We start from the raw sequence: 72,089 nt of genomic DNA, 5'->3' as shown, positions 1-72,089 counted from the left end.
CTTCTCGGTCCACCGTTTCAATCCGATCGGTCCTTCGGTTCCATCAAATTCCAAAGGTTTGCAGGCAGTGAATTCTTTGTAGGTGCATCCTACACGATTTCCTGTACTACTAGATCCAAGGTTATTGTTGGTATGTAGCGCAGCCTGTACTGCGGCTATGTTTGAAGCTAGAAAAGTACGGAATTCCTCTTCATTCATATTCACGGTGTGTCGAGTAGTCGGTGCCATTTCCTTCAAAATAGTCAAATGGAACAAGTTAATCATACAGAATATTAAGAGTAGTTAATAGTATTTCGTAGCATAATATGAACTCATTTATAAAAGCTTTTTCTTCATATTAGCATTTTATAAGTTTAAATTCGGGTAGTACCTACCCGTTAAGTTCATACTTAGTAGCTAATATACAATTCAACTACTACAATTCTATATGAAAAACTGATTATAATAATATTTCGTGTTCAAACTTTTAAACAATATTTTACAAACTTACAATACCGCTTATTTTACATATAGCATAAAATATAGCACACAATAAATTTGATACAAGATGGTTGTGAAGATAATTCTAGCTAGTACACAAGTCGTTCAGCAAAGGCAATAAAGACACGTAATTCATACGTTCAGAAACAAGTCATGCATTCTGGTTTTACTAGGATTACTTCCCATCCTTGGTCTTGTGGAACATAACCGTTATGGCCGTTGATAAGACAGCGTATTGTAACGTCGTCAAAGGGACGAGGGTTACGTAATGTCCAACAGTCCCGTAACAATCTAAAAATCTCATTTCTTACCCCAATTACCGACTCCGTCACTTGTGGGAACGTTTTGTTTAATAGTTGTAGCCCGATGTTCTTGTTCTCACTTTGGTGAGAAGCGAACATTACTAATCCGTAAGCATAACATGCTTCTTTATGTTGCATGTTAGCCGCTTTTTCTAAATTACGAAGTTCAATATTCGGATATATTGAGTCAAAATAATTTCTTAACCCATTGCGTAAAATAGCATTTGGGTTCCCCGCAATATATGCGTCAAAGTAAACACATCGTAACTTATGGATTTCCCAATGTGATATCCCCCATCTTTCGAACGAAAGCCTTTTATAAACCAAGGCATTCTTGGAACGTTCTTCGAATGTCTTACAAACTGATCTCGCCTTAAATAGTTGTGCCGAAGAATTCTGACCGATTCTAGACAAGATTTCATCAATCATGTCTCCGGGTAGGTCTCTTAAAATATTGGGTTGTCTATCCATTTTGTGTTTTTATACTGTAAAATAAACAAGAGTTAGATTCATAAAAAAAATACTTATTAATACAAGCAATTTTTACATATATCATAAAGCATAAGCACACTATATTACATATATTACACCACACGAATACAACTATCTTATTCCGACTCGCTTGTTTCTTCTTCTTCGGTTTTGGTTCGTTTTGCCAAGTTTCTAGGGATATATGATGTTCCCCTAATACGAGCCATTGTTTTCCACATTGGTTTAGAAAAACCTGGTGGTTTAGAGGTTCCCGGGTCATTGTTACAACTTAAGGACTTCGGGGGTTGACAATACATTTAAAGTTCATCGGGGTTGGAATTAGATTTCTCTATTTTTATGCCCTTTCCCTTATTATTTTCTTTTGCCTTTTTAAATTCAGTTGGGGTAATTTCTATAACATCATCGGAATTCTCGTCGGAATCCGATTCATCGGAGAATTGGTAATCCTCCCAATATTTTGCTTCCTTGGCGGAAACACCATTGACCATAATTAACCTTGATCGGTTGGTTGAGGATTTTCTTTTACTTAACCCTTTTATTATTTCCCCCACCGGTTCTATTTCTTCATCCGGTTCCGATTCTTCTTCCGGTTCCGATTCTTCTTCCGGTTCCGACTCTTCTTCCGGTTCCTCTTCGGGAACTTGTGAATCAGTCCACGAATCATTCCAATTTACATTTAACTCTTCATTATTATTAGGTGAGTCAATGGGACTTGTTCTAGAGGTAGACATCTATCACATAATATCAAACGCGTTAAGAGATTAATATATCACATAATATTCACATGTTACAAATATATAGTTTCCAACAAAATTTGTTAAGCAATCATTTTTCAAGTAAACACGGTCGAAGTCCAGACTCACTAATGCATCCTAACAAACTCGATAAGACACACTAATGCAAAATTCTGGTTCTCTAAGACCAACGCTCGGATACCAACTGAAATGTCCCGTTCTTATTCATTAAAAACGTTCCATATTAATTGATTTCGTTGCGAGGTTTTGACCTCTATATGAGACGTTTTTCAAAGACTGCATTCATTTTTAAAACAAACCATAACCTTTATTTCATAAATAAAGGTTTAAAAAGCTTTACGTAGATTATCAAATAATGATAATCTAAAATATCCTGTTTACACACGACCATTACATAATGGTTTACAATACAAATATGTTACATCGAAATTAGTTTCTTGAATGCAGTTTTTACACAATATCATACAAACATGGACTCCAAATCTTGTCCTTATTTTAGTATGCAACAGCGGAAGCTCTTAGTATTCACCTGAGAATAAACATGCTTTAAACGTCAACAAAAATATTGGTGAGTTATAGGTTTAACCTATATATATCAAATCGTAACAATAGACCACAAGATTTCATATTTCAATACACATCCCATACATAGAGATAAAAATCATTCATATGGTGAACACCTGGTAACCGACATTAACAAGATGCATATATAAGAATATCCCCATCATTCCGGGACACCCTTAGGATATGATATAAATTTCGAAGTACTAAAGCATCCGGTACTTTGGATGGGGTTTGTTAGGCCCAATAGATCTATCTTTAGGATTCGCGTCAATTAGGGTGTCTGTTCCCTAATTCTTAGATTACCAGACTTAATAAAAAGGGGCATATTCGATTTCGATAATTCAACCATAGAATGTAGTTTCATGTACTTGTGTCTATTTTGTAAATCATTTATAAAACCTGCATGTATTCTCATCCCAAAAATATTAGATTTTAAAAGTGGGACTATAACTCACATTCACAGATTTTTACTTCGTCGGGAAGTAAGACTTGGCCACTGGTTGATTCACGAACCTATAACAATATATACATATATATATCAAAGTATGTTCAAAATATATTTACAACACTTTTAATATATTTTGATGTTTTAAGTTTATTAAGTCAGCTGTCCTCGTTAGTAACCTACAACTATTTGTCCACAGTTAGATGTACAGAAATAAATCGATAAATATTATCTTGAATCAATCCACGACCCAGTGTATACGTATCTCAGTATTCATCACAACTCAAACTATATATATTTTGGAATCAACCTCAACCCTGTATAGCTAACTCCAACATTCACATATAGAGTGTCTATGGTTGTTCCGAAATATATATAGATGTGTCGACATGATAGGTCGAAACATTGTATACGTGTCCATGGTATCTCAAGATTACATAATATACAATACAAGTTGATTAAGTTATGGTTGGAATAGATTTGTTACCAATTTTCACGTAGCTAAAATGAGAAAAATTATCCAATCTTGTTTTACCCATAACTTCTTCATTTTAAATCCGTTTTGAGTGAATCAAATTGCTATGGTTTCATATTGAACTCTATTTTATGAATCTAAACAGAAAAAGTATAGGTTTATAGTCGGAAAAATAAGTTACAAGTTTTTTTTGTAAAGGTAGTCATTTCAGTCGAAAGAACGACGTCTAGATGACCATTTTAGAAAACATACTTCCACTTTGATTTTAACCATAATTTTTGGATATAGTTTCATGTTCATAATAAAAATCATTTTCTCGGAATAACAACTTTTAAATCAAAGTTTATCATATTTTTTAATTAACTAACCCAAAACAGCCCGCGGTGTTACTACGACGGCGTAAATTCGGTTTTATGGTGTTTTTTCGTGTTTCCAGGTTTTAAATCATTAAGTTAGCATATCATATAGATATATAACATGTGTTTAGTTGATTTTAAAAGTCAATTTAGAAGGATTAACTTTTATTTGCGAACAAGTTTAGAATTAACTAAACTATGTTCTAGTGATTACAAGTTTAAACCTTCGAATAAGATAGCTTTATATGTATGAATCGAATGATGTTATGAACATCATTACTACCTTAAGTTCCTTGGATAAACCTACTGGAAAAGAGAAAAATGGATCTAGCTTCAACGGATCCTTGGATGGCTCGAAGTTCTTGAAGCAGAATCATGACACGAAAACAAGTTCAAGTAAGATCATCACTTGAAATAAGATTGTTATAGTTATAGAAATTGAACCAAAGTTTGAATATGATTATTACCTTGTATTAGAATGATAACCTACTGTAAGAAACAAAGATTTCTTGAGGTTGGATGATCACCTTACAAGATTGGAAGTGAGCTAGCAAACTTGAAAGTATTCTTGATTTTATGTAACTAGAATTTGTAGAATTTATGAAGAACACTTAGAACTTGAAGATAGAACTTGAGAGAGATCAATTATATGAAGAAAATTGAAGAATGAAAGTGTTTGTAGGTGTTTTTGGTCGTTGGTGTATGGATTAGATATAAAAGATATGTAATTTTGTTTTCATGTAAATAAGTCATGAATAATTACTCATATTTTTGTAATTTTATGAGATATTTCATGCTAGTTACCAAATGATAGTTCCCACATGTGTTAGGTGACTCACATGAGCTGCTAAGAGCTGATAATTGGAGTGTATATACCAATAGTACATACATCTAAAAGCTGTGTATTGTACGAGTACGAATACGGGTGCATACGAGTAGAATTGTTGATGAAACTGAACGAGGATGTAATTGTAAGCATTTTTGTTAAGTAGAAGTATTTTGATAAGTGTATTGAAGTCTTTCAAAAGTGTATAAATACATATTAAAACACTACATGTATATACATTTTAACTGAGTCGTTAAGTCATCGTTAGTCGTTACATGTAAGTGTTGTTTTGAAACCTTTAGGTTAACGATCTTGTTAAATGTTGTTAACCCAATGTTTATAATATCAAATGAGATTTTAAATTATTATATTATCATGATATTATCATGTATGAATATCTCTTAATATGATATATATACATTAAATGTTTTTACAACGATAATCGTTACATATATGTCTCGTTTAAAAATCATTAAGTTAGTAGTCTTGTTTTTACATATGTAGTTCACTGTTAATATACTTAATGATATGTTTACTTATCATAGTATCATGTTAACTATATATATATCCATATATATGTCATCATATAGTTTTTACAAGTTTTAACGTTCGTGAATCACCGGTCAACTTGGGTGGTCAATTGTCTATATGAAACATATTTTAATTAATCAAGTCTTAACAAATTTGATTGCTTAACATGTTGGAAACATTTAATCATGTAAATATGAATCTCAATTAATATATATATAAACATGGAAAAGTTCGGGTCACTACAATGTACACGGGTCACGATACGTATTAATTAATTCGAATATTATATATTAAGCTACATATGAAATATTGGACTGTCAACTGTGGACTATCAACTGTGGACTGCCGACATTGGACAATTAAAATTGAATTAAAATATTGATTATAACATATGAAACTAAACAATTCTTCAAGTTTGCCACTTGATTTCACCCTAAAACCTCATTTGTATCTTGACGATTACAATCTGCGTCCAAACCTTTCGTAATTCTTGAAAACACATCAATCGAGAGGATGAACCAACCGCACTTCATCCACATAAAAAGAGATTGATGCATATAGTTATGCACTTGAAAACACTCAGAAACTGAGTAAACATTTAACAAGTGTCTGTGCTAATTCCTTTAGTATTATTATTACCCAAAATAACTTGGTAATTCCTTTCAAAGTAGCAAATTTTTCACAGCTCCAGCAAGTCAACTTCGACTTTTCGTTCGAAACAACTTTATTATAACCTTGATACATACGTTGTCTTTTCGCCTTCGTTACCTGGGAACTGTTTATATCCCACCACATTAACAGTAAACGTACCAGCAACTTCACTACTCTTTGGCGTAAGTCACTTCGATAAATCACTATATTTATTCATAAATACCCTATCATATACTCATCCTCGTTTTGTAACAAGAATTGCCTTACCGGGAATCAGCAAATCAGTATTTTAAATCTCGCAACGTTTCTACATCAACAGTTATATGTATACATATAACATTTATCTCTTAGAACTATGATCTTTCATTCTGAAATTCTGAAAAGCACCCAGTCTGCGAATTAATACTCTGAATGTTGAAAAAGCTGAATGAAGTAGCAGAAACTGTAGACAACCGTAAACGACCTTAATCGTCGGAAGTTTGTTGATAAAGAATAGTATGTTGGAAAAGCTCAGAAACGTTGGAACTGGAAAACGGATTGAGCTAACCACGAAGGAGACCAAGGACAAATACAAGGACCAAACCCTATATTCAAAGGATCCAGGTAATTCTGGATCCGATGAAATCTTTAGAGAATATCTTGCTCTGAAGTCATGTTAAAAATCTTGTGGAAAATCTTTCTTCATCAACCATCGAACCTAGAAATTTCAAAATATCATCATCAATATCTTCGATATTTCTGAGGATATTTTCATAAATATTCTCGTCCGAAATTATATATCTCTTCGTGCTTCCTGTGTATCATTATATCGGAAACATTCAATAGAAAATTTAATACCAAAAATCGGAATATGCGAAACTATGAAGGAAGCCGTGGATAAATAACAAAGAATAAGTTTGACTTCAAAGAATCCAAATGATTTTGTTTCTGACGAAATCTTTAGCGAATACCTTGCTTCCGAATCTAAACCCTTACGGATAAATCTTCTTCATCATCCATCGATATTAGAAATTCCAAGATATCATCGTATCTTTCATTATAAATATCCTACATATTTCTGAAGATATTTTCATAACTATTCTTATCTGAAATCATTAGTCTATTCCTGATATCAGTGTTACATCATATAGAAACTGTTAGTTTCTATATTCTGTAAATTTTCGAGCTTAAAATATGAAGGTTATTAAAGTAATGCTGGGAACTGATGCATGAGTTAGTATAATATAATGACACTTGATCAACGTGATTATATTACAGTAAGTCATACTGAGTTTCTAAATGGAACATGATGATTCACAGATTATAACGTCATCATGTGCCATGTTGTCATGACCCTACTTTTTCCGTTATCTTTTACAGTTAATTATTTAACGACCGTTAACTGTTAGTGTGCCACGTCATTTCTATGACCTATATTATTATTTTTATAATAATATATATATATATATATATATATATATATATATATATATATTAATTATTATGTGTTATGTGAATATTTGTATTCATATTTTAATTTATACGTTTCTACGTCTCGCGGATTTCCATCCGGCGAATCTTTTTGGTTTTCAAACCAACGGACGCGTTTTTGGGATATTTAAATCCTAAATATTTTAAATATGATATTTTAAGATCATATTATTATATAGTGTATTTATATTTATTTTTCGTCGCTCGTTTGTTATCTTTCCGGATTTTTAATCGCGTAGGTGCGTTTTCGCGTTTCGGGACTCGTTCGGGCTTTCGGGCCATCAGGAAATTATAATTTATCAAAATTGGCCCACCGGGCCCACCCCATCCATTTTCGGCCGAACCCCTAAGGGGGGGGAGCCTTTCCTCCTTTCATATTTTTTTTACATTACACTTTATTTTCCCTAAAACCTAATTTCTAATTTTTGTGGTTTCTCCTCCCTTCTCCTTTTTTGGTCGCCAACCATCACCTACATCATCATCATCATCTCATAAAATTATTAATCTTTTCAAAGGGCTTTCAACACAATCGGATTCTACACAACGATCTCTACGCGTTCATACTTCTCGTTTCTCGATTAGGGTATAAATCCTAACCCTAGAATTTTCAAATTTTCATTTATTTACTGTATTTTGATGATTATTTAGTAGTATGATGTTTGTGGATTATTGTAATGGTGTTTGTATGCATAGATGTACTCATAATCACATGTTTTCGGTTTGTTAAATTCTGGACAGCAGCTATTTCGTGTATTCTGGGTTTGTGACTGAGATAAAAGTTAAAATAAAGTATGTAAATGAGTTCCTCTCATCAAGACATTAATTTTTGACTCCGGATTCATGTCGTTTCGATTCCCGGAACCCTAGTTATGATCAAATTACTATTTTGTTAAAATTGAAATGTGGATTGACATGAAACAGGTTTGGTCCAACTTTGTGACCTTCTTTGGTGTCTTTAGGGTGTGTTAGTGTGTTAGGACTGATTGTGGGACGAACTTTCATGTTCGGGTCACCTAAATCCGAGCCACGGTTCACCCGTTTCGACTAAAACACGGTTTTGTGTAAATTGAAGGTCCAAATGGTGTCATGGCTGATTACCACGACTTGTGGACTGTTCTTGGTGTTTTCTTGAGTGCACCTTTGTTTTGGGTGGTTTGAATAGGCGGAGATGCATATAAGGCTCGCCAGAAATCGACACCCGGGGCTCAAGATACGACCCGATGAACTTTTGAATTAAAACTTATGATTAATTCTAAAACTTATGATAAAAATAATGAAACTCATTATTAATTAATTACTTATGATAAAAGAAGTAATTATTATTATTTAAGACTTATGATATAAATATTTATTATATCATTTAAATTATTATTTATGATTTAATTAACCTTTTAATTTAACTTATGATTAATAACACTTTTATTATTAATGGAAAATACTTATGATAAGTATTAAATTTATTTTATAAGAATATTATTATAAGACTTATAATAAAGATTAAATAATTATTTAATTATTATAAGACTTAATTATTATTTAATTATGATTTAATTATTAAATACTTATGATTTAATAATTATATTTAGAAACTTATGATATGATTAATAATTCATTATTAATTAATAATACTTATGATATGATTTAAAATTTATTATTAATTAATAATATTTATATTATGACTAATATTTAATTAATTAATTAACTACTTATGTTATATTAATTATATCATTTCAACTTATATTAACTTTAATAATTCATTTTATCTAATTAAACTTATGTTATGACATAATTATACACTTTTAACTTTAATAAACATTATAACTTATGTTATTATTATAACTTACACTTTTCAAATTAACGTTGACTATGTTTGACCAAGTTTGACTTTTGAGTTGACTTTTGGTTGACTTTGACTTTCAGTTGACTTTTGTTGACTTTCTAAATAAGGAAACTTTCCTAACTTAAAAACTTTCTAAAAATAGAACTTTCTAAATTTGGAAACTTTCCAAAAATAGAAACTTTCCAAAAATAGAAACTTTCCTAAAATAGAAACTTTCCAAAAATGTAAACCTGCTAAAAATAGAAACTTTCTAAAAATAGAAAGTATGTGTCCGTACGCTGTTCCAGTCAAACCGATGCTTGCCGAGTATTGTTCTATGTCTACTTGCAACATGTACAATAGCTATCATACTAAGACTTGACCTAAGTTAGTTATTTATATCGACCTGCTTTATTTATAGGTCGGCGTTGTGATCATTCCTGATCACTTTATTCTATTTGCTGTTCACTTGTTTGTGTGGTTTCTTCAGTTGCTTTTAAGGTGAGTTATAGTCCCGTTTTTACATACTTTTCAAAGTATATTTTTGGGATGTGATTACATGCATTTTCATTTACGTTTAGGCACAAGTAACAGTTAAATTTAATTATTCATTGTGATTTGGACAAAAATATTCCCTAGTCTGGTAACTGTAATCATTGGTTTCTACCGGTGAACGCGAATCCTACGGATAGATCTATCGGGTTTGACAACCCCATTTCGAGCTAGTCGCGCTAGCAATTTATAATCGGAATGTTTAGTACTTCTTAATTTGTTGTAGATACACTGTCCAAGTGTATATTTTTTTTGTGTTTGGCAAGGGTAAATAAAGGGTTAAGTGGTTACCAGGTGGCTCATTGATAATGGAATAATGTTTAATGTTTTCTAACATTTTTAAATCTTGTGGTCTAAAGTTTACTTATTTATTTAAACCTATAATTCACTCAACCTTTGTGTTGACAGTTTACTTGCATGTTTTCACAGGTACTTGAGTTTTGTGATGCTTCCGCTATGTTTAGAAGAGTCTGCATGCATTTGGGCAGATTTTATGAAACATTTTATGAAACTTAAGCTTGCATTCTATTTTTGGATAATTTAAACTTGTGGGTTTGTTGGCAAGGTTTTGTGTCAACTTTTGGTTTATTACTATGGTTGGTTGTTTAAAACTACTTATTTTGGTTTGTTTCCTTTTTGGGAAACTTTTGAGATAAAAGAATGCAACTTTGTTTATTTAATTCATTTAAGTCCGATCAAGCTGTGGGACCAACTGACGGATCCATTAAGTGTTTTGACGGGGTCGCCACACATGTTACATAACTCTTTCATTCTGCTTAACTTCTGAACATATCAAGAAAATATATTCTTGATAGTTCTATTCATAGTGATTCTGGTAATTTGACAAATCAAATCGTGCTAATACGTTCTTTCTTGTTTAGAACATGATGTTCATTCAAAAATCCATACTTATGAATTCTGGACCATTATTCGCTTGATTTAAAGTCGGGAAGAGAAAACAAGAGCATGAAGCTCCGATATATAAGGGAAAATATAAAACCCAACAACAACACCAAAATTACAAACGGTGGATATCAGTGCGTATAGCAATATAAAGACACGGGAGGATTATGAATACAATAATCCCTAGAGCATAGTAGAAATAAACAGATTCTTCCAGTGGGAGTTGGAAAAGAAGAACGATCATTGCGATAGTCAGAATAAGAACAAGGATTAGAATCGGATTAAGCATTATTATAATCTTTTGGATATATGAACTGAGAAAGAAGGTATAGAAGTGGTGGAAACTAATGGAACGGAAAAGGTAAATTTATAATGGAAATATCAGACAGAGTAATCTAGACAGATCACCGTATTTAATTATAGAGATCTTAATTTCCTTATTCGCTGAAGAATCAAATCTTTTAGATTTCGAAGACTTTCTTTAAATCCCTTGAATTCCGGAATTCAATCAAGACAACGTCAAAAGTTAAGATGCATCTTATTTTCTAAATTCCACCGTAACTACGTTAAAAGTTATATCTCTATCTCAATATGTCGTGACAGCTTCATTCGTACGTTTCACCTAATCGAATCGTTTTATCTATATTAGTCAATAATGATAAAACTCTATTTATCAGCTCATATTCGTCAGGAAAACATATTTATTGTTAGCCATGACGACCTCACTCAAATTTTGGGGCGAAATTTCTTTAACGGGTAGGTACTGTGATGACCCGGGAATTTCTGACCAAATTTAAACTTAATCTTTATATGATTTCGACACGATAAACAAAGTCTGTTAAACTGCATCTCAAAAAAAAAAAACTTTGAACTGTGTTCATGTATATATTTTACCTTTGACTAATCCCGACGATTCACGAACAATTAAGTATAAATAAATATGTAAACATATATGTGTAACTAGATTCCATACACATGGAACATTATATATATGTATATAATTAATAAATATTAAATATTCAATAAATTATACAAATGATAAATATGATATAATAAATGAAAAAATATTAAACTTAAGTAACAAGTTTGGATATAATTGTTATATTAATCTTATGATCATTACTAGTAGCATTATTATTAGTAGATATACTGTAATGTATAAATATAAATATAAGTGTATATATAATAATATGAAATAGTACAATACAAATTAATTCAGTAGAAAATAATATATAATATAATAATGTTATTATTAAAAAGAATCTATATATAAACATATATGATATATATACATAATTATTACTATATGTACATTGTAAAATATATATATAAGAGATATAAATATTATATGAAATAGTATAAGGTAGTAAATAAATATATAAAAATTATATATATATAAGACATTATTAATGTATTCATATTTACATAATGTAACTAATATGCAAACAAAATTAAATAAAAGTAGTTATATAAAATGTGTAAAGATTAATTATTCAATATATGTAACTATATAATATATTATGTTACATAATAATAAATAATATTAAGTTATTAAATTAAATTATAAATTAAAATATAGTTACTAAAGTAATATTATTATCACTTTCAATATTAATGTCAACATTGGTATTTTTAACATTTTCATATTAAAGATATAATATATATACATATAAAATTTGATATATATAAATATTATTATTAATAATACTAATATAATTAGTATTATTACTATTATTATCACTAATAATATTAATACTATCATTGTCACTAATATTAATACTATTGTGATTTATATTTTTTTACTCTTATTATTATTATTATTATTAATAGTATTATTTATATATAGATTATTATTAATATAATTAAAATTATTAATATTTAAAAGAAAAGAAATGGTACGTATGAACTAGGATTCAATTTAGTTGCATATCACCATCGAAACTGTAGTTGATTGATTCAATTAGTACGAATCAGGGTTAAAACAAATGGGTGAATCCAAAATCTGTATCAATTGGGATCAAGCTTTATTCTTTTTATTTATTTATATTTTTTTATCACTGATCGATTTAACTTAGGTCTCAATTTTGGTTAAACGTCCAAATCAATTAGAATACAAACAATAAACTCTACTGTATCTAATATTCGATTGTTATCTGTATATGATTCAATCTTCACGATACCAATCAAACTGGAAACAGAATTTTTTTTTAAAAAAAAAAGAGAGACGACCTCTGTTTTGAACTCAGAATTTAAAAGGTTCGTTTTTTTATTTAACTGAAAAATCTAACAATGCAATTGTGTTTTAAATATTTTATTCGAACTCTCTGTAAAGTTTCACGTTTCAATTTCATCCACAGAGTTCGAATTTATGAGTCAAAGTTTGATTGTCAAAAGTCAACCGAAGGTGTTCATGATTAAATTCGGCTTCCTGTTGTTGATTTAGGTTAAATTGATCATTGAGAAAGTTTATATGACTGATTTACAACACCTTTCATTTTATAATTGTAAGCTAAAAAGGTCTAGATTTCAAATTTCGATTTGGAGTTCATATGGATTTCAGCGACTGTCCAGTTGCATTTTTTTTTCAATTTTTATATTTTTTTTTTGTTCCAGCAACCAACTAATCGATTCTGTTTCAACAATGTATCCTAAAGTAAATACGTAATTAAGGGTTTGTTTGGATTTAGATTCTGTCGAATTAAAGGCTGAAGATGTTGAAGGAGATAGGAGATAAAATAGATCAGAGTTATATACATAAGGATTCGGTTTTAAAACAAAAAATGGGCATCAGCCCAACGGTTAGAGTGTTTGCGTATAAACAGAAGGTCACGGGTTCGAGTCCCGTTTGCGGCAGTTTTATTTTTAAGACTTTCTTTGAGGTAGTTTTCATTTTCTATAATTATTATTATTATGTTAATTATTATTATTATTATTATTATTATTATTATTATTATTATTATTATTATTATTATTATTATTATTATTATTATTATTATTATTAGTGTTGTTATTATTAGATATTGTTATTGTTATTGTTATTATTACTTGTAATATAATTACTAGTGTTAATATTATTATTATCATATAGGATTTCTAATGTTGTTGCCAATATAAATGCTATCATTTAAAAATGTAATTTTATTATTTTAACTACTAGTATAAGTATTATTATAATTAGGATTATCATTATTATCGTTACTATAAAAATAACGCAAACTTGTTTATTTATCATTAGTATTAGTATTAGTATCCTTTTATAATTATTAGTATTATTATGATTACGACCACTAATAATTACTATTAAAACCATAATTATTATTAAAATTACTAATATCGTTACAAATATTATTTTTATCATTTTACCAACTGTATTAAAATTATCATTTTTATTATCATTACTAAATGTATTATTAGTATTGTTATTTATATTATAAGTATTACTAAAATTATCATGATATTAAAACGATCCTTCTATTAAAAATTATTTTATTATCATTGTTAATTGTATAACAAGTGAATAATATACATGTGAGAATATATTTATATAACATATAAGTATGTATTAATAATATTATCAAATTTTATATAAATATTCATATATAATAAATTAGGTGTTCTTAACATTATATTAATCAGATAAATATATACATAATATATAATTTAAGGATATAATGTATGTATTTGATCGATTACGAATATACATTTTAATATATATACAAATGATATAGGTTCGTGAATCCGAGGACAACCCTGCATTGTTCAATGTCGTCAAATGTATTTTTACTACAAAATACATTACTGTGAGTTTCATTTACCTTTTTACCCTTTATATTTTTGGGCTGAGAATACATGCGCAATTTTTATAAATATTTTTACGAAATAGACACAAGTAATCAAAACTACATTATATGATTGAATGATCGAAATCGAATATGCCCCTTTTTATTATGTCTGGTAATCTAAGAATTAGGGAACAGACACCCTAATTGACGCGAATCCTAAAGATAGATCTATCGGGCCCAACAAGCCCCATCCAAAGTATCGGATGCTTTAGTACTTCGAAATTTATATCATGTCCGAAGGAAGATCCCGGAATGATGGGGATATTCTTATATATGCATCTTGTTAATGTCGGTTATCAGGTGTTCACCATATGAATGATATTTTTGTCTCTATGTATGGGACGTATGTTTATGAGAAATGGAAATATGAAATCTTGTGGTCTATTAAAGTTATGAAATGATTATTTATGATAAACTAATGAACTCACCAACCTTTTGGTTGACACTTTAAAGCATGTTAATTCTCAGGTACGAAAGAAATCTTCCGCTGTGCATTTGCTCATCTTAAAGATATTATTTGGAGTCATTCATGACATATTTCAAAAGACGTTGCATTCGAGTCGTTGAGTTCATCAAGATTATTATTAAGTCAATTATAGTAAGATATATTACGAAATGGTATGCATGTTGTCAACTTTCGATGTAATGGAAGATTGTCCTTTTCAAAAACGAATGCAATGTTTGTAAAATGTATCATATAAAGGTCAAGTACCTCGCGATGTAATCAACTGTTGTGATTCGTTTATAATCGATATGGACTTCGTCCGGATGGATTAGGACGGGTCCTTTCAAGATTGTCGTAGTAACTCACTAACAAAAACATGACAAATCAACAACTAAAATGAGTTGCTTAAAATCAACTAAATTCTCCAACAAAATCTATAATATTCAAGAGAATTTACTAATGTGGTGGTGTTGTTGTTGTTGTTGTTGTAATTCTCTGTCTTTAAATTAGTTCTAGAATTAAAATGCAACGCACGGGCTCCCCGCCACTCGTTTACTATTATAATATTCTTATCTTGTGATTATTTTGGGTTTTGATCTTAGGCAATGGCTGATCACGAACAACACGAAAGCACTCCATCAAATTATAAGGATAATGTAGAGCGTCTCAATGCCCTTATGATGAAAAATGACCTTGACAATGGTTCCATTCAGGAATTCCACACTGTACTATCTGATATCAATCGCAAGTCGATGAGCAAGCGTATCTTTAAACCCCTATCACTGGTTTATAAAGAAGTCGGAAGTATGTTCCTGGAAAAGATTCTCACATTGGGTAAGTTATGTGTAATTAATTGCACAAAAGTTGACTCTTAGTTGAATTTTTATTTCACAGAGAGACACAGTGTTTAGAATTGTCAAAAAAAATATAATCTATGACCCAACTGAATGAGTATTTAAGCTAGCAACTATCAAAATTAACGAATATATGCAAATATTAAAGGACTCGTAACATGATAATATACAACGAATATAATTACTTACTAAATAAATCTTAGTTCTATTTAATTGAACCTAATTTTTAGGTAATTTCATAAATGAAAATCTTGTGATAGTTTTGTGTTTGTATTAGGGTTGAAGAACGAAATTTCTGATTATAAAACATGTTTTTTAATCTTCGACGAATTCTGTCACGATCCTTCTATCGTTTCTTCGAATGTCATGGCTGAAAGTATCCCACTCATTCTGAAAGTTCTTCTCAAGGAGTAAGTTCTTTCTATAGTAGTATATATGTTACCATTTTTACTATTTAGTATAACTTGTTACTGTTTGTAATTACAGATCATCATCATCCCTGGTTGAATGTGTTCTTCCATGTATATACTCTGTGATACGAGATAGCCAATATGGGTTGGAAATTTTTTGTGAGAATCAAGGCATTACCGTCCTTGCTAAATATATTAGTGATTTGCAAGGTATTTTCATGTACTAGATAGTTTCTTCTACTTTATAAGATTCACTTCTTTTTTTTTTTTAATCATTTTAATCTTAAATTTTTGCGTATTCAGTCGAATATGAACGTGTTACCCAACTAGCCTTCATGTCATCTGATATCACCATCAACCCGCCAGGTTTGTCAAAAAGTATCTAGACTTTTTTTTTTTTTTTTTGTTTAATTATAGTATCTTCAATCTTGGTCTCAACATTCTTAAAATGTTTGTAGGTGATTTGACAATATCGTTCGCCATGAAACTCTTCAACTTAATTCGCATAGGTCTTCCCCTTGATCAATTTTGCAAGTTTTTTAGGTCGAAGTTGTCATCTATGGTAAGCTAAAACGCCCTTAAACTCAATTTTTTTGTTCTATAAAAGTACTCACATGAGCGGAGCGCACTGAAGTGGACAGGGATTTATCAAAACTAGGGAGCACGGCGCGCACAAACACAAGAGTGCGCGCGACTCTGAGTCAGATTTTTAGCCTTTTGACTATTGATTCCAGATTTTACGTGAAGTCCTTTCTAACTTTTCACTACAAGTCCTTGGGTAGTTTTAACTAAGTATTACTTTATTAACCTTTTTTGGGTTGTAAATATTATTTCTAAAAATAACAATAATAAGAAAAATACAATATGACCAACGACCACAAACGAGCCTTGCGGTCTTAGCACAACCAAGAATGCCAACAACACACCTAGATCGATGAAATGGAACAATAAATGAAGAAAACCTGAACGGATAAACAATAATTCAAGCCTTTTTGAAGCTCGAAAAAAGCCGGAAAACTGTAAATGAAGCTTCAGGACATGAAACCTACAACCAAGGCCGATTTCATGCCAAACGGGGACCGTTTCATCTTCGATCATGTTCAATATCGCTTGGGTCATCCACAAGCCTCAAATCTTTCGGATCATACTTGTCATAATCAACATTGAGTCCATCTAACCGATTTGAGACACTCACATTCTCCACGCTCTTATGATTGCTCCACCCTCAGCAGCTGCCTTCTTTAGACCTCGGTTATCAACATTGGCTTTATTTTTTGTAACTATCATAAAGCCATCATCAGTACTCATTTCAACAACCACAATCGTCTTTATTTGCCTAGGACATTGGTTATCCTTATGTCCAAACACACAATGACCCGAACATCGAGGCGGAATCCACTCATATTTGGCAGTAACTATATTAATCGAATTTCCTTCTCCTAAACTCTCGGCGTTGCAACTTTCGATTGTTCTCCCAGTTCACGATCAGCAGAAACTTATATCATTGCACGAGCAAATTTCGAATGACCCCATGATACTGTGCACATGGTACCAGTTTCGTAGCAATAACACTAAGCCCCTTTTCAATAAAGGCACTCAATTGGACATAAAAAATGTACACCCAAACGAGAACTTTAGTAAGGTATTCACTTGTCAAGGACACATCCGAAATAGGGTTTTCATCATAAAATTAAGGTTTTTATAATATGCAACAGTACATTCATCTTCCATAGTTTTATAAAACGGTCGTGGCGCCTCAAGGTGCGCCTCAGAAGGTTTTTGTAAAATCCCGTTTTGAAACGTACGCCTCGATGGCCTTTAAAAAACGTACGCCTCGTATGCCGAGGCGGATCGTTTTTTTTTTTTTTGCTGAGGCGGTTATAGGGATGAGGCGTGCGCCTCATGTTGTTTAGCAAAAAATGGCAGGAAAATGGTCTGGCGGCAAAACTCTATCGGGTGGCAAAACCTAAAATTAGGATTATCTTTTGTAAAGTCTTTATAAAAGGTCTTTTAACCTAAAATTAAGGTCTTTTTATGAGTATTTGTTGATCAATCTTCCGATTTCTTAAAACCCTAGTAGCCGTTTCTTGTGCCTTTTTCTTCTTCCTTCCACTAAAGCTTTGTCCATACTTTGTACTTGGCTCTCATTTTTAAATGGAGATGGAGATATTTAACTAATCCGAACGATATGTGGGTTTCCATCATTAACCCTAGGTTGTTGATTGAATCCGGGATTTGGTGGACGAGCTGGGTATTGAACGTAACAGACCGAACTGTCGGGGTTTTGTACTCAACTTGATAGGAAGGACGAATCGGTTAAGCTTCAGTAATTGTCGTGCAACGTGAGAAAAAAGTCGAACAGTTACAGTGTTATTACAACGTTACTTATGGCTCTCTATTGCAGGTGATTTCAGTGGTAAAGATTTTCGGTTTGTGTTCTGATAATATTACACGTGAAGCACTTACCATTTTGTCAAAACTCGTGTCTGATGTATGTATGCTTCACTTCTTTCAATAATTTCGCTGTCTTTATTCAAGTATTGCTTAGTAACATTGTATCTGATTATACTTACTTTCTTGGTACTATCAGAAACGTGTTCGTAAAATTCTTGATAAAACAAAGGACAAGAGTTGGAAGACCTACATGCGTGTAGGTCTTGTGCGTATTTATCAACTTGAAGGTACATTGAAGTTATTGTCTATTAGAGTTACCTGTTTTCCATTGAAATTGGAATTAACTTTTAAACTAAACTAATAAGCTATTTGTTAGTGTATATTATGTAATCTCTAGTTCCATGAACTTTAACGTTTTATTCGATCATGTTGTAACCTGTAATATTGTTAAACGTTGATTGTCGATGTGTTATTTTATATTTGTAAACGTTTAAATATGATTCGTAATATTATTCGACAGTCGGCCGACTGACATGGTCAGTCGACCGACTGTCATTCACTGTCGACCGACATAGGAACTGAGGTATTTAAGCCTAATTAATCCTCATTAATTCATGTTAACAACTCAGCACATCACACACACACGAAAACACTTCTTGGTCGAGTCTCTCTCAATCTTCATGTCCAAATACCACAGAATGTCAGTCTAGGCTTCGTGTTTATCAAGATCTAGTCTTGGTTTGACTTGTACGAACCCGAAAACCCATAGATATTCGTTTAAGCTCTTTCTATTATTATTCCGCCTCTAGATCGTGTTAGGTTGATTCTAAGATCCTCTCTCAGCGTCTACAAAGTGGTATCAGAGCAATGGCTTGCTGAATCAATTGTTTTAAACGAGTTCTTGGTATATTTTTGGGTCAAAAAATTGGTTTTGGATTGAATTTTGTATACTTTTACGTTAAACCTTTGGTTTTGATTCTGGCTCTGAAAGAAAGTACAGTCGACCGACTTAGGAGACAATCGACCGATTTTCGTGTATTTCGACCGATTGTCGTTAGTTCGACCGATTGTCTTTAAACCGACCGACATATGATAAACCGACCGACTTAAGTTGTAAACTGACCGACTTAAGTACTAAACCGACCGATTGAAGGAACATCGACCGATTGAAAAAGTACTACCATTTGCCTAAATGTAAACAGAACTTCGACCAAGTAATCATTGACAGTCGACCGACTGTAGTTGTTCATCGACCGACTGTATCTGTTCATCGACCGACTGTCACCAACAGTCGACCGACTTAGGATCAGATTCAACCTTAATCAAAATTTAAAATGTCTGATCAGGCAATGGCAATTACTTCCGGCGTTCAAAACATTTTACTATCTGATAGTGAATCAGGCAGTGCCAATCGTGCTCCTAGACTTGATAATACAAATGATTACATTAGATGGAGGGCTAGGTTCATGAATTACATTAGAGGCCTTGATCCTAGAATGTGGGATTTGATACAACATGAATATAAAGAGCCTTTAGGTACTGATGGTAATAGTAAAAAGTATGAAGATTATAGCGTGACAGAAAAAGAAACATATGCCTTAGAATGTAGATGTTATCCTCAATTGACCCAGGGTTTAGACGGTGATATTTATCATCAATATCAAATGCACTTAACTTCATATTCTCTTTGGAATGCTATTAAGATAGGTGTCGAAGGAAATAAGGCGTATCGTGAAAAGAAAGCTAAAGTAATCAAAAGTGAATGGAAAAGGTTTGCTGCTCTAAGTCATGAAACGTTAGAAGAGACAATCATTCGCTATCGTCATCTTGTCTCTGAATTGGGTAACTTAGGTGTAGAAGTTACAGAACAGAAAGCTATCAAACAATTAACAGATGGTTTACCACACAAGTGGGATGCGTTTATTGAACAGATAGAAGACAGAGCTTCGTCTGCTGGTGAATCACTGACCCTAGATAAATTCACATCAAAATTGATGGTAAAGGACTTGGATATGGAAACCAAGAAGAAACGTCTTGAGGGTCAACAGAGTCCTATAATTTACAAAGCTGGTACTTCTGGATTGAGCAATGTTCATGCTCCCTTACAAACAGCGTTTGTTTCTAATGATAGTGCTGTAAATAGATCACAACCTGCTCAAAATGTGATGTTTCCAACCCAAGTAAATAAGCCTAGTAGTACAAATCAGTCCACCATTAGACAGGAGCCAAAAACTGTAGTTCTTAACACTGAGAATTTAAGAACTAGGCCCCTTTCAGTTGTAGAGGAAGATATGGCTTTAGTTGCTTTGGTAGTTAATTCTTATAATGAAATGGTTGGTGGTCAAATTGGTAATGCCCATTTAGAAGCAGAAGATTATGAGCAGATTGATGAGGATGAACTTGAAAAGATGGATATCCTCTGGGCTATGGGTAGTGTGATTAGACGAGCGAAGAAATTTCTGAAAAGGACAGGTCAACAGAGCTTAGGTGTTACTAGAGATACTAAGTTAGGTTTTGATATGTCAAAAGTGAGATGTTTTAATTGCAATGAGTTAGGACACTTCAAAAGAACATGTACCAGGCCACAGAAAACTGGTTTTCACAACCCATTTCACAATCAGTATAATAAGACAAAGGTTAATGTGCCAGTTGAAACAACGAGCGGTGATACTATCAGAAATGATAAAGCAAAAGGCTTAATTGCAACATATTCAGACGAAGGTTGTGATTGGACAGTATTTGCTGATGATGAAAATCATGCTAACGTTGTTAGAATGCCTAAGACCGAAGAAGAAACTGAAAGTGAGAAACAAGAAAGAGAGAAAGCTGGTTGTGTTGGTACTGCGAATGAATGCATGTGTTACATCTGCAAGATGGAAGCAAGAATTGAGCGAACTTATGCAATGATCAGATATGTTAGAAGAGGTGTTCTTAACAAGAGAGTGTATGAGAAGTTCAAATACGCAATGCACAATGATGGAGATGTATGGACGGATTACAGTAGTTCGTCTTCATCAGATGGAGAAACTATTGTAATAGATGATGTCAAGATTTCAGTTGAGTTGAATAATTCTGACTGTTCCAGTTCTAGTTCAGAATCTGAACCTGAATCAGAGACTGAAGAAAAGCAGTATGCGTTCATGGCAAACACATCAAGTGACTCTAAGGTACAAACTGAATTTCCTTTGGTATGTAACGATTGTGCTGATCATAAGTTAGAAATTGCTAAACTTGAATCCATAGTTTCTAAACTGAATGATATCCCCTTAGGATGTATATACTGTCCCGAAGTAAAACATGAACTTAGGATTGTTAAAGCAGCTTATCTTGAGGTAAAAGGCCTATACGAGACTAATTTAACTCAGTTTAACAATAAAAAGGAATTCAGGGAGACAATCAAAACTCTAGAAAATCAAGTTCATGATTTAAGAGCTACAATTTCAGGTGACCAAAAGGCCATAATGATGTACTTAAATCAACTTGAATGTGCTAAGAGAGAAAAGGAAGAGTTTAAGATTAAGTATGAGTCAGAAAAGGCTAGAAATGACACTTGGCAGCGAATGTCACATGTCATTGACTATACTGTCTATAACAAGAATGATGGTAAAAAGGGTTTAGGTTATAAAGAGTGTCCTCCTCCTCTTAGGAATGAGTACATTAATAAACCTTCTGATTCTTGCCTTAGTGAAATCCTAAGTGTTAAGCCTGTAGAGAATGAAAAATCAGACAGCACTAAGCCGATTGTTGAAGACTTAGCTGAGGACAGTAAATCTGATTCAGAGTATGAAAAAGTTTCAGAGTTTGTGACACCAAAATCTAAACCAATTACTATCCTGAAAAATCCATTGAATGCTAGTAACGCTAGTGAAAGCGGACAACCCACACCTAGAAAACAAGTAAACTCTAGGAACGCTAATGGAAAGAAAATATTTCAGACACCTGTCAAGTATCAGCAGGGACTCAACCTAGATAAAGAATATGTTCTTACACAAGCACCTGAAGAACTATTTAATAAAAGGAGCCCTAATACTAACAATGTGCCTAAATATGTGCATCCTAACCGTCGACCAGGCTTGAAACATCATGTTGAGAAGCCTATGTCACCCATGAAACAGTCTTTTCCCAATAAGCATCTGAGTTCAAAAACACGTACAAAAGAAACTCAAAACTGTAATAAATGTGGGAAAAAGGGTCATTGTGCTGTTAACTGTCAACATCGTTGGAAAACACCAAAAAGAAAATCTGACACTGAAACGAAAACTACACACTATGCTTCTAGTTCCAGTTCCATAGGTACTTCAAGTAATAGTTCAAAAGGTTTTTATAAACCAAAGTCAAATTCTATTGCTAATTCATCCACAAGGGTACAGTCAGGTGTGAATAAAATTTTTCAAACGAATGACTATTATGAGAAATCTGTTGGTAAACGTACCGTTTGGAAGCCTAAAACCGAGACAAAGGTTGTTGATAAGTCCAATGATCCATCGGGATCAAAGGGTCAATGGATGGATGTGCAAGTTATTGGTGTCGATGGGAAACCCACTGCCATTCGGGCATGGGTGTCCATCTCAAACTAACTTCTTTTCTTGTTGTGCAGGTTGCCTACGATCCGAGTAGAAATACCTGGATTGTTGATAGTGGGGCGTCCCGGCACATGACAGGAAATATGTCCTTACTTTCTAATGTCAAATCAGTAAATGGAGGATCTGTTTCTTTTGCAGGAGATGAAGGAGGTTTTATTACAGCTTAGGGTGTGATTGCTAATGCTAATGTTAGTTTTGATAAAGTGAATTTTGTGAAGCAGATGTCAAATAATCTGTTGTCAGTTTCGCAAGTAGCAGATAAAAAGCATAAGGTTGCTTTTGATGATCAAAGATGCTATATTTTGAAGAAAGAGTATGTAATACTGGAAGAGATGATTCTTATGACAGCTCCCAGAAATAAAGATTTGTATATTTTGGATATGTCAACAGCCCATGTTAAAGCTGCAACAGGTCATCAAGCTTTCATATCCAAAGCTACAGAACAAGAATCAATTTCATGGCACACGCGTATGGGTCATTTGAGCTTGAGAAAGATGAACAATCTTGTTCATAATAATATGATTGAGGGAGTAAATGTTAAGAGTTTTCAAATTCCTGAAGGATGTCTTCCGTGTAAGAAAGGGAAACAGACTAAAAAGTCACATGCAACAAAGAAACATCATTCAATTGTTGTTCCTCTAGAGTTGTTACATATGGATCTTTTTGGTCCGATTAATCGAACAAGCATCTCTGGAGATTCATATTGTTTGGTAGTGACTGATGAATACTCACGATACTCTTGGGTAGTGATGTTAAAAAAGAAGTCTGACACGTTTGACAATATAAAGTTGTTGTTTTTGAAGCTGGAATCTTTGTACAAGTTAAAGGTTAGGAAGACTCGAACAGATAATGGTACTGAATTCAAGAATCAGCAGATGGAGAGTTTCTGCAATGAGAAAGGCATTCAACAACAGTTCAGTCCAGCTTATACTCCGCAATCAAATGGTGTTGCTGAAAGACGTAACAGAACGTTAATAGAAACTGCGAGAACTATGTTAGCCGACTCAAGTTTACCGGTTAACTTCTGGAGTGAAGCTGTGGCTACAGCATGTTATACAATGAACCGATTGTTAGTAGTCAAGAGACATGGAAAAACTTGCTATGAATTGCTACATAAAAGGAAGCCTAACATTAAACATTTCGAACCCTTTGGTGCACCGTGTTCAATCATGATACGAGATACTGGAGGAAAATTTAATCCTAAGGCTGTTCCTGGTATATTTCTTGGTTATGGGAATCCAAACAAAAGAGTTTTCAACACTGTATCTAAACGTGTTGAAGAACATTTCGAAGTAGATGTTCAAAGAAATGCTGCTATTCTTGCTGGGAAAGGTTTTTCATGGCAGTTTGATTATGAAAATTTGTTTGATTCTTTTGGTCTTCCGTCTGTTGCTACTGATGATGAAGTTATTGCAAGATTATTGAATGAAATGCAGACGTCTCCATCACAAATGGTTCCGAAATCTCAAACGGCGCCACAACATCACCCAGTGCCCAACAACAACTTGTTCAAGATGATGAAGAATCCGGTGATTATCAAGATGATCCATCTTATGATGGATCTGATTCTGAAGAGGAGTCACAACCTATAGACAGTGGCGAAAGTGTTCATAATCTGCCACAAATTGTAGAAGTTCAGGAAGAACAACCAGAACCTGAAGGTGTTCGTAAATCATCACGAACAGTTGTCCTACCTCGACACTTAGATGATTTTATTGTTGATTCGAAAGGAGTTTCTGGAGCACCATCAAATGATGCCTCAACGTCTGAAAATCAGAAAGCTTCAACTGAGAATGTTATGCAAGCTTTCTATTGTTCACTAAATAGGTCAGGCAAACTCTTCTTACATGCATATTCATGCTTTGTGTGTCAAATTGAACCAAATTCTGTTGAGGAAGCTCTTCTTTATGATGATTGGGTAAATGCCATGCAAGAAGAGCTTTTGCAATTCAAGCATTTAGGAGTATGGAAACTAGTGACTCCGCCTCATGGTTGCAAACCTTATGGGCTTCGATGGGTATGGAAGAATAAAAAAGACGAGCAAGGTATTGTAATTCGAAATAAAGCTAGATTGGTTGTGAAGGGATATCAGCAGATCCCTGATATAGATTATGATGAAGTATTTGCACCAGTGGCTAGACTTGAGGCAATTCGAATATTTTTGGCATTCGCATCTTTTAAAGGCTTCAAGGTCTATCAAATGGATGTCAAAAGCGCCTTTTTGTACGGGACTCTCAATGAGACCGTGTTTGTTAAACAACCACCGGGTTTTACAAATCCACACTCTCCAGAAAAGGTATATCGTCTAGAAAAAGCACTGTATGGGCTTCATCAAGCTCAAAGAGCGTGGTATGGTACGTTGTCCAACTATATGATTGATAATGGTTTCAGAAGATGTGTCATCGATCAGACACTTTTCATCAAAGAAAAGGGCAAGCATATAATGCTAGTACAGGTGTACATGGATGATATTATCTTTGGATCTACAGATAAGACGATGGTGGATGATTTTGAGGAGGTAATGCAGAAACGGTTCAAGATGAGTTCAATGGGAACTATCAAATTCTTCCTTGGTATTCAGGTTGTACAAACAAATCAGGGTATCTTTTTACATCAGACAAAATATGTATCAGATATTCTGAAAAGATTCAAAATGGAAGATGAACGTCCTGCAAGGACGCCGCTATCGGTGAATCACGGGATTACACCAGATAAGGAAGGTGATAAGGTTGATCAAACCTTATATAGAGCCATCATTGGTTCATTGATGTATCTAACAGCGTCTCGCCCTGATATCATGTTCGCAGTTTGTTTATGTGCTCGCTATCAAGCAAATCCGAATGTACATCATTTGCTTGTGGTGAAAAAGATTATGCGTTATTTAAAGCAAACTCCGGATTTTGGCCTATGGTATCCCTGTGATAATGATTTTGTACTGACGGCTTATAGTGATTCCGACTATGGTGGATGCAAGAAAGATTTTAAGTCAACATCAGGAGGTTGTCAATTCCTTGGAATCAGATTAGTTACATGGCAGTGCAAGAAGCAGACAGCAGTGGCCTTGTCCACTTGTGAAGCTGAATACATTGCTGCAGCAAGCTGTGCATCTCAGGTTGTGTGGATACAACAGCAGCTTCGTGACTACGGTTTGCATATTTCTAACACTCCTATTTTTGTTGATAATACTGCTGCCATAGCTGTTACGAAAAATCCTGTGAATCACTCTAAGACCAAACACATAGGGATTAAATATCATTTTATTCGAGACTGTTATGAGAAAAGGCTAATTGATGTTATCCAAATTGGCACAACTACGCAAAGGGCTGATCTTTTCACAAAAGCTTTTGATAAACCACGTTTTGATTTCTTGTTAACTGAGTTAAGTGTCAAAATATTGTCAGATGTCGTTCCTGACGAAGAGACCAACGAGTAACTTCACTTTATGTGTTCTGCTTGCATAGCTGTATATACTGTGTGGTTATATTTCTTTTCTTTCTGATTGTTTCTGTGTGTTTAAAATCTAAAAACCAAAAAGATTTTAGATTTTTAGTATTTTAGGGGGAGTAATGGATGCAACATCAGATATTCAGAAAATAAAAAAAAAATAAAAAACGAGTTTGATCTAAATAAAAATGGGATACAGACTTAATCATAGAATGAGATGATCATAATCACAATCATGTAAATATCTTGATAAGGAACTCATGGAAAGGTTTACAGCGGTTGAGGGTAGTCACTTAATTACCACAGGTGCATACTTTAAAGAAAATTGTTGAGGAAATCAACAAAAGGTGAGGGTATCCCCTATCATGACGTATAATCTAGAAACACATGATGTAGAATATCCCCAAGCAAATTCCAAATTGCTACACCATTGAGTCTCACGACTAATTGGGATATTCAAGCGATCAATAAGCGTTGAAAAATGTTCTGATTGACTGTGCATACCAACTTCTATCAAACTTTAATTCTTGAATCATACCTAAACTCCAAAATAGTAAGTTTATCTCAGTGAGAGTGTCTTTCCTGTGAACGGGTTGAAAAGTGTGGTTCTATATTACAGACAGTCCATGAATGAATGATTTAAGTTAATTGATACATAAATGAAGAAAAGAGATCTTCATCGCAAGGAAGTCAATTCGAGAACTAAATCAAAGTCAAGACTGCAATGTGTTGTTTAAAAAAAAAATGGCACATTGCATATCAAGTTATTATATCATGAAAACAAAAGTGAAATCATGGAAGACGAAAATATCAAGGTCAAGATAATGATGAAATCGAGAAGAGAAGTCTTTGCAAGAATACAAATGAGTGTGAAGATTACCAAGAAGAACTTAATTCATTCATACTTCAACAAAACCATTCTATTGGACTTATTATCATTGTCTGTGATATGGGACTGTACCCATTAAGGCCTAGACAGCGAAAGATATTTTCAGAGAGATATTCTGAATACTTACTTATTAAGAAAGCTACGTCTTTCATTCCGTTTCCTCCAATAACTTTAATAATAAAGAAGGAATGAGATTGATAGCAGTTTGTTGATTGCACGATTGATAGAATATTGAATATACTATGAGATCCATCAGAATCATATGAATTGAAAAGTATACGTTACGATAGAAGCTAATGGCTGACAGGGATATTCCAAAAATTACTATGAGAATCTTCCTGTTCAATTAGACCTATCGTATGTGCTTGTGGTAACGGAAAGCGTCAATAGACTTGTGCTCAATTGACTACCTAATAAATCGTGCGATCTCAAATGATGTCTAAGTCAATGATTGAATCTAACATAGCAATATGTTAATGTAATTAATTAACTTGATCATCAAAATGTCTAAGAGGAAAGTCTGTAAAAGTTTAATGAATCTAGAAACCATGTTAAAATCTTTTCTATGTTATTGTTTGCTTTTACTTGTGAAATTTTGTGTACATACTGTTGTTTGAATATTAATTGAACATGTATACATTTTGATAATTTAGCTTCTTTAGGTTTATAACTTACAGAAACTGCTTCCTGTAAATAACATGTTTTATGCCATACAATCTTGGATCTTTCTTAACCTTGATCATTGACTTTCTGACATGAATTGTACTTCATTTGCATTGTTATTGTGAAATGTTTTAAAATCCTAAAAACTACAAAAAGATTTTTCAGTGTGTTGATATTTATTTTGAAAAATACAAAAACATTTTATTTGTTTGCTTATGTGAATATGTGTATATTTCCTTGAAGTTACAAATAGTGTCTCGACGTCAAAAAGAAACGAACTACACATCTCAAATCATAAACTTGTTAAAGTCTTCAAAACGAAAATATTTTGCGTGTAAAATCAGCCAGTGGATGTGAATAGAGGGAATTATCGGGGGTTATGTATCGAAAAATAATTTTTTAATTAGGAGGAGACAGTCGACTGATTTGTACTATAAGTCGGTCGACATTGAACAAAAATCGACCGACTTACTTGCTTGTTACATATGTCGGACGTTTGTTACATATGTCGGTCGTTTGTCACGTGTATCGACCGATTGTCAAATATGTCGGTCGACATAATCACTTAGTCGACCGATTGTCGAGCTGGGTATAAAAGGCCCTCAGACGGCCGATGTTCTTTATTTCGTGCGATTGTGTTGATTTACCAAAAAATTCAAATTTTGTAAGAAGGAGTTTTTTATCGTGTTTTTCTTATACAACTTTGTTTCGTGATTCCAGCGCCGTAATCCAATCGAGGTAACTCCTTCAAAATCGAAAGTTATTGAGGTTTCTTGCTTATTTTTCTTTTTTGATTCGTTTTGTGTTGTTTAGGACTTGTTAATGTTAATTGTTGGTTAGATAATGTAAATCGGCCTCCTCTGTACTTGTATTAGTCATTGATTGAGACAAAACCACATTAAATCGACGAATTTGTGTTCCGATCTGTGTTTTGTTTCGTCGTTCAGTCGACCGATTGACCTCCTAAGTCGACCGACTTACCTTATGTCGGGCGACTTTACAAGTCGATCGACTTGTATAAATGTCGGTCGACTGTCCTTGAAAATCGACCGAATTACATAGTATGTCTACCGACTGTTGTTTCCTGTATTTTTTTTATGGTTTTCGATTTAACGCTTTTCGATTATTGTATATATGTTTGTATGGCAGAATAAATGGCTCAACTAGGTAGTCCAGTGAACGAAGACGTACATGAGGAAGAGGTGATTCTGTCCAAGAATCTTCCAGGCCTGACGGCAAGCGAAAATGCCAATCTAGAGGCATGTCTAAATGAGGAAGGACCTGAAGCAAAGGAAGGCTTCGTTGATATTATCAAATTCTTGAAAAGGTCCAGGATTCATACTGCAATAACTCTAGAATGCAAGGCATACTACTCACACCAACGAGAATTCTGGAACAATGCTTCTATCGTCACTGAACAAGGAAGAAAGGTGATACGAAGCAGCGTTGGTGGTACAATTGTAAAGATCTCGGCACAGACAGTTCGTGAAGACTTAGGTTTTCCAGATAATGATTCTATGCCAGTCACACTGAATAGAACTAAGGTCCGAAGGTGTCTAGTAAGATGTGGATACTCTGGTGATCCAATGAAAGGAGCTGTTAAGAGAACTCGATTCTGTCATCAATACAAATACCTAACTTTGGTGTTGTTGAGATGCATGAGTCCAATGGTAGGCGGTTTTGATGAGCTGAATGAGACTTATAGCTCAATGTTTGCAGCACTAGTTCTTCATGCGGACTTCAACTTCTCCGAAGTAATTTTCAGAAGCATGTTGGTGAACGTGAAAAAGAAGAGCCACTTAATGTTTCCTAAGTTCTTGCAGGTGATGATTGAAAAGCAAGTGCAAGGTTTGAATAAGGTTTGGGAGGATGAGATTAAGCTGAATCATCTGAACGATTTGACTTTCAATCGAGTCAAGCAAAAGAGAGGTCCGGATGAACCATTCAAGAGATTGGTTGGCCACCTCGCAAATGAAAACTATGTATGTCCACCAGATGCTGCCTGTCGTCATGAGAACAGTACGTCTGGTAATGAAGATGATATCGTCGCGGTTGGTGAAGACGATCAAGAGGTTAATCAGCCACCGCTAGTTGTTCCAATTGAACAGATACTGGTTGATGAAGACGATGAAGGAGATGACCTTGACCCTGATCAATTCGAGCTGAGAAAGCGAAAACAATCTGAGGGTCCTTCGGTTACAACAAAGCCGAAGCAGAGGCACATAAGATTCATTAAGAAGGCAAAAAGGACTGAGTCGTCCTCCGCTACTGAACAGCGACAATCACAGCAATCACAACCACAACGACAACCTTCAGCTGCTGCTACTCAAGAAACACGTGCTGAAACTGATACAGGAGTTCATGCTGCTGCATCCACGACTGCTATTACACAAGATGCTGCGGTTTCTATATTAAGTGAGAAGGTTGTCAATATGGCTTCTGAATTTGAAAAGTTTAAAGAAAAAGCTGATGAACGAGAGAGAAGAAAGGATGCTGAGATTGCCAAACTGACCAAGCAGGTTGAATTGAAGAAGTTACAAACTAAGTTTGATGCTCAGAATTTGCTGATTGTAAAGGCTGAGACTACAGCGAACAAGGCACTTTCGAAGGTGCTTGAGTGGGAAAATAATTTCGATATTGAGGCTGTTGATCTCGAGGAGGATATAGACTTTGGTAATTTTAACGATCAAGGCGAGGATGAGCTAGGTTTGGATATTGCTAAAGGCACAAGCGACAACCCACTGTCAGTAATTCCTCTAAATATTGATTATTCTTTACATGATTTTTTGGCAAAGCAGGATCGTCTGAATCACTCAGTTGTATTTGATGATTTAGAAGAAGGGGAGATCCCGCCGGATCTAAGCGCTGAGGAGCAGGCCGAGCTAGTGCGTCAAGAGCAACAAGCAAGTACTTCAGCTGACGCAACTGCTAGCTCATCTTTTGAGAATCGTTACGATTCTAGTGATGATTTTGAGGAAATTGTCGTAAGTAATGAAAACGACAAAGATTTTGATGAAGTAATTATTGAAGATGAACCAATAGGTGATTTTCCAGAGTACGAATGTAATAACGATAAAGATCTACCTACATTTCAAGACTACTTCAAAATGAATGAAGAGCTTCTAAACCGTAAATGCGAAGAAAAAGAAAAGACCGAAGACTTGCCTCCAGGGTTTTTACCGGTCAAGATAAATAAAGAAAAGATAGAAGTTCTAGAAGCTGAGTGGAAGATCCTGTTGAGGATCAGAAAATATTGTGAGAAGCCAGCGCCGGAACCTGAATGGATGAATTACATTAATAGACCGGCGAATCTTTTGGCTAAAGGAAAAATAATTGCGTGGGCCTACATTAAAGAGTTGAATATATACGCAATAAAGAAGGAGTACGGAGTGGATTACATCAAACATGGATACGAGTTCACGTCTCTACCGTACTTTGAATTTATGCAAGTGGCTAGGCTCAAAATGTTATATAGGGATTATGACGGAATTCCTAATATTGTCTGCAAGAAGATAAGACACTCGTACTTGTCAAAGAACTTTGAGGGATTCAGCCCTCAATTTCCCACGATCACTTATCGAACAAACAAGAAAACGGGCGAACGAAGAAAGATTGTCAAATACAAGCCAGTAAATTATATGAGAAAGGTTCCTGTGATGAAAATGCCGCAGAACTTTAGCCCACGTTTTCGCTGGTGGTACTACGATGAACGCTCAGAGGAGGCAGTCATCGTTTTGGACAAATTGAAGGAAGATGAGACAGACTCGATACGGGTTTTAGATCCCGTTTGGTTGAGAAATTGCTGTGAAGCTGACATCTTCACATTGTACTACAATCGGATGCTGTACAGGCCAGAAAATAGAGTTCAAGCACAACAGTACATTCGTGTTGCAAAGGTTTGCTATTTGAATAATATGGTTACAGATCCGTACAGAGATTGAAGCAGATCGAAGGCTTATGAGGAACTAGGTCTTAGGGGGAGTTTGTTAGTGCATATTTTGTAATCCCTAGTTCCATGAACTTTAACGTTTTATTCGATCATGTTGTAACCTGTAATATTGTTAAACGTTGATTGTCGATGTGTTATTTTATATTTGTAAACGTTTAAATATGATTCGTAATATTATTCGACAGTCGGCCGACTGACATGGTCAGTCGACCGACTGTCATTCACTGTCGACCGACATAGGAACTGAGGTATTTAAGCCTAATTAATCCTCATTAATTCATGTTAACAACTCAGCACATCACACACACACGAAAACACTTCTTGGTCGAGTCTCTCTCAATCTTCATGTCCAAATACCACAGAATGTCAGTCTAGGCTTCGTGTTTATCAAGATCTAGTCATGGTTTGACTTGTACGAACCCGAAAACCCATAGATATTCGTTTAAGCTCTTTCTATTGTTATTCCGCCTCTAGATCGTGTTAGGTTGATTCTAAGATCCTCTCTCAGCGTCTACACTATTACACGTTTTGTGTAGTGAACTTACATGAGGCTATACAATTAGCTTATAATGTATCGCTTATTGCTGCTGCTGGTCGCAATTGGTTTTTCGTAGAAACCGACTTACCACTCCCACATAACCCAGTGTTACTCTCACATGCGAATTCTACCTACAGGTATGCGAACTTTTTTACTTAAAAACATTTAATTTCATCCTAGATATGCAAGTGGTTTTCTCACCTTAGCCTCACTGTGATCCAGGCTTGCAATGTTTGTTTTAGAAAGAGCCGGAGATTTAATTACATTTACTTATAGGAAGCTGATGAGTAGTGATACAGACATTCTTTCCTTTGCTTTCAAAGTTGCACCTAGTCTTGTGATGGATACGTACCGTTTCATATCAAATGTCGCCTTAGTTGATGGTAACCCTCAATTTCCAACTATTGGCTATTTATATTGTAACTCAAGCTTTACTAACAATATGATTTCCATTTCTATTTATAGGTGATATTAATAGCACGCACTTTGAAAGTATCCAGCATACGATTAAGATAAGGATCCTTGAAGGGATCTTAATATATTTGCGAGATGCCAAGGTATTTACTCAACTATATTCATACCACTTACTCCGTATAAGATATGAGACAACAATCATCGGCTGTGTATAATTTGCAGGATCATGGACGGCGTAAGGGAAGGGGTCTTTGTTTTGCAATGGAGATCGTTGCGAGGTAAATTTCTAATTGTTATGCTGATTTTATCTTGAGTTTTAACTATATATCAACTTTTCAGAATGTTCTTTCTTTTTCTAAGTCTCATTTAACTTCTATGGATTAGCCTCTCGGATATATGTGGTGGAGAGGTCACAGACCTTATTCAATACTTGGTTTCGTTGGAATTTGAAGAATATCAAGGGTTTGTATGTTTCTATATTTTCATTTTATTGTGTTTTTTTATTATTATTATTATTTCAAAGACTTAGAAAAATTTGGAGATCAATTCTTATTAATTTGCTTGCAAATGGCAGACCTTATGATGTACTTCGTTTGCTCTGTAATCTTTTAAGCCATAAAACAATGGAGACTTCTGAATTTGATGTTTGGAAAGAAGTAGTAAGTTATTGTTTATGGATTATGAGTCGTTACATATGCTGCCTACTGATTTGTTTAAAATTAACTTCATTTAATTATATTAATTTGGTAGGTTGCAAATCGCATGATTACATTGCTTTCGAATGGTGTTTGTGTTGACGAACGTTATTTTGCTAGGTTTGTGAATAATCTCTGTAAACGCATTATACGTCTATTGAAGGTATTGTGGATCATAAACTGTGGTTGTAGTACTTCAATACTTAATTACTAGTTCCATGTCACCAATTCTTCCCTTCCATTATTCAGGGTACTACGTTGGAAGCAAATGTTAGTCGACAAATCAATTCAGGTATGTCAATTCCTTATTTATGAATCAAGAAGACAATAAAGTATTTGTGGGTTGACCCCTTTTTTAGTAAGTTACCAAACTTGCCTGATTAAGTATAATGGATTTGCCCATGTACTACTACTGTTCACGAGGTGTCAAAAATTACAATTTAAATTGTTTTCGCTTCACTTCCCAGTAATTTGGTTCTATTTACATTCATATTTTCTGCTATAGCGTTCCTTTAAAAAATTCTAATATTTCTTTTTTCTGTTATGTGTAGAATTCACTAGATGGCTTGATTCCTGAACAAAACGATACTTAGACGTTTTTGGTAAGGTAATTAACTAATTATTGGCATTTATAAATAATAATTAATGTATAATATAATATATAGATGAAAGGCTCATTTAGGTTCACGAGCAGTGACAGAACTTGAAACGTTCCCAGTGGGGGTAAAAATATTAACATGGGGGCAAGTAGTATTTTCCTTACTCTTGAATAATTATTATAAATATAAATATTACACTAATCAAATATAAGCCCTCAAGTTTCTTTCAGGTGGGGCGGATACCCTACACTTGCTCGCGAGCTTGTTCGAGCTCGATATCGAGCTGGTTTACTTAATGAATTTTAAAAATATGTTCTAAGTTCGGGCTCGAGCTCAAGCTCGTTTAAGCTCGGCTCAAATTGAGCTTTTAACGAGCCGAGCTCGAGTAGGTCTAGCAATATGTATCTTTTGAAGTTTTTTAACTCGTTTTATCTATACATAAATTGTATTGTTTGATGATAGTTTTGTCATTTACAGATTCCTAACTGGTTAGAAGGTCAAGCTTTTGAATTTAGTTGAGATTAAGCAGATTTTCTAGGAAAAAAGAATTATGGAGTGCACGCCTACTTTAAAGACTGGTTATAATGTTATATGGTGTTCATCCTTTAAATTTGAATCTACTTGATCAATTTATTTATTTAGATAACTGTTGTAAATATCTCGGTTATATGCTTTCCCCTAGTCTAGGGGTGTTCATCGGTTCGGTTTTCGGTTTGTTCGGTGTATTCGGTTCGGTGTATTCGGTTTTGAAAATATTTTAGGCAAAACCGAAAACCGAATTCAAAGTTAAAACCGAACCAAACCGAAAACCGAATTCAAATTCGGGTTCGGTTCGGTTTTCGGTTAAAACCGAATATTATGAAAAAACTGAGAACGTTGGTAGTTTAATTGTGGCGTTACTGATGTCTTAGTTATTTATATCCTAAAACAATGACGTATTATTAAATTATCAAGAATTCGATGATTTATTAATATTTATAGCTTAATTATGACGTTTACTGCTTCTGTTATTAAGAAGAAGAACATAATAATTTAAGTAACATAATTATAATGTGAGCTACTAAATCTTCATATGGGTGAGAATATATTTTATTGATTGAATCCCAAATTATAATGACACTAAAACATAAATATATAAATTAAATATATAAAAATTTTGAATTCGGTTTTGAAATCGGTTTTCGGTTAAACCGAATTCAGAATTTTCAAACCGAAAACCGAACCGAAAACCGAATTCAAATTCGGTTTCGGTTTGACGCGATCCGAAAACCGTTTATCAAATTCGGTTTGGTTTTTTCCGGTTTGGTTTCAGTTTGGTTTTCGGGTTCCACGGTTTCAAACCAAATACTGACCACCCCTACCCTAGTCCGTCTCTTGCAGACTGGTGTTTTGTATCTTGCCTCGGTTCTTTTTTTATATATAAATTTCAGCCTTTCCAAAAAAAAAATATCTCGGTTATATGGTGCTCATCCTTTAAAAATTGTGATGTTACGTTATTCTCAACCTTATCTATAATTCATCTATATCTATCTATCTATCTATCTATACATCTATACATCTATCTATACATCTATACATACATACATACATACATACATACATACATACATACATCTATATAAAGCGCATCCCTTTAATACTACGTGTCACTCTCTCATTAATCTGAATTAAATTAATCATACGTGTCACTTTCTCATTAATCTGAATTAAATTAATCGTACGTGTCATTCTATTAATCAATCCTAAACAAATACGGAATCTTACATGTCGTTTTATTATTAAAAAAATCAATTAAAGAATTAACTAGATCTTAAAAAGGTTTGGTCAAAATTAAATTAAACATAATTTAATATATGTAAAATAAAAAATAAAATAATTCATTATCATTATCAAATCCGTTTGTTTCTTCATTATCCATTAGATTATTTAGACTTTATTGAAGGAAACTTATGGGCTCCACGTGTATAATTACTATTTTAAAATTTAAACTCACGGATCCACATGTATAATTAGTATTTTAATTTATTTGACATGGTCTTAGCAGATACGGGTAATACAAATATATAAACGAATTTTATTATATCTTTTTAATATTTATACTTGATTAGTTTGTATATTTTATCCGAAAAAAGTATAAAACAAGTATGTGAATATCGTGTAGTATACGGAGATGAATTGCATGTGATTAATTATTATTAATGGAATGTGTAGCAAGAATTCATTATCTTTAGAAATTTTACTTTTACATCTTTCTTTTCAAGATTGATTCTATTACACGATTATTTGTTTATATCAATTCTTAATATATAGCCTAAATTATATACGTAAATATGATTTTTTATTTATTTGAATGTTAATTATAATATCGTAAATCCTTTTAGTGAAAGTTATTAAATTACATATATTTATTTTTCTTTTACCATCGAGATAAGTTTGTGTAATGCATAAAAAATTGTAGATATTCATTTGGTAATTCTTATAAATATTTAGATTTATAACTTAGCTGTTTTTTTGAAATTTTGATGAAACAACCCAACCCGTATTCCATACGATAAAATTTTTTTATATATAATACACATTTACGCGCCAATTAAATATGTAAACCATTCCACAAGTTCCATTTAAACGTACATAGATTTAAATGTTTACAAAAGGCACGAAGGCCATTAATTAAGTTTAATACAAGTTTGACCCACTACAATGATAGTTTATAATCCAAACGACACTCGAGCATGGTTTGGGGCTAAACTACCCAAAACGTTAGACCAACTTCAAAAAGCTAACACCAAAAGCACCCCCCGACAACATAAGCGGGAGACCACTAGTCCAAACGTATGCCCTTAACCTTGTCCAAGCCGGAACCTATAAAATGGTAAACAACGAGAGGGTAAGCAAGACTTAGTGAGTGCAACAATTATACATACATATATATAACCTACTTACATGCAAACACTTACCAAATCCGCATACATACTAGTTACAATAATTAGCATACCTTTCACATGTATAACGCTAAGTACCACGATAACAAGGCTAGTATAACAATAGCATATAACACAACAATACAATATGCTAAAACACAACTATAACGATGATGTTCACAACATCCATAGTACTCAAGATCCCAAGGCTAGCCCAACGAATGGTATCGTCAACATCGAACTTAAACCCCATTCGCCTATATTAATGTGGTATCGTCAACACCGAACTTTAAACCCACATATGAGGTATCGTCAACAACGACCTTTAAACCCTCATCAACGTCACTACAATAATCGTATGGCATCGTCAACATCGAACTTTAATTCCATACGTATGAGGTATCGTCAACAACGAACTTTAAACCCTCATCAACAACACAATATACTCTAGGGTATGGTATCGTCAACAACGAACTTTAACCCATACCTCACAAGTAAATAAATTATATACATGCATATATAATTATTCCAATCACCTTAACACTTCGGTGGTGATTTAAATGCTTCCGTATACCTCGAGCAAAGTACCTAATACATAGGTACACATTCAATACACAACTAATGGCATTTACCACTTTACTTACACTTTGAGCATTTAATGACCCAATTCGCATTAAATGACTCAACCACACTCAAAACCGCCCTTAAATGCCAAGACTCATATTAAATCGCCAAAGCTAGTGATTTAAAGTCTACTAACATTAACTAGCACATCCTAGGGTAATTCATACCCATTTTACCCAATTAGGTCAACTTTGACTCATATGACCCATTTTAACACTTACACTTGCAAGCTTAGTCAAACATGACCCAATTAACATCATTCAACTTTAAACAAGTGTTTTAATGCTTACAACACCATTAACACTTACAAACCTCATTTCATTAAACCAAACCCTAGATTATGGTAATTAGGGTTTCCTTTCAACAATCTAACCCAAAATTCACCCATTTAACCCTCAAATGGGTCACACAAGTTCCATATGAACCAAACCCTAGCTTAAACAAAATAAAACTCAAAACTTAAAGTTGAGGCTTACCAAAACTATCCTCTTGTAGCTAATAGCAAGGAGAACAACTTTAATTCTTGCTCCTAGGACTGATTCACAAAACTTCTTCTTCAAATCTCAAGTTTAATCTAAGTGGATTTTAAGTTTTGAGAGGAAATTATGAAAGAAAATGGAAAAGAAATGAGAAATATAGGATAAGTGGCTGATATTAAAAGCTCCCATCAGATCTACATGCAAAAAGACCAAATTTCCCCCAAAACCCTTTTTAATTTGAGCAGAAATCGGAGTCAGAACTGCAGAGGTGCCGCGGCGCGGCTCCTTTGTCGCGGCGCGACATAAAGAAGGAAAAACGACCCTTCTTAACTCAAGTTCTGATCTGGATTTGCTTTGCTTGTCGCGTCGCGGCCCCTTTCCTCGCAGCGCGGCATTGGCCTATTCCTGATCACTTCGACAATTTAACATAAATCAAAGGTTCAAACAACAAGCACAACATCTTTCACCCTTCCTATGCACGTCTAAACCTCGACCTTAGGTCTCACACGACTCGACGCCAACGCGACACATTCATAAACACGTTCACGCACGCATTCAAACATATATATATATATATATATATATATATATATATATATATATATATATATATATATATATATATATATATATATATATATATATATATATATATATACACACACATATACACTTATACGACAGCTAGCCCCGTAGCTCATTTAATCACATAACGAACAAGTTATAAGCGTACTATTGATTAAGTACGTACCTTTAAACGCGCACGGGAAAACGGGGTGTTACAACTCTCCCCCACTTAAATCGGAGCGCGTCCTCGCGATCCAAGCCGCATGACACGAGGGAAGATAAACCAACACAAATTCTTCGGGCTCCCAAGTAAACTCGGAACCTTTGCTACGACGCCATTGTACCTTAAAGGTCCTCACCTCTTTGTTACGCAACATTTTTACCTTCTTATCGAGTATAGCAATCGGCTCTTCAACGTATTCTAACTTGTTGTTTAGCTCAATTTCGTCTAAAGGCATCCATGAAGAATCATCCGCAAGACACTTTCGGAGATGGGAAACGTGAAACGTATTATGAATCCCCGCAAGTTCTTCGGGTAATTCCAAACGATACGCGACTTCACCCACACGAGCTAAAACCTTAAACGGCCCAATAAACCGAGGAGCTAACTTTCCTCGTTTCCAAAACTGAATAATACCCTTCCATGGCGAAACCTTAAGCATCACCATATCACCTTCTTGAAATTCGATCGTTCGTCTACGTTTATCGGCATACGACTTTTGCCTATCTTGAGCCTTTTTCAAATGCTCTCGAATCATATCAATCTTACTATTCGTCTCCAAGACCAAATCGGTACTCCCGATTTCTCTCTGACCTACTTCACCCCAACAAATTGGAGTTCGACACCTACGCCCATAAAGCATCTCATAAGGTGGCATCCCAATACTAGTATGATAACTATTATTGTACGAGAATTCCACCAAAGCTAAGTGCTCGCCCCAACTACCACCGAAATCAATAATGCACGCTCGTAACATATCTTCCAAAGTTTGATTCGTACGTTCGGTTTGACCGTCCGTTTGAGGATGATACGCCGTGCTTAATTTTAATTGCGTACCCATATCTTCATGAAATTTCTCCCAAAACCGAGATGTAAAACGGGTATCTCGATCCGAAATAATAGATATAGGAACTCCGTGTCGAGAGATAACTTCCTTGATAAACAACTTAGCCAAAGTCTCCGGCGATATCGCTTCCTTAATGGGAAGAAACAAAGCACTCTTCGTCAATCGATCAACTATAACCCAAATCGAATCAAATTGGGTTCTTGCCGTTTTAGGTAACTTCGTGATGAAATCCATGGTAATGTGCTCCCATTTCCATTTCGGGATTTCTAACGGTTGTAACTTACCATACGGCTTTTGGTGTTCGGCCTTAACTTGCAAACACGTGACGCATTGCTCAACATACTTCACAACATCACGTTTCATGCCCGGCCACCAATAATCTTTCCTTAAATCAAGATACATTTTCGTCGCGCCCGGATGAATGGAATATTTTGACTTATGTGCTTCATCGAGTAGCACTTGTCGGTAATCACCCATCTTAGACACCCACACCCTTCCTTGAAAAGACAACAAACCACGCGAGCCCATAGTGATGAATTCCGATTGCCCCACAATTCGCTCCGCATGCTTGTTGTGAACGTATGCCTCTATTTGAATCACACCAAGTTTTTCAAGAAAATCGTTAGTAACAATCATACGTAACAATCCCAATCGTAACGCCGGGTGATGACTCTTTCGACTTAACGCATCCGCAACCACATTCGCCTTGCCCGAATGATAAAGTATTTCACAATCATAATCTTTTACCACATCCATCCACCTACGTTGACGATAATTCAAATCTCGTTGATTAAAGAGATGTTTCAAACTCTTATGATCCGAATAAATCGTACACTTAACACCATACAAGTAATGGCGCCAAATTTTCAACGCATGCACAACCGCCGCCAACTCAAGATCATGAGTCAGATATCTCGTCTCGTGTTCCTTTAATTGTCGTGAGGCATAAACGATGACTTTACCTCTTTGCATTAGAACACGCCCGAGCCCATTTAACGATGCATCACAATAAACCGTCATGTCTTCCACTCCTTCCGGCAACACTAACACCGGAGCTTGACACAACTTCTCTTTTAACAATTGAAAAGCAATTTCTTGCTCGTTCTCCCAATTAAACCTCGCGTTCTTCCTTGTCAACTTCGTCAATGAAGAAGCGATCTTAGAAAAGTCTTGGATAAATCGACGATAATAACCGGCCAATCCGAGAAAACTCTGGATTTCCGTAGGCGTATTCGGTTGTCTCCAACTCTTCACCGTCTCTATCTTCCCCGGATCTACTTGAATACCGTCTTTGTTCACAATATGACCAAGGAATTGAACCTCCCTTAGCCAAAATTCACATTTGGAGAACTTAGCATACAACTTCTCCTTTCGTAACGTCTTCAATACTTCACGCAAATGACGTTCATGCTCGTTCATACTTTTCGAGTACACTAGTATGTCGTCAATGAACACAATCACCGACTTGTCCAACATAGGTTGGCACACTCGGTTCATAAGATCCATGAATGCCGCCGGTGCATTCGTAAGACCAAAAGGCATAACTACAAACTCAAAATGCCCATAACGCGTTCGAAAAGCCGTTTTCTCAATATCTTCCTCACGGACCCGCATTTGGTGATAGCCGGACCGTAGGTCAATCTTTGAGAAATATGTCGCACCTTGGAGTTGGTCAAACAAATCGTCAATCCGAGGCAATGGATAACGATTTTTGATTGTCACCTTATTTAACTCCCGATAATCGATGCACATCCGCATACTACCATCCTTCTTTTTCACGAATAAAACCGGAGCGCCCCATGGCGAAGCACTCGGTCGAATAAAACCCTTCTCAAGCAACTCTTGGGTTTGATTTAACAACTCTTGCATTTCCATTGGTGCTAAACGATAAGGAGTTTTAGCAATGGGAGTAGCTCCCGGAACCAACTCAATGCGAAATTCAACTTGTCTTCCCGCCGGGACACCCGGTAACTCGTCCGAAAAAACGTCTTCGAACTCACTAACCACCGGAATTTCACGGATGGGTGGTGACTCATCGCGAGTATCAACAACATGGGCAAGAAAAGCCATGCCACCACTAACAAGAAAATGACGTGCCCGTGCAAAAGAACATATCGGCACAAGTCTTCTTCGTTTATCGCCGTGAATAATTAACTCTCCCCCACTTGGGGTCTTCACACGGATAAATTTCTCATGGCATGCAATATCGGCTCTATTTCGATCGAGCCAATCCATACCCACAACGATATCAAAGTCGCCCAAAGTCATCGGGATAAGATCAATTTTAAAGTTCTCGGCACCAAACACAACATCACAATTTTTACACACATCAACCACTAGCACCGTCTTGCCATCCACTATTTCGACTTCTACCGAACGACTTAACTTAACTAACGATCTATCAAGTTTAGGCACAAATTTTGGAGACACAAACGACAAATTTGCACCGCTATCAAAAAGAATCCTTGCCGGATTAGAATTAACCAAAAAGGTACCTGAGACAACTTCGTTGGATTGCTTGGCTTCGTCGTTAGTCATCAAATAGTTTCGGCCTCGAGCCGTACCCGCCGCCTTCTCTAGCCTTTTAAAATTATCGTTGTTCAAATCGGGACACTCTGACTTTCGGTGTCCTTCTTTGTTGCAATTAAAACAAGTGAGCTTGTTTGTTGAATTTGACTTCAGACAATCTCGAGCCATATGTCCACGTACCCCACAATTGTAGCAAGTAGGGACAAAGTTCCCAAAACCACCGGTAGCGTCCTTCTTCACACTATTGACACTTTCGGAACCCTTTTTGTTCTTGTTCTTTTTATTTGAAAAATTCGAATGACTCGAACCTTCAAACTTTCTTTTTGAAAAAGTGAAATCGCTTTTTCTTGGAACCTCCGGCTCAAAACCCCGAGCCAACTCGAATAGCTCTTCAAAAGTCTTGGCCATTCCCCGACTAATCTTACCCTTGAACTCGTCGTTCAAGGTACGGCAGAAATCTTTCATTAGCTTGTGATCGTCACCAACATATTCCGGGCAAAAGCGAGTCTTTGCCAAAAAGGTAGACTTGAGAGTAACCAAGTCCATCGAACCATGTTGCAAATGATGCAACTCGTCCCGGATTCTATCAAGGTCGGAAGAAGTTCGGTATTCTTAGAAGAATTCCTTCTTAAACTCCTCCCATGTCAAGCTCGTGCATTGCTCTTCACCATATAAATTGATTTTATCGTCCCACCACAACTTTCCTTCTTCACGTAGCATGCTAGACCCATATCTCGTCTTCTTCTCGGGAGGACACTCCGCGGTACGGAATGCCCCCTCGATATCGGAAATCCAACAAGTGCTTTTCAATGGATCCCTCACCCCATTAAACATCGGAGGTTGAGTATCCTTGAAGTTTTTGTAGTGGAAGTCTCGCCTTCCTTCACCTCCTTCACCACGAGGATAAATGTTTCTAGCTTCAAGAGCCTCATCGACAGTGGCCTTCATTCGTTCATTAATTAAATCGGTTATTTGCTCGTCAACCGATTCCTTGAAAACCTTTCTCACGCTAACAAGGAAGTCCTCCTTGAAGTTCTTCAAGATGGCCTCAACCTTGGCTGTGAATTTGGGGTCCTCGCATGTACCACCGATATCATTATCGTGTCCATTTCTCGTCTTCATTCTATAAAACGGAAAAGGTTAAACCATGAACGAAAAGGCATAACACGTAAGTATATACATACGTACCACACTACCCCATCTTGCTCAACAATCGTCGTACATTACTTGTTTGACACGATTTGCACCCGTAACAATGGTAGCTAATCATTGTTACGCGAGCACGTCGCATTAACTTGCTAGTACAACGTCCATCTCGCTTGATGATTGCTAAACACAACACAAACCAATTAGCACAAGGTTAGTTCACATAACCAAAGCACTAACAATTCCCGATTAGACCCAAAGTCCTACAAGTCCCGCATAAAAGCGCATGCACAATAAAGTCTAAGTCTAGGCACCTATCTCAAGTCGCCTAAATCCCTTAGACCATGCTCTGATACCACTTGAAACAACCCAACCCGTATTCCATACGATAAATTTTTTTTTTATATAATACACATTTACGCGCCAATTAAATATGTAAACCGTTCCACAAGTTCCATTTAAACGTACATAGATTTAAATGTTTACAAAAGGCACGAAGGCCATTAATTAAGTTTAATACAAGTTTGACCCACTACAATGATAGTTTATAATCCAAACGACACTCGAGCATGGTTTGGGGCTAAACTACCCAAAACGTTAGGCCAACTTCAAAAAACTAACACCAAAAGCACCCCCCGACAACATAAGCGGGAGACCACTAGTCCAAACGTATGCCCTTACCCTTGTCCAAGCCGGAACCTATAAAATGGTAAACAACGAGAGGGTAAGCAAGGCTTAGTGAGTGTAACAATTATATATACATATATATATAACCTACTTACATGCAAACACTTACCAAATCCGCATACATACTAGTTACAATAATTAGCATACCTTTCACATGTATAACGCTAAGTACCACGATAACAAGGCTAGTATAACAATAGCATATAACACAACAATAAAATATGCTAAAACACAAGTATAACGATGATGTTCACAACATTCATAGTACTCAAGATCCCAAGGCTAGCCCAACGAATGGTATCGTCAACATCGAACTTAAACCCCATTCGCCTATATTAATGTGGTATCGTCAACACCGAACTTTAAACCCACATATGAGGTATCGTCAACAACGAACTTTAAACCCTCATCAACGTCACTACAATAATCGTATGGCATCTTCAACATCGAACTTTAATTCCATACGTATGAGGTATCGTCAACAACGAACTTTAAACCCTCATCAACAACACAATATACTCTAGGGTATGGTATCGTCAACAACGAACTTTAACCCATACCTCACAAGTAAATAAATTATATACATGCATATATAATTATTCCACTCACCTTAACACTTCGGTGGTGATTTAAATGCTTCCGTATACCTCGAGCAAAGTACCTAATACATAGGTACACATTCAATACACAACTAATGGCATTTACCACTTTACTTACACTTTGAGCATTTAATGACCCAATTCGCATTAAATGACTCAACCACACCCAAAACCGCCCTTAAATGCCAAGACTCATATTAAATCGCCAAAGCTAGTGATTTAAAGTCTACTAATATTAACTAGCACAACCTAGGGTAATTCATACCCATTTTACCCAATTAGGTCAACTTTGACTCATATGACCCATTTTAACACTTACACTTGCAAGCTTAGTCAAACATGACCCAATTAACATCATTGAACTTTAAACAAGTGTTTTAATGCTTACAACACCATTAACACTTACAAACCTCATTTCATTAGACCAAACCCTAGATTATGGTAATTAGGGTTTCCTTTCAACAATCTAACCCAAAATCCACCCATTTAACCCTCAAATGGGTCACACAAGTTCCATATGAACCAAACCCTAGCTTAAACTAAATAAAACTCAAAACTTAAAGTTGAGACTTACCAAAACTATCCTCTTGTAGCTAATAGCAAGGAGAACAACTTTAATTCTTGCTCCTAGGATTGATTCACAAAACTTCTTCTTCAAATCTCAAGTTTAATCTAAGTGGATTTTAAGTTTTGAGAGGAAATTATGAAAGAAAATGGAAAAAAAAAAATGAGAAATATAGGATAAGTGGTTGATATTAAAAGCTCCTATCAGATCTACATGCAAAAAGACCAAATTGCCCCTAAAACCCTTTTTAATTTGAGCAGAAATCGGAGTCAGAACTGCAGAGGTGCCGCGGCGCGGCTCCTTTGTCGCGGCGCGACATAAAGAAGGAAAAACGACCCTTCTTAACTCAAGTTCTGATCTGGATTTGCTTTGCTTGTCGCGTCGCGGCCCCTTTCCTCACGGCGCGGCCCCTTTCCTCGCGGCGCGGCATTGGCCTATTCCTGATCACTTCGACAATTTAACATAAATCAAAGGTTCAAACAACAAGCACAACATCTTTCACCCTTCCTATGCACGTCTAAACCTCGACCTTAGGTCTCACACGACTCGACGCCAACACGACACATTCATAAACACGTTCACGCACGCATTCAAACATATATAAATATACATATACACTTATACGACAGCTAGCCCCGTAGCTCATTTAATCACATAACGAACAAGTTATAAGCGTACTATTGATTAAGTACGTACCTTTAAACGCGCACGGGAAAACGGGGTGTTACATTTGACATAATGAAATTAGTTTGTACTAAAGCATATACAATTAGAGATTATTATTATTAACGATCAGTTTTAAGGCAACTTTTACGGGCTCATGTTTGATATTTTATCGATTGTAAGTCAATTGAAGTTAAAACGGTTCCAACGAACGGGCTCGTAATCGATACGTTGGTATTTTGATATAATGAAATTAGTTTGTACTAAAGCATATACAATTAGAGATTATTACTATTAACGATCAGTTTTAAGGCAACTTTTTACGGGCTCATGTTTGATATTTTATCGATTATAAGTCAACTGAAGTTAAAACGGTTCCAACGAACGGACTCATAATCGATGCGTTAGTATTTAATCTTAATGTTTTCGATAAAAATATCAGTAATAAGGGTTTTTATTGTATTTAAATTGTATTATACATTTGATAAGTATTTAAAATAATATTATCGAATACACTTTGTACTAATTGTAATTTATCCGAGGTATAAAAGATAACTTCAAGGGTATAAAAGTTAAATTTACAATTTAATATAAACTCACTAAACAAGAACCACCAAAATTTCTAAACAGATTTACCTTCCTGTTCGCCGTGAGTTAGGTTCCACCTCTATCGTCGTTCAACTCGAAATAATTTTACGAACAAAACGCATTAAATTGTATTCGATGCGGAGCTTCGACGCACTATTATGAAAGTGATTTGAATTTACAGTCTAAGTTCATAAAATATTTATGAACACGCAAATATAACTATTATAATGTTAATCATACATGACGACTCCCCCGAGTACCATTATTTTGCTTAAATGGCTAACAACCTTTCTAAAATTAAACTCGCACCAATTTGTTAAAAAAAAATTGTATTTAATAATTGAAAAAATTACGTCGTTGGTACCCGTGGTTTGTTCACATTTGCATCATAACACCTAAACTTTCTTTTTTGCGTAGTTGGTACCTCAGTTTTGCTTAACTATCGTGGTTGGCACTTCAGCCTAACTGTCGTCAAAATTTAACGGTTAACTCCTCACATTATATAATCTTAAAAGCAGAAGGACTATTAGTGTATACATTAAAAGTTTAGGGACTAACCTCACAAATTTAGACAAATCATTCATTGGTGCTTCAACTTCATCCAAAACTCTCTTTCTGTATTTTTCCCCTGACACACAAAAACAACATCGTGGCCACATATCCAAAACACAAGACACATGTTACACTCTTAAATCAAACACATAAACATTTTATTCATTAATTTATCGAACACCAAAAATTCTTTATCAAATGGGTAGATTAAACCACAAAAAAATCTAATTTAACTTTGTTACTAGCACTTAGGTTTTAATCCGAATCACAAGCTTCTTGTTTTTCTTGAAACACAAAAATAATGGAAGCTTCTGAAATTTTTTCTTCATTAATCTAAATTCGTTAACTTTATTTCTTAGAAATCATCAACAGACAAAACCCATCATGCTGGATTATAACCAGACCCGACCTGTTTCATCTTACCTCTTATCACCAAGGTTCTTTAATGGCATATTTTCACCTAAAACCCTACAAGATCAAGAATCATCACCCACTTCAATCCTTGAACAGAAAGCAAAATTTTCTTAACAACCCATTTGAGATTAACAAAATATCTTATAGTAGACGTTCAATAACAATACCTTATTTGGTAGTGTATCTGGATTATATAAATAAGCTCCTAACTTTGTACATCTTACGTTTTTTTTTTTTTTTTTTTTTTTTTTTCTTTTTTTGAAAAGCAAGGCCCCAAAGTGAGGTTGGTGGGGATTCAACTTGGGTCTCTTTTGGAGATTTCCAAGCATCCAACCACTCTTTGTACATCTTACGTTTACTAACAGTGTTATGGATACCTGAGCAAATTTCGCAGAAAGTTAACGACTTGGCATCTCAACTATCTCACAATTTCTCCTCCACCTGATTCTTCTTATCCGGTTGTTGTCGCTGTTATCACCGGCGCGTTCCTTTTCGTCGCTGATCTCGTCCGCAACATCAAACTTCCGGTGACCGTTGATTTTGTTCGAGCTGAATCGTACGGCAGTGGAACTGTTTCCTCTGGTGCTCCTAAACTCTCTTGTAATTTGAAACTTGATGTTGCCGGAAAACATGTCTGTTGAGTAGTTTCATTTGCATCATAATTTGATAAGATGATTAGTATTTTCATTAAATCGTGTTACTAAAAAAAATCTCAAAGTTCTTAAAAATCGTGTTACTAATTAATCTAGGTGTCTAAATGAGAGAGAGAAAATAAATGAATAGTAAATTTTATAACCTTCACATAATTACCTCAAACTTTTATTTTTTATAATTCAAACACACTCTTTATAATAGTTAATTTTATAGCTTTTATAAAGTTACCTCAAATTTTTCACATTTTATAATTTAACCATTAAACTTCTCAATCATTATAAATCGATCACATAAATTTTATAACCTTCACACAATTACCCCAAACTTTTATTTTTTATAATTCAAACACACTCTTTATAATAGTTAATTTTATAGCTTTTATAAAGTTACCTCAAACTTTTCACATTTTATAATTTAACCATTAAACTTCTCAATCATTATAAATCGATCACATAATTTTTCCTATTTAATAACTATTATTATTATTATTATTATTATTATTATTATTATTATTATTATTATTATTATTATTATTATTATTATTATTATTATTATTATATTATTATTATTATTACTATTATTATTATTATTATTAAAACAATCACATAATTTTTCACTTTATTATTGTTTAACTTTTTTTTCTTATTATAAATTAACTACGTAACTCATTTTTTAATAACTGTTTTATTGTTATTATATATATATATATATATATATATATATATATATATATATATATATATATATATATTATATAAATAGTTTTTCCTATTTTGTTAAATAGTTTGTATTAATCGTTGATGTACGTCTCACTTTATTGATTGAGCATTTGGATCCTTTTTCTCTCGACAAGACGAAAAGTAAAGCAAAAAATGATGAATAATTAATTTCACGCTTATTACAAATTAATCACATAACTATTTTTCGTCCTTCCTCGACAAAATGAAAAATAAAAAAAATGATAATTAATTACTTTCTCAATAATTAGCTATGTAATTAATGTTAACCAAGGGCGAAAATCGGCGCAAAGCCAGGTCGTCCAACTAGTTTAGTCTAAGCTTTTAATGTATTGCAATAGTAGTCCTTGTGCTTTTATGACTGTATAATATGTGGGGTTAACCATTAACTTTGACGACAGTTAAGTTGGGGTGCCAATCACGACAGTTAAGCAAAATTGAGGTATCAAGTGCTCAAAAATAAAAGTTTAGGTGTTATGATGAAAATGTGAACAAACTACAGGTACCAACGACGTAATTTTTTCTTAATAATTCTAAACTAATATAACTTAGACGTTACTAACGTCACGTTCCATAACAAATTTTTAATGTGCTCTAAATATTACGTAATATATAATTTATATATAATAAAAAAGGTATTAATGGTGAGAAAAAATTTGCAAACATTAAGTTACTAACACCACCCAAAAGAACTTTTAAAATTCGTCAACACCACGAGTTCATAAACTTAATTTTTTTTTTAAAATTAGTTAACACCACGGGTTCTTAAATGCAAAAGAACTTTTAAAATTTGTTAACACTACCAGCTCTTAAAATCAAAATAATTTTTAAAATTTGTAACACTACCTGCTCTTAAATAATTTTTATGCTTTTCCTATTTTTTTAGTATATCTATTTATATACCAATATGAAATGTAAATTACATATTTTTGCACGATGTTTATACACCCGTGCAACGCACGAGCTCAAAAATCTAGTATCTATATCTATATATAACAAAAATAATATTAGCAAAGCGTATTTAATTTCAATCATCAAATGAATTTTTAAGATCTTAATCTAACCATTAAATTGTATTTTTGGTTAATATTTCATCCTTCCTTATCGTATGAGTATGATGATAATTACATCTTATACGTAACAATGAATGGTTATCTTCTATTATGTTACAATGAATGAATTTACGTAAATTTGAATTTATGTTACAATCCAATTCAAACTCAAACATTATAAATAAGATATGATAATTCGATGAAGAAAAACTTACGCGGTTGATCACTCATGTTTGCTCAATATTGCACGCTTGCCACTAATGTTTATTTTGGACGTGGTTGGTCACCCAACTATGCACATGGTCTCGTGGTTGGTCACTGTACCTAACAACCTGTTAAATGTTTACATTAATATTAGTCATGTGCTAAACATGTGAGGGTGTTTTTGTCTTTTTACCTCTTCCTTCCTCATTTGAATCACATTTTCTCTTAACCTGCAAATGATAAATCTAAATCAAGAACACCTTCATCTGCAACAACACCTTTCAAGAAAACTTATTAAGAACACCCAATCAAAAACAAAATCAAAACTATTTTATAAAATATAATTATATTTTGCATATGTTATTGACATTTATTTACTTACCCTCAAATCAAACTCTCAAATATAATTACTCTTAAATCAAACACCCAAATACAATTACCCTCCATTTATCGCCTCTGACCTAGAAACATATGTTGGAACGATCAATAATTTTCCTTCAAACATCTGTCATTGAAATTTGTTTATAATTTAAAATTACAAATCCACAAATCTAACACTTTCATTTTCCAAGCTTCATCATCACCTGCTGTTACTCCAACATCAAAATAATTTGCCCATGTGTTTGGTAGTTAGAAGAGTAATAAACAAGAAATGAGAACAAGGTTTGGCTTAGCATTAAGAAGAAGAACACAAATGAAAACAAGTATCTGGTCGATTAGAACAAGATCTGAAGTGCATATCATTTTCCCTCGAATGTAACCACTGCCACCGATTTCTGATCGCCATCAAATCCAGCCACGAGGACCGACACCATCAAATCCAGGCACCGATCTCCAATCACCCTCAATATCATCAGATCCAGCAGGTAGAAGATGCGGAAATTATGATGCGACTGACCCTCAATATCATCGTGGTGGCTGGCCGTTGTAGTGGAGGTGGGTGAAGGTGAAACGCTGTTGTGGTCATATGGAGCTGCCGGACTTCTATTTGGGGCTATATGGAATTGAAAATGATGTAATGTGGAATTGATAAGTGGTTTTATATTTGGGGTGATGTTTAAATTATACGGAGTATTAAGGTTTATGATTTAGATTTGTATGATTGGATTTCTAGTTGAGTTTATGATTTAGGTATTCTTGATTTGGGATTTATCATTTGCAGGTTTGTTAAGAGATGAAAGGGAGAGAAAAAATGTGAATCAAATGAGGAAGGAAGAGATAAAAAGATGAAAACACCCTCACATGTTTAGCACGTGATTGATATTAATGGAAACATTTAATGGTTGTTAGGTACAGTGACCAACCACGAAACCATGTGCATAGTTGGGTGACCAACCACGTCCAAAATAAACATTAGTGGCAAACGTGCAATATTGAGCAAACATGAGTGACCAACCGCGTAATTTTTTCGATTGTAACATAAATGTATTGTTGTTATAATACATTTATGTTTTTTCATCTATGAATCTATCCTCTATAATTATTATACATAACAACAATACATTTATGTTACAATTCAACTCAAATTCAACTAAACTTTATCCGTATATTTCTATTAGTAGTATTATTATTAAACTATTAACTATTAATTATTAATCTAACTATTAATTATCATTATTTAATAATTAATGTCATTGAAAAACAACTTTATTTAAATTAATGGCGACGAAAGATTTTTATCCGTTGATAGTCGTGAGCCGGTCTTGGATATATCATGCTCGTAGCATGTATAACTCGACTCGTAAATCTATGATACCTCTATGAACAACCCGCGGATATATATGTTAACCTGCAACTTTATTTAATTATATAGTATTGTTTATTGTATTTATATTATAATCTTGAAATGTTATTGTGTTAGCCTTTTTGATTAGTTGTATTGTTTACTTTTTTAACATGCGTGTCGTTGCTATCCACTGGGTTACGCGCACGGGCAAACAAATTGACCAATTAATTGGTACACGGGCCCGACGAGTAAAAAAACTATTGTGTGCAACAATACATATATTTTTCTTATAATTTACATATTTGATTTGATATAAATCACGTTCATCAAAGCCGTCATAAAATATTATTTCAATATACTTATGTAAGACCCGAATATTTATCTTGTATACTTGTGTATTATGGTGTTCAAGGGTGTGGGTTTTATTGTATATAAATTAAAATGCAAAAGAAACTGTTTCAGTAGGGTCGCGCGCCGCGCGGGTTTGGGGCGCGCCGCGCCATTTGGCGCTGACAGAATCCTTTGTTTTAATTGGTTTTAATGAAGGGTATTTGGGTAATTTCACTTGGGGCCGGATTTGTGAGCCATATTAGCTGGTTTGGATCAGTTTTGGATCATTTTCACATCCATTCATCACTCCCAACTATCTAGAGAGAGAGAGAGAGATTCTAGAGAGAGATTTGGGGTTTTGGAGAAGAAGGAGGCCGTTTGGATCAAAAGCTCGAGTTCTAAAGTTGTTCCTTTCGTTCCTAGCTACGTTGTGGTAGTATTGGTAAGCTCAAACTCCGAATTTCATCTATTTGATTTGATATTCAAGTTAGGGTTTGAGTTAGTTTGATGAAAAACCCTTTTAGATGATGAAATGGGTTTAGTGATGCTAGCAATTGGGTTTATTGTTAATTGTTGGTGGATTTTGGGTTGGTGAACTAATTGGCCATGTTTAGGACTTGAAATTGAGTTTAATCACTTAAGTTAGTGATTATGAAAGTATTGAAATCCATTTAAGGTTATTTTGTTGACTAACTTTGACTTTGGGTCAAATTAGGGTTTGGTGGTGATTATGACCCAATTGGCGATTTAATGAGGTTTATAAACTTAAAATGGATTAAGTTGAAGTATTAAACCGAGTTAAATGTGTTTTGGTGTTAAAACTTGTAAATGGTGAGATTTTGACTTAATGGGTCAAAACTAGGGTTTTAGTGTCAAAATGGGTATGACGCGTGTTTAACACTTGAGTTCGGGTTTAATTGGCATAATAGGACCATTCTCACTTGTGTTAGTGATTATTGGTTAGTTTGGGCGCGGTTTGTCCTTGGAAGTGCATTTGGGTCAAATTTGCACTAAGTGTCGAATTGGGTTGGTTTGTAAATCCAATCTAAGTGTGTTGTTGAATTTGTGATAATGGAATAGGTACTTTCCACTGACGAGTTGCAGATTACTTGGAAGCATTCTTCAAGACTTCAAGGTGAGTGATAATATCCTATGTGCATATGTATGTGTAGGATGGGTGCGGGTCGGGTGAAGTGATTCTCGGCTATAGAGCTCACTTCACATATAGATGGATTTGATGGACTTATTTTGTGGCGTGTCCATTTTATACATATATATGTATGTAGTATATTATCATTCACTAAGCGTTAGCTTACCCTCTCGTTGTTGACTCTTTTTATAGATTGCATGCGGATGGTGGCTCGGGTAAACGCGACGATTAGAGGACTTGCGTATTGAGAAGTGAATCGCGTGTGTATTCGGATTCACGATGACGCGTGTGGTTTCGGTCATCTTATTGTATTGTGGAAATGAATCTCGTGTAGTTCGGATTCATGGTGACTCGTGTAGTTCGATCATCTTATTGAGGTAGTAATCTCGTGTGGTTTCGGATTACTAAGGCTCGTGTAGTTCGGCCAACCTCGATGTTGTGAAGATAGTAATCTCGTGTGGTTTCGGATTACTAAGGCTCGTGTAGTTCGGCCAATCTTCATTGTGGTATTTGGTTCTCGGTATTGGGTTAAGGTGTTAACCTTGTTCGATTATATTGTTATATATTAATGTATTGTTGTGTTGTAGCTAACCCTCCGGGTGTAGCTATTTGGCGTTGTTCACATCGTCGTTGGTGAACTTATATTGTTGTTGTATCTTTAGCTCGTTGCTTAGAGATCGTACGGTATGCTTAGTGTAGTGCCTTATATGGATGCCTCGGTATGCGGTATTTGTTATTTTGTGGCGTGTCCATTTTATACATATATATGTATGTAGTATATTATCATTCACTAAGCGTTAGCTTACCCTCTCGTTGTTGACTCTTTTTATAGATTGCATGCGGATGGTGGCTCGGGTAAGCGCGAGGATTAGAGGACTTGCGTAGTTTGCGTAGAAGGCTTGCTTTTGGATTTATTAGGATTGGGTAGCGTATCCCCAATCGCCATGCTCGGCTTTGTTTTGTATTAAAAGTCTTATGGTCGAAAATTGTATTTTGGTACTTAAGGGGTAATTTGGGTCAATGTGGGCCCCGCTTCGTAAACTAAATTTTATTAATGGAACGCGCTAGTTTTCATATATTGAACATGCGGTTAAAAGCGTTTTGTCTAAATACGTCGGGAACTAGTCAAACATTTTCGCATTTAAAGACTTTCCGGACAGTCAGGTTTGGCGCGCCGCGCGGCCTATATGGCGCGCCGCGCCAGGTGGCAGTTCAGTAAAAAAAATTTTTTGTTTGTAATTTTACACGGTTTAATCGCGGGTTGGTTTGGGTTGTTACAAGTGGTATCAGAGCATGGTCTAAGGGATTTAGGTGACTTGAGATAGGTGCCTAGACTTAGACTTGTGTGTGCTTAAATTGTTGCGGGACTTGTAGGATACGGGTCGGAATGAGTTTGGTTAGTGCCTTGGCTATAGGTTGACTAACGTTTATATTAGTAATGCGGATATTATTAATATGTTGTTGTGTTGTGATAATAATTCTCGCGTGTGTTTGTACCGCGTAGAATTTTGGTTGTGTTTGTGTATATCATCGAGCGAGACGGTCGTTGTACTAACAAGTCGATGCGGCATGTGTGCGTAATAAGAACTTGCAAACCTTATTACAGGTGCAAATCGTGTCTAACAAGTGATGTACGATGAGTGTTTAGCAAGATGGGGCTGTGTCATGCGTACGGTTTTACACGTTCGTGGACTAATCGTTTTGCATTCTTTAGAATGACGACGCGAAACGAGACCGAGGCAAATGACGTGGAGTTTAACGCTAGGGTTGCGGCTGCCGTTGCGGAGCAAATGGGTGCGTTAGAAGAAAGAATGGAAAGGAGGTATTCCGAACTTCAAAGTAATGGTGAAATGGAGCGTTATCTTAAGAGCTTCATGAGGACTAAACCCCCGATGTATGACGGAAAGCCGGATCCTTTGGTAAGCACAACTTGGATTTCGGACGTCGAAGGGTGTTTCCGTACTATTGATTGCCCTCCCGAGAGAAAGACGAGACTCGCTACGAGTTTGTTGCGGGGTAGGGCAAGGGATTGGTTGGATGGTAAGATTGATCTTGTCGGTGGCGTGACGTTTATGGCTTTATCGTGGGACGACTTTAAGGAGGAATTCTTCGAGGAGTTCCGGACTTCGGCCGATTTGTGGGAATTGCGTAATGAGTTGCGAAATTTGCGACAAGGATCTATGGATTTGAGTACTCTCAAGATGACCTTTATGGCGAAGGCTCGTTTTTGTCCGGAGTATTTGGGGAATGATCGTTTGTTGATGGGAGATTTCTATCGGACCTTGAATGATGACTTGAAAAGTAAAATTAGCCGGGGTCAAGCGAAATCGTTTTCGGAATTATTCGACTTGGCTAGAGGTTTCGAGTCGTATTCACGATCGAAAAAGGGTGAACCTTTAAGTGAGCGAAGGGTTGTTTCTTATGGTGCTCCGAGTAAGAGGGCTAAGGGTCCGAGTGTGAGCACGGGTGGTACGCGAGCGGGTATGTCGGATTCTAGTGCGGCTAGATGTTACAATTGTGGCGTGAGGGGTCACAAGTCTTGGGAATGTTCGGTACCAAAGGGTGATGGTATGGTGTGCTTCAATTGCCAAAAAGAAGGACATCGTAAGTCGGAATGTCCCAAGTTAGCGGGGACGGGTGCGGCCAGGAGACGTTAAGGTACGTTTAGTTTTGATAAATATGTCTTTTGATTATTTAATTAAATGCCGTTTGAGTTTGAGTTGCATGCCTTTGTTGTGCATGTTGTGCTATGGGTGACGTTCCTAATGGAAGTACCCTATGTTGATGTTTGATTGACGGGCGAAGGGAATAAGACTTGGTGTAACCAAGCATTCCTTAGTATTTGGGAAACGTTTCTACCAAGCCACGGAAATGGTTTTGGTGTTTGGTTGTTAAGCGCGTGTTCGCTTTGATGTTGAAGTGACGAATCATGAGGTTCGTCGGTTGGTTGGAACCCTTGAGATCGAGTGTTTTAAATCTCGATGTATGTTGGTAATGGAGTCCTTATGACGCGACATTAGGTGCCTCTTTTATACCTACTAGCGTGGTGTTCGACTCCGATTGTGTTGCGGTACACTTTTCGTACAAAGTGTTTAAGGGTTGGTTAAAATCCTTCGTGTGCTCAAGGTTGGAGTAAGATGTGGTAATGGGTCGTGTGAGCCCAATTGTTGGTAAAGTCTACCTGTGGTAGCATTGTGCGGTTGTACGAGTTATGGATACGGAACGTGGTTCTAAGTGGGGGAGTTACACTCCCGCACGAGGAAGTTTTAGTGTGAGATTTCGGATGATGCTATTGGTAGATCCGGAAAATGTTGTCGAGACCTGGTTGGGTCGATTTGTGGTAGAGTACAATTTCGGATAAATTGTACTTATGGTTTGGATTTGAATCATCACCGAGGTGGTAACGTGGTAAATCTCGTTGAGAGATAATGGACGTGTTTGACGAGCAAGGTGAAATCCTCCGGTTAAGGGAGGTGTGTGTCGGGTTCTCTTATGGAGAATTATTGTTTGGTACCTATGTTTGGTATAGGTGGTTCTTGCTAGATTATGGTATGGTTGTTTGATGAAGCATGATCTTTAGGGTCCGCTGACTTCATCATGGGAATACGTGATTGGTGGAGCATGACTTTCGGGGTCCGCTGACTTCATCATGAGTGTGGTGTTATATCGGTGAAGCATGATCTTCGGGTCCGCTGACTTAATCCGGTGTTGTGATCGGTGAAGCATGATCTTCGGGTCCGCTGACTTCATCCGGTGTTGTGATCGGTGAAGCATGATCTTCGGGTCCGCTGACTTCATTCGGTGTTGTGATTGGTGGAGCATGACCTTCGGGGTCCGCTGAATTCATCTAGGGAGTAGTGTTATGTCGGTATGGTGTAACACTATCGGGAAATGCGAGTACCGGTGGGAAATGCGAGTACCATTCCTGTGTTGAGATTGTGGATCGCGTGTGTTTTCGGATTCACGATGACGCGTGTAGTTCGGTCATCTTATTGGAATGAATCTCGTGTAGTTCGGATTCATGGTGACTCGTGTAGTTCGGTCATCTTATTGAGGTAGTAATCTCGTGTGGTTTCGGATTACTAAGGCTCGTGTAGTTCGGCCAACCTCGATGTTGTGGAAGTGAATCTCGTGTAGTTCGGATTCACAAATGACTCGTGTGGTTTCGGTCATTGTATTGAGGAGTGAGTCTCGTGTAGTTCGGATTCACAATTGACTCGTGTAGTTCGGTCATTCCTCCGGGATAGTGACTCTCGTGTAGTTCGGATTCACTATGGCGCGTGTAGTTCGGCCATTCCCGATTGTTGTTGTGGTGAAGGTAGTGAGTTGCGTGTAGTTCGGATTCACTAGGGCGCGTGTGTTTTCGGCCAGCCTTTGTGTCGTGTGATCTATTGGTTGTTTGATACACCAATGGTAGGGTCGTAAGGACCATGTTGCGGGAACTATCGGTCGTTTTATACGTCGATGGTGGGGCCGTGAGGACCATGTTGTGGGATTAGTGAGGCGATAGCCGTGTTTTGCTCACATGTTTATTACGGGTGTGACGATGGTTGATTTCGTACACCTTGGGTTTTGCGTTTCCATAGTCGTTTTGGGCGCTATCGGTTCTAGCCGTTGGATTATGATGTTACGGTAGTTGTGTATTGGTCGTATGGCGCACTACAAGGGATGTTTAGTGATTGGTGTAATCCGTAAGGGTTCGTTTGGTTCGGTCTTCATCGTTTCGGATTGTTGACTTTAGGATTTAAACTTGGTTGCTTTTAGCATTGTACTTGGTAATGTTACGCTAGAGGGTTGATATCTCGGTTCGAGATTGGTTGAGTTTCCCGATGTGAGAGATTGAGCATGGTTTTAGTGCTCGGATTGTGATTTGTTAAATCGCGTGTGACGATTTTGGTTGTTAGAGGTGATTCATTGGGAAGAGTTGCCTAGGAAAGTCGGATTGGGACGTATGTTTGAGGACCGTGGAGTGTGGTCCGTTTGGTTAAGTGACGAGGATCACGAGGACGTGATCGAGTTTAAGTGGGGGAGAGTTGTAAGACCCGAATATTTATCTTGTATACTTGTGTATTATGGTGTTCAAGGGTGTGGGTTTTATTGTATATAAATTAAAATGCAAAAGAAACTGTTTCAGTAGGGTCGCGCGCCGCGCGGGTTTGGGGCGCGCCGCGCCATTTGGCGCTGACAGAATCCTTTGTTTTAATTGGTTTTAATGAAGGGTATTTGGGTAATTTCACTTGGGGCCGGATTTGTGAGCCATATTAGCTGGTTTGGATCAGTTTTGGATCATTTTCACATCCATTCATCACTCCCAACTATCTAGAGAGAGAGAGAGAGATTCTAGAGAGAGATTTGGGGTTTTGGAGAAGAAGGAGGCCGTTTGGATCAAAAGCTCGAGTTCTAAAGTTGTTCCTTTCGTTCCTAGCTACGTTGTGGTAGTATTGGTAAGCTCAAACTCCGAATTTCATCTATTTGATTTGATATTCAAGTTAGGGTTTGAGTTAGTTTGATGAAAAACCCTTTTAGATGATGAAATGGGTTTAGTGATGCTAGCAATTGGGTTTATTGTTAATTGTTGGTGGATTTTGGGTTGGTGAACTAATTGGCCATGTTTAGGACTTGAAATTGAGTTTAATCACTTAAGTTAGTGATTATGAAAGTATTGAAACCCATTTAAGGTTATTTTGTTGACTAACTTTGACTTTGGGTCAAATTAGGGTTTGGTGGTGATTATGACCCAATTGGCGATTTAATGAGGTTTATAAACTTAAAATGGATTAAGTTGAAGTATTAAACCGAGTTAAATGTGTTTTGGTGTTAAAACTTGTAAATGGTGAGATTTTGACTTAATGGGTCAAAACTAGGGTTTTAGTGTCAAAATGGGTATGACGCGTGTTTAACACTTGAGTTCGGGTTTAATTGGCATACTAGGACCATTCTCACTTGTGTTAGTGATTATTGGTTAGTTTGGGCGCGGTTTGTCCTTGGAAGTGCATTTGGGTCAAATTTGCACTAAGTGTCGAATTGGGTTGGTTTGTAAATCCAATCTAAGTGTGTTGTTGAATTTGTGATAATGGAATAGGTACTTTCCATTGACGAGTTGCAGATTACTTGGAAGCATTCTTCAAGACTTCAAGGTGAGTGATAATATCCTATGTGCATATGTATGTGTAGGATGGGTGCGGGTCGGGTGAAGTGATTCTCGGCTATAGAGCTCACTTCACATATAGATGGATTTGATGGACTTTTGTATGAGTCCAATTGGCACGGTTGTGCGTTTTGGTTGACCATCTTTAGCGAAGTACGCGTTTGCGTGTACATTATCACACGTGGTTGTGATGTGGTTGATTTAACCCCAATGGCGAAGGGTATAATATTGAGAAGTGAATCGCGTGTGTATTCGGATTCACGATGACGCGTGTGGTTTCGGTCATCTTATTGTATTGTGGAAATGAATCTCGTGTAGTTCGGATTCATGGTGACTCGTGTAGTTCGGTCATCTTATTGAGGTAGTAATCTCGTGTGGTTTCGGATTACTAAGGCTCGTGTAGTTCGGCCAACCTCGATGTTGTGAAGATAGTAATCTCGTGTGGTTTCGGATTACTAAGGCTCGTGTAGTTCGGCCAATCTTCATTGTGGTATTTGGTTCTCGGTATTGGGTTAAGGTGTTAACCTTGTTCGATTATATTGTTATATATTAATGTATTGTTGTGTTGTAGCTAACCCTCCGGGTGTAGCTATTTGGCGTTGTTCACATCGTCGTTGGTGAACTTATATTGTTGTTGTATCTTTAGCTCGTTGCTTAGAGATCGTACGGTATGCTTAGTGTAGTGCCTTATATGGATGCCTCGGTATGCGGTATTTGTTATTTTGTGGCGTGTCCATTTTATACATATATATGTATGTAGTATATTATCATTCACTAAGCGTTAGCTTACCCTCTCGTTGTTGACTCTTTTTATAGATTGCATGCGGATGGTGGCTCGGGTAAGCGCGAGGATTAGAGGACTTGCGTAGTTTGCGTAGAAGGCTTGCTTTTGGATTTATTAGGATTGGGTAGCGTATCCCCAATCGCCATGCTCGGCTTTGTTTTGTATTAAAAGTCTTATGGTCGAAAATTGTATTTTGGTACTTAAGGGGTAATTTGGGTCAATGTGGGCCCCGCTTCGTAAACTAAATTTTATTAATGGAACGCGCTAGTTTTCATATATTGAACATGCGGTTAAAAGCGTTTTGTCTAAATACGTCGGGAACTAGTCAAACATTTTCGCATTTAAAGACTTTCCGGACAGTCAGGTTTGGCGCGCCGCGCGGCCTATATGGTGAGCCGCGCCAGGTGGCAGTTCAGCAATTTTTTGTTTGTTTGTAATTTTACACGATTTAATCGCGGGTTGGTTTGGGTTGTTACAACTTACGAGATTATGTTGTAACACCCAAATTTCCAAAAGCTGGGTTAACCGGTGGTCTAGATTGGCCCGACGGTCCAACCTTAGTTAAAAGGCAAAACAGGAACAAACTGAACCGGCGGTCCAGATTGGCCCGACGGTCCAGCACTAGGCTTTTTGTCAACAGCCTCAGCATTGTACCGGCGGTCCACTATGGAATTTTGTGCAGAATTTTATTTTAAATTGGAAAATAAGAAGGGCATTTTGGTAATTTCACATGTGGGTGTATATATAGCTGGAGATCAGATCTAGATTTCATTCTTATCTTCATCCTCAAGTCTTAGAGAGAGAGTGAAGGGTTTCTAGAGAGGAAGCTCTAATAGTGATGAAGATGGTGATTTTTGCCCAAATTGGAAGCGGGTTTTGGTTCTCCTTGATGTTTCTTGTTACTAGCTCGATTTTGGAGTTGAGGTAAACCCTATATTCGATTTAATTACTTTGATTTGGATTTGGAGTTAGGGTTTGTGCTAGTTAGGGTTATAAACCCCATTTCTTGTGATTTTGGGGGTTTTTTGGGTAAGATTCATGTAAGTAAACTCAAATTGGTGACTTAGAGTTTTAATTGATGAAATTGTAAGCTTGGGTCTTGCATTTGTTGGTTCAAACCTTAGAACATGTAGTGACCCGAACTTTTCCATGTTTATATATATTAAATGAAGTTGATATTTACTTGATTAAATGTTTCCAACATGTTAAGCTATCAAACTTGTTAAGACTTGATTAATTGAAATAGATTTCATGTAGACAATTGACCACCCAAGTTGACCGGCGATTCACGAACGTTAAAACTTGTAAAAACTATATGATGATATATATATGGATATGTATATAGCTAACATGATATTATGAAAAGTAAGTATCTCACTAGGTATATTAACAATGAGTTATATACATAAAATGAGACTATTGAATTATGAAACTCGAAACGATATATATAACGATTATCGTTATAGCAACGCCTTACTAAATACATATGTATCATATTAAGATATATTCATTGTTGGTGACTTGTGTCACCAATATGATTTAAATGTAATGGGATTAATTTGTTAACCAAAATAACCTTGATAAATATCGGACAAGTTTGGGAAAGTGTGGAGTGCACACTTGTTTGAACTTATCTTGATTATGACGGGGGTTCGGGGGCAGCGCTCCTGATAGCGGGGTCCAAGGGGTAGCAACCCCTGGCGGGGTCCAAGGGGCAGAGTCCCTGGCTGGGTTAATATCGCTTTATTAAAAATGTGTTAAAATTTGATTTAAAGCTTTCAACAACATTAAATGAGATCGTTAACTTAAAGCTTTCAAAAACAACACTTACATGTAACGACTAACGATGACTTAACGACTCAGTTAAAATGAATATACATGTAGTGTATTAAGATGTATTAGTACACTTTTGAAAGACTTCAAGACACATATCAAAGTACTTCTACTTAGCAAAAATGCTTACAATTACATTTCCATTCATTTTCATCAACAATTCTACTCGTAGTCATTCAGTATTCGTACCCGTATTATACACAGCTTCTAGACGTACTTACTATGAGTATATACCAATAGAAACTAGCATGAGATTTCACTCTTGATTATGTCATGCATGACTAATCAAATTTAACTTCTACCATGAACTAGTCAACTAACTAGAGCTCCTTTTAACCTCACTCACCACTCATCATTCACCACTCACCAATCAATCCATTTCACTTCCAATTCTCTTTCTAATTCTCTCTAAACACACACACACACACTCTTAGGAACGAAATTTTCAGTAAACTAATCATCATCTTCATCAAAAATTACTTCAAGAATCAAGCTATAATCATCATAGGAAGAACACTTCAAGAACACTTCGAAAATCCTTTCAAGTTTGCTAGTTTACTTTCAATCCTGCAAATCCATTCCAAGTAATCATCTAAGATCAAGAAACCTTTGTTAATTATAGTAGGTAATATTCATATCCAAACTTTGATTCGATTTCTATAACTATAAACTATCTTAATTCGAGTGATAATCTTACTTGAACTTGTTTTCGTGTCATGATTCTACTTCAAGAACTTTCAAGCCATCCAAGAATCCTTTGAAGCTAGATCAATTTTTGTCACTTCCAGTAGGTTTACCTACTAAACTTGAAGTAGTAATGATGTTCTTAACATCATCCGATTCATATATATAAAACTATTTTATTCGAAGATTATAACATGTAATCACTAGAACATAGTTTAGTTAACTCTAAACTTGTTCGCAAATAAAGTTAATCCTTCTAACTTAACTTTTAAAATCAACTAAACACATGTTCTATAACTATATGATATGCTAACTTAATGATTTAAAACCTGGAAATACGAAGAACACCGTAAAACCGGGTATACGCCGTCGTAGTAAAACCGGAGGCTGTTTTGGTTTGGATAATTAAAACTATGATAAACTTTGATTTAAAAGCTATTCTTCTGAGAAAATGATTTTTATTATGAACATGAAACTATATCCAAAAATCATGGTTAAACTCAAAGTGGAAGTATGTTTTCCAAAATGGTCACGTAGACGTCGTTCTTTCGACTGAAATGACTACCTTTACAAAAATGATTTGTAACCTGTATTTCCGACTATAAACTTATACTTTTTCTGTTTAGATTCATAAACTTAAGTTCAATATGAAACCATAGCAACTTGAATCACTCAAAACGGATTTAAAACGAAGAAGTTATGGGTAAAACAAGATTGGATAATTTTGCTTGTTGTAGCTACGTGAAATTTGTAAAAAATCTATACAAATCATAACTTAACCAACTTATATTGTATTATACATGTATTCTAACATATATTATGTAATCTTGGGATACCATAGACACGTATACAATGTTTTGACATATCATATCGACCCATCTATATATATTATTTGGAACAACCATAGACACTCTATATGCAGTAATGTTTGAGTCAGCTATACAGGGTTGAGGTTGATTCCAAAATAATATATATACTTTGAGTTGTGATCGAGTCTGAGACTTGTAGACACTGGGTCGTGGATTGATTTGAGATAATATATATATTAATTTATTTCTGTACATCTAACTGTGGACAACTAGTTGTAGGTTATTAACGAGGACTGCTGACTTAATAAACTTAAATCGTTAAAACGTAATAAAAATGTTGTGAATGTATTTTGATCATACTTTGATATATATGTACATATTTGTTATAGGTTCGTGAATCGACCCGTGGCCAAGTCTTATTTTTCGACGAAGTGAAAATCTGTGAAAGTGAGTTATAGTCCCATTTTTACTATCTAATATTTTTGGGATTAGAATACATGAAGTTTTGAAAATGATTTACAAAATAGACACAAGTATTGAAACTACATTCTATGTTGAATCGTTATACCGGATATCGCCCTTGTTGAACTTCGTAGCCTAAGAATTGGTGTTTATTATAATTGCCACCAATTGATGTGAATCCTAAAGATAGATCTATGGGCTTTGACACGCCCCAGTCAGAGAATTTGAACTGCTTTAGTACTTCGATATTTATATATGGGGATATTCTAGATGCATTTGTTAATGTCTGTTACCAGGTGTTCAACCATATGAATGATTTTTATGCAGATTGCATGTTATTGAAAGATGAAATCTTGTGGTCTATTATTACAATTGGATATATAGGTTAAACCTATAACTCACCAACATTTTTGTTGACGTTTAAAGCATGTTTATTCTCAGGTGATTATTAAGAGCTTCCGCTGTTGCATGCTAATTTATGGACAAGAGTTGGAGTCAGCATGCTTGTATAATATTGTTTAAAAACTGCATTCGAAGACATATATATTGCTGTGTAATATTATTGTAAACCATTATGTAATGGTCGTGTGAAAATGCTATATTTTAGATTATCATTATTTGATAATCGTCGCAATATTTTAAAGGTTATGGTTTGTTTTAAAAATCGAATGCAGTCTTTGAAAAACGTCTCATATAGAGGTCAAAACCTCGCAACGAAATCAAATAATATGGAACGTTTATATTCGATATGAACAGGACATTTCAGAACACTTGTTCACTAGTGATTTTGGTGTTGTGTTGACTTGGTTTTAGGTGTAAACCCTAATTTAGGTCAAAATGGGTTTTGTGTTGAAATGGGTCATGTGTTCTTGATTTTTGGTGAATCAAGTATGTAAATGCTTGGTTTAAGTACTAATTGATGTTTTAAAAATATAATCACTAGCCGTTAGTGATTTTGGGCATTTTTTGTGACTTGTGTCAAAATGGGTAAAGTGAATTGGGTCGAATTTGGTAATGACACTAGTTTTGGTCAAATGAGTGTTTAAGCGCTTGTTTTAAGTGTTAAATGTAGTTTTTGAATGAAAGTAATCGTGGGAAGTGTTTTTGGGTTAAAATGACATTTTAACAAAAGTCAAATGCGGTCAAAGGCAATATGGGTCAATATTGCACGTGTTGGGGTTTTTGGTGTAATTGACATTTGAAATGATTACTACCTAAGTAGTAATTTAGTGTCAAGACCTAGGTTTGGTCTAATTGGGGTAAAGTATGATTTGGTGTGATGACCCGGAAATTTCTGACCAAATTTAAACTTTATCTTTAAATAATTTAATGTTTTCGACACGATAAGCAAAGTCTGTAATGTTGAATCTCAAAGTTTTGGAACTATATTCATGTAATCAATTATTCTTTGACTGTTCTCAAAGATTCACGAACAATATATATATATATATATATATATATATATATATATATATATATATATATATATATATATATATATATATATATATATATATGATTTCAAGTTATTTAGTAAACGATAGTAACATTTGATTATTAATTCGATTGATATTTTTTAGATAAGTTAACTAAAACGTTTAAGATGAACCAGTAAAACACTAATTTGCTATAGTATTTTCGAATTGCTACAGTACCCGAAAAGCTACATTGTTTTCGAAAATCACTATTTGCTACAATAAAAAAAACTTTGCTACAGTAACTTTGCTACAGTAAAACACTATTTCAAAAATGAAAATGTATATGTATATACTACGAGACGATGATTTATAGAAGTAAATGACCAAAACACTCGAAAGTTTAAGATACACTTTGAGTGATATAGTTTATTGATAATTTAAGACTATATTTTAACAAAGGTACGAGTCACGAAACGTAAAGAGCCAGTTTTCTCAGCGTACGAATGGACATTTGAAAAACCAGAACCGGGACATAAGTCAAGTGATGACATACGACTTATCGGAACAAAAATTACAGGTTAACAATGCATGAGAATTTAATATAATATATAAATAATTATATAAATTAAATATATTATATATATTATATAATAATATGTCGACAAGGTACACGTTAAACAAATGTGAGCTGTAAAACATCCCCATACGATCGCATGGGAAAAGGCCTTGGGAGCCATGCGATCGCATGGCAGACCTGGCCTGACCACATCTATAAATTTGATCGAATTCTGTTTTGTAAAACACATATCTCTCTCAATCTATATTACTTCCTCTGTATTTATTTTATTTATATTATTATTATTATTATTATTATTATTATTATTATTATTGTTATTAAAAATATTATTATTATTATTAGTAGTATTATACATAAAATACTACGACAAGGCCATGAGCGGGTCACTTTTGAAATGGGTTTTAGAGCGGGATAGAGCTAAGGAAATTATGAGTTATAGCTATGGAGGTTATGGGTATTACTTGGGGGTTATGACCATGAGTCAAAGGTCAAACCTAGTGTTTATCATCTCTGTTGCGTCTACGTACTTTCCTACAATATTGAATCACAATATTGATACGCGAGCATTCATATCTTATCTTTTATATATTAGTTGTGTATCCATGTCTAGTGCTCGAGTATATATATTTATGCATGCTTGTATACTAAATTTCGTCGTTAAACAGTTTATGTTGAATCACGAATTAAATACATATATTACTGATAAAAGGTATATGATATGCATGTTTTTGGAAAGCTGGCGAAAAATCAATAACTTTTCATTTAAAAATCGCGTAATTTCGATGAACGAATTAAAAGATATGGTCAATTGAATTATAATTGACGTTAATTGAAATTGCTTTTGAATCTGCAATTAATATTTAAACAACTTGTTTGTAAGATTGATAAATTGGATTTTTGAATATTACCAGCCGAGTAAATGAATCCTTATATAAGGCACGTCTCGTTTTGTTGAACTATTGTCAAAATTGACTTTTTGAAACGACTTTGGATAACTTTTGTATGTCGATCTCGAGCATTAGGATTGTGATACACTATGACCTGACCTAGCTTGATATACAATTATTGACCAACATATGTTCTCTAGGTTGAGATCTATGGTTATTTGGTATTCCAAGTTTCGATCACATTTCGGTAAACGACTTTATGTACTGCTAAGGTGAGTTTCATTTGCTCCCTTTTTAATTGTTTTTGCAATCTATATTTTTGGGTTGAGAATACATACAAATGCTTTATTAACTGTTTTACAATATTTATATGCGTGAGTTTCATTTGCTCCCTTTTTAATTGTTTTTGCAATCTATATTTTTGGGTTGAGAATACATGCAAATGCTTTATTAACTGTTTTACAATATTTATATGCGTGAGTTTCATTTGATCCATTTTTAATTACTTTTGCAATATATATTTTAGGGCTGAGAATACATGCACTTTATTTTAAACCCAATGGATACAAGTACATACTAAATTCTACACCGAGTTTGAATCGAAAATCCCTTAGCTTTGGTAACTAGTAACTGCCGGTTATAAGAACTAGTGGGCGCGAGTAGTTATATATGGATCCATAGGTATTGACATCCCCGTCTGTTCCAGGTATAGAAACCCTAGCCTGAACTATAAAACAGACGTATGCTATTTGAGTTTAGTATACGTTGGATTGCGTGTATTGTACATATTGGTTGCATGTATGTTAAAATAGGGGTACTTATTATATAGACATTAAAGTTTAGTTACCAGGGTGCTCAATCTTGTAGAATATTTTGATAAACGTTTCTGGATGAAACAACTGAAATCTTGTGATCCACCTTTATATACAGATTATGCGAAACACTAAAACTATGAACTCACCAACCTTTGTGTTGACACTTGTTAGCATGTTTATTCTCAGGTTCCCTAGAAGTCTTCCGCTGTTTGCTTATATGTTAAACAAGCTATGTGCATGGAGTCTTACATGGCATATTTATCAAGGAAACGTTGCATTCACCAAATCATCACCATGTATCTTATTTTGACTGTATTGTCAACGGAATTACTATTGTAAACTATTATTTACGGTGATTGTCTATATGTAGAAATCATCAGATGTTGAAAACCTTTGATTTAAATATTCATTTATGGTGTGCCTTTTCAAAAGAATGCAATGTTTACAAAACGTATCATATAGAGGTCAAATACCTCGCAATAAAATCGATGAATGATGTGTTCGTCCATATGGATTTGGAGCGATCGTCACAGTTGGTATCAGAGCGTTGGTCCTAGCGAACCAGGTCTTGCATTAGTGTGTCTAACTGATAGTTGATAGGATGCATTAGTAAGTTTGGACTTCGACCGTATCTGCATGTCAAAAGTTTTGCTTATCATTTCTTGTCAAAAATTACCTGTCTATCATCTTAAGTCTAAATGCGTCTTATTGCATTGATTGCATAGATAGTATAGACAAAATTCATATCTTGGCATATCTATTACAGTAAACTTTGCCTGACATTTTCCGTAAAATCCTCCGTAACTTATGGGATTCTGGTATTATAAATATATATGTAAACTATGTATTGAGGAGTACCAAATTAGTCCTATAATCCATTTCATTCCAAAAATCTTTTCCTTGATTACACAAAATGGATCCTGTATCTAGTTCAAATTCCTTAGATTCCGACAGCTATTCCGATATGGATTTCCACTCGAGCTCTGAAAGCAGTGTAACTGGAATGGATCAACCAATTAGCCATCATCTATTCTGGATGAATTGGGGATGGGTTCGTAATTTACTTAATCATGGGAGACAGGAAGAAGGCGATCCCTTCCATCCACCACATTCACCTCTTGACAAAGAACCTGAAGCACTTACCGGCGAACCTGTTCGAGACACCATTTTCTCTCTCATTTTCAGAGTATCTCGTCACAATAATATACTATCTCAAATTCTAAATCTTATTCATCCGCTCGTCCGAACCGAAAATCATCCCGGTGTAGTAGAAGAAGTCAACGAGCTTCGTGCTCGGGTAGTGGCTTTGAAGAATATGGTGCAAAGGTTACAAGCACCAGTAGAATCACCGACATCAACAGTACCACCGACAACAACACCAACAGTACCATTACCACCACCAACAACATCCGCACCGCAAGCCTCAACATCACAGTATGTACCTTGAACATCAACGTCATACGCACCATAGATACCAAGGAGTACCAACAATAATAACCGAAGAAGTATTGATTCATAACTTCATCGGAGAAATATTCTACGATGATTAGGTAATCTCTAAAATCTTAGAGATTATTTATCCCAGTTCTCACCTTAAATCAGATGAATAGAGATGATAGAAGGAAGAATAGAAACCCTGACAAGAATGGTGCGTAAGGTACAAGCTAGACTTGTTTTACCAATAGCATCAACAGTATCCTTAGCCTCACCAGCACAGTCAGTGCTGTCAACATCGCCTCTAACATCACAAGCTCCGCCAGTTCAAGAAGACACCGTGGACATCATTACGAGTCAACAACGAGTATATTGTATCAATGAGTTATGAAGTAATAACTCAATTCCTCTAAAGAATTTATATGTACATCTTATATATATAAATTTTAAAACCATCATAAATCTTTTCGTACTAAGCTATTACGTATGAATTTTAAGGAGTAAAAATTACTCGGCTAATTCACATTATTAATATGCTATGATGTACATCCTTCGTTAACGACTTAACCATCGTTAACTACAATCTCTGTTTCAACTCAATGAATTCCATTTCATAATAAACCAAGTGTATTATTCAATTACATAATTGATTTTACATTTTCATTTTCGATGTACTCGAAACTTTCCAGAAAACATCATCTGTGCATTATAAGGTTCACAAGAATTCCACGAGCATCAACATCCTTCACCGAGAAATATCAATAAGAATAAATAATGAAGTATTGATTTCATTAGTGAAATACTCCGTGAAGATTATGTAATCTCTAATGTTTTAGACATTATTTATTTCCAATTCAAGCCAAAAATCAAATGAGCTTAATATGATATTAACTCATTAAATCTGTATTACATCTAAAGAAATATACATACATATATTTTCATAAAGACTGTAATGAAAATTCTTTGTATAAAGTATTAATTGTGAAATTTTTTAACGGGTAGGTAATACCTGAGAAATATTTGAGTTCACAATTAATATGTTACACTGTACATCATTCGATTATTCAATAATCATTAACTACACTACTTTCACAATGCTATACATTCGTTCATAGAAATCCGAACAACCATTCTTATTCAAATTCAATTACATATTCTGACAGAACAGAATCCAAGTCAAAATTTAACAAGTGACATCATTATTAGATCTCTACATCTTTCAAAGTTCTACTTTGACTTCAAAACTGTGCAAGATCCTTTAGCGTTGTTTTTACCGAAAATAATCTTGCAATCCCTTTTCAAAGTATCCAGTTTTACCACACTTCCAATCAGTCAACTTCAACTTTTCAGATTAAGCCTTATTATAACCTTGATATATACGTTTTTGTTATCGGGGAACCTTTCATGTCCCACCACATTAGCAGTAAATTTACCAGCAACTTCATTAATCCTTGACCTTCTGAAAAATCCTTATACTCATTGAAACCCTATCATGTACTCATCTACATCTTGTTACAATAATTGCCATACCAACTACTGAGAATTAGCAATCAGTATTTCGAATTTCGCAGCAATTCTACGCCAACAGTTATATATAAACATATAATGTCTATCTCCTAGACTTACTTACTCCGAATGTGAAGTTTATGAAAAACACCCCAAACTGCGAAACTAGTTCTCCGAATTTTGGAAAAATGCCGATGAAGCAACAAAAACTGTAAACGACTTTAACAGTCAAAAGTTTGATCATAAAGAGTAGTGTGTTGGAAAAGCACAAAAAAAGAGAAAGTTTGGTACTGAAAAACGGATTGAGCAAATCATGAAGGAGACTGTGGACAAATCACAAAGACTAAACCTGCCTTCAAAGAATACAAATGATTCAGTATCTGCTGAAGTCATTAACGAATACCTTGCTCCTGACTCAAAATCCGTTACGAACAAATCTTCTTCATCATCCTTTGATATTAGAAATTCTAAGATATCATCGTATCTTTCATTATAAATATCCTCGATATTTCTGGAGATATCTTCATAACTATTCTTATCTAAAATCATTCATCTCTTTGTGCTATCTGTGTTACATCATAAAAGAAACTATTTTAGTTTCAAAAATCTGAAAAATTCGAAAAATGGATGTTTGAAGTAATGTTGGGAATTGAAGCATGAGTTAGTATAATATAATGACACTTGATCAATGTGATTATATTACAGTAAGTCATGCTAAGTTTCTAATGGAACGTGATAAAGGTTCACAGATCACACCCTCATCATGAACCATGTTACATAATTTTTTCATTCTATTTAACCTCTAAACATATCAATAAAATATTTTTCTTGATGATTCGGTCTTTTCTGGATATTCTAGTAATTTGACAAATCAAGATCGTGCCATTACAATTTCTTTCTTAGAAAACTAACTATGTTCATTCCGAAATGTATAACTACGAATTCTGGACCATTATTCGCTTGACTTAAGGTCGGGAAGAGAAAATGAAAGCATGAAGCTCCGAAATATAATGGAAAATATAAAGCCCGATAACAACCCCGAAATTTACAAACCGTGTATATCAATGCGTATAACAATATAAAGACACGGGAGAATGAAAAATACTATAACCCCAAGGTAATAGTAGAAGAAAATAAC

General features: G+C 35.0%; 3 protein-coding genes across 3 annotated transcripts; all 3 read left to right on the top strand.

The window, feature by feature from the left end:
- The first annotated feature begins 15,513 nt into the window (after nucleotides 1-15,513).
- Nucleotides 15,514-33,078, top strand: LOC139874423 (uncharacterized). The gene is made up of 10 exons (XM_071861857.1): nucleotides 15,514-15,742; nucleotides 16,040-16,172; nucleotides 16,249-16,382; nucleotides 16,476-16,538; nucleotides 16,631-16,734; nucleotides 18,535-18,663; nucleotides 18,763-18,853; nucleotides 32,631-32,769; nucleotides 32,855-33,015; nucleotides 33,062-33,078. Exons 1-10 carry the CDS (start codon nucleotides 15,514-15,516, stop codon nucleotides 33,076-33,078), a joined length of 1,200 nt encoding a protein of 399 aa, XP_071717958.1.
- LOC139877322 (uncharacterized) lies at nucleotides 33,079-35,018 on the top strand. Its single transcript, XM_071864733.1, has 8 exons — nucleotides 33,079-33,189; nucleotides 33,269-33,324; nucleotides 33,431-33,508; nucleotides 33,621-33,705; nucleotides 33,797-33,904; nucleotides 33,991-34,033; nucleotides 34,293-34,348; nucleotides 34,818-35,018. Exons 2-7 carry the CDS (start codon nucleotides 33,308-33,310, stop codon nucleotides 34,316-34,318), a joined length of 357 nt encoding a protein of 118 aa, XP_071720834.1. The 5' UTR covers nucleotides 33,079-33,189; nucleotides 33,269-33,307; the 3' UTR covers nucleotides 34,319-34,348; nucleotides 34,818-35,018.
- On the top strand, nucleotides 34,479-48,382 carry LOC139874422 (uncharacterized). Its single transcript, XM_071861856.1, has 4 exons — nucleotides 34,479-34,488; nucleotides 34,571-34,626; nucleotides 48,008-48,024; nucleotides 48,136-48,382. Exons 1-4 carry the CDS (start codon nucleotides 34,479-34,481, stop codon nucleotides 48,380-48,382), a joined length of 330 nt encoding a protein of 109 aa, XP_071717957.1.
- Nucleotides 48,383-72,089: the final 23,707 nt, after the last annotated feature.

This window comes from Rutidosis leptorrhynchoides, chromosome 11, assembly GCF_046630445.1.
Source record: "Rutidosis leptorrhynchoides isolate AG116_Rl617_1_P2 chromosome 11, CSIRO_AGI_Rlap_v1, whole genome shotgun sequence".
Classification (NCBI taxonomy): domain Eukaryota; kingdom Viridiplantae; phylum Streptophyta; class Magnoliopsida; order Asterales; family Asteraceae; genus Rutidosis; species Rutidosis leptorrhynchoides.
Note: the sequence above shows the minus strand (reverse complement) of the source record. Positions and strands in the feature narration are given on the sequence as shown.

Excerpts from the sequence above, each read along its gene's own strand:
- LOC139874423 (XM_071861857.1), top strand. The coding sequence starts at position 15,514 with ATGGCTGATCACGAACAACACGAAAGCACTCCATCAAATTATAAGGAT. Across the intron at positions 16,735-18,534 it reads GGTCGAAGTTGTCATCTATG|TTACAGTGTTATTACAACGT; the intron begins GTAAGCTAAAAC and ends AAAGTCGAACAG. Across the intron at positions 18,854-32,630 it reads GCGTATTTATCAACTTGAAG|TGAACTTACATGAGGCTATA; the intron begins GTACATTGAAGT and ends CGTTTTGTGTAG.
- LOC139877322 (XM_071864733.1), top strand. Across the intron at positions 33,706-33,796 it reads TTGATGTTTGGAAAGAAGTA|GTTGCAAATCGCATGATTAC; the intron begins GTAAGTTATTGT and ends TTAATTTGGTAG. Across the intron at positions 34,034-34,292 it reads TAGTCGACAAATCAATTCAG|AATTCACTAGATGGCTTGAT; the intron begins GTATGTCAATTC and ends TGTTATGTGTAG.